The 72,089-nt window shown below is 49.1% G+C and overlaps 2 long non-coding RNA genes across 2 annotated transcripts; one reads left to right on the forward strand and one right to left on the reverse strand.

The window, feature by feature from the left end:
• Nucleotides 1-19,976: 19,976 nt before the first annotated feature.
• Nucleotides 19,977-33,305, reverse strand: LOC308187213. Its single transcript, XR_013944524.1, has 3 exons — nucleotides 33,193-33,305; nucleotides 28,559-28,716; nucleotides 19,977-20,444 (listed from the first exon to the last, which is right to left on the reverse strand). It is a non-coding gene; the product is annotated as an uncharacterized lncRNA (long non-coding RNA).
• A 154-nt stretch (nucleotides 33,306-33,459) lies between these two features.
• LOC308187215 lies at nucleotides 33,460-55,119 on the forward strand. Its single transcript, XR_013944526.1, has 2 exons — nucleotides 33,460-35,270; nucleotides 54,181-55,119. It is a non-coding gene; the product is annotated as an uncharacterized lncRNA (long non-coding RNA).
• Nucleotides 55,120-72,089: the final 16,970 nt, after the last annotated feature.

The following is a 72,089-nucleotide window of genomic DNA, read 5'->3' on the forward strand; positions in this document are numbered from 1 at the left end:
GATGCACTTCAGTGACTCCACAGAGTGCACTGGCACCACTGGGGATGCAGTGCAGTGAGTCCAAAGACTTCACTGGCACCACTGGGGATGCAGTGCAGTGAGTCCAGAGAGTGCACTGGCACCACTGGGGATGCAGTGAAGTGAGTGCAGAGAGTGCACTGGCACCACTGGGGATGCACTGCAGTGAGTCCAGAGAGTGCACTGGCACCACAGGGGATGCACTACAGTGAGTCCAGAGAGTGCACTGGCACCACTGGGGATGCAGTGCAGTGAGTCCAGAGAGTGCACTGGCACCACTGGGGATGCAGTGCAGTGAGTCCAGTGAGTGTACTGGCACCACTGGGGATGCACTTCAGTGAGCCCAGAGAGTGCACTGGCACCACTGAGAATGCACTTCAGTGAGTCCAGAGAGTGCACTGGCACCACTGGGGATGCACTGCAGTGAGTCCAGAGAGTGCACTAGCACCACTCTGGATGCAGTGCAGTGAATCCTGTGAGTACACTGGCACCACTGGGGATGCAGAGCAGTGAGTCCAGAGAGCTCACTGGCACCACTGGGGATGCAGTGCAGTGAGTCCAGAGAGTGCACTGGCACCACTGGAGATGCAGTACAGTGAGTCCAGTGAATGCACTGGAACCACTGGGGATGCAGTGCAGTGAGTCCAGAGAGTGCACTGGCACCACTGGTGATGCAGTACAGTGAGTCCAGTGAGTGCACTGGTACTACTGGGCCTGCAGTGCAGTGAGTCCAGAGAATGCACTGGCACCACTGGGGATGCAGTGAAGTGAGTCCAGAGAGTGCACTGGCACCACCGATGATGCAGTACAGTGAGTCCAGTGAGTGCACTGGCACTACTGGGGATGTAGTGCAGTGACTCGAGAGAGTGCACTGGCACCACTGGGGATGCAGTGCAGTGAGTCCAGAGAGTGCACTGGCACCACTGGGGATGCTCTGCAATGAGTCCAGAGAGTGCACTGGCAGCAGTGGGGATGCAGTGCAGTGAGTCCAGAGAGTGCACTGGCACCACTGGGGATGCAGTGCAGTGAGTCCAGAGACTTCACTGGCACCACTGGGAATGCAGTGCAGTGAGTGCAGAGAGTGCAGAGGCACCACTGGTGATGCACTGCAGTGAGTCCAGAGAGTGCACTGGCACCACTGGGGATGCACTGCAGTGAGTCCAGAGAGTGCACTGGCACCACTGGGGATGCACTACAGTGAGTCCAGAGAGTGCACTGGCACCACTGGTGATGCACTTCAGTGAGTCCAGAGAGTGTACTGACACCACTGGGGATGCGGTGCAGTGAGTCCAGAGAGTGCACTGGCACCACTGGGGATGCAGTGCAGTGAGTCCAGAGAGTGCTCTGGCACCACTGGGGATGCAGTCCAGTGAGTCCAGTGAATGCACTGGCACCACTGGGGATGCACTGCAGTGAGTGCAGAGAGTGCACTGGCACCACCTGTGATGCAGTACAGTGTGTCCAGTGAGTGCACTGGCACCACTGGGGATGCAGTGCTGTGACTCCGGAGAGCGCACTGGCACCACTGGGGATGCAGTGCAGTCAGTCCAGTGAGTGCACTGGCACCACTGGGGATGCAGTGCAGTGAGTGCAGAGAGTGCAATGGCACCAATGGGGATGCAGTGCAGTGAGTCCAGAGAGTGCACTGGCACCACTGGGGATGCAGTGCAGTGTGTCCAGAGATTGCACTGGCACCACTGGGGATGCAGTGCTGTTACTCCAGAGAGCGCACTGGCACAACTGGGGATGCAGTGCAGTGAGTCCAGAGAGTGCACTGGCACCACTGGGGATGCACTGCAGTGAGTCCAGAGAGTGCACTGGCACCACTGGGGATGCAGTGCAGTGAGTCCAGAGAGTGCACTGGCACCACTGGGGCTGCAGTGCAGTGAGTCCAGAGAGTGCACTGGCACCACTGGGGATGCACTGCAGTGAGTCCAGAGATTGCACTGGCACCACTGGGGATGCAGTGCAGTGAGTCCAGAGAGTGCACTGGCACCACTGGGGATGCACTACAGTGAGTCCCCAGAGTGCACTGGCACCACTGGGGATGCAGTGCAGTGAGTCCAGAGAGTGCACTGGCACCACTGGGGATGCAGTGCAGTGAGTCCAGAGAGTGCACTGGCACCACTGGGGATGCACTTCAGTGAGTTCAGAGAGTGCACTTGCACCACTGGGGATGGGTTTCAAGCCAACTGCATTAACCGCTCATGCTTCTTTCTTATGAGACGTTAGTAAACCAATTACATAGCCTTGTCAAGACTAAATCACAGGTAAAAATCCTGTACATCTCATGTGGCCAACCACTCCCAACTAGGATTCCAAGAACCAGGAGGTTCGGTGAAAATAGGGCTAGTGCTATTAGAGGGGTGATTATTAGGGTAAGCCCTAAGCTGTCTTTAATGGAGAAGTATGGGTGGAATGGGATTTTGTCGCAGTCTGATACGATTCCTAGTGGGTTATTTGAGCCTGATTCGTGTAGGAAGGTTAGGTGGACTAGGGTGATTCCTGCAATTAGGAAGGGCAGTAGGAAGTGGATGGCGAAGAATCGGGTTAAGGTTGGATTGTCTACTGAGAATCCTCCTCAGGCTCATTCTACTAGAGTTTGCCCAATGTACGGGATGGCTGAGAATAGGTTGGTGATTACGGTGGCCCCTCAGAATGACATTTGTCCTCATGGTAGGACATACCCTACGAAGGCAGTTGCTATTAGGGTGAGTAGGAGGATTACTCCTGTGTTTCAGGTTTCTTTGTATAGGTAGGAACCGTAGTAGAGGCCTCGTCCGATGTGTAAGTAGATGCAGATAAAGAAGAGCGAAGCACCGTTGGCGTGGAGGTTGCGGATGAGCCATCCGTACTGGATGTCTCGGCATGTGTGAGCTACTGAGGAGAAGGCGAGTGAAGTGTCTGCGGTGTAGTGTATGGCTAGTAGCAGGCCTGTTAGGATTTGTGTGGCTAAGCAGATGGCTAGAAGGGAGCCGAAGTTTCATCAGGCAGAGATGTTGGAGGGGGCGGGTAGGTCGATTAGGGAGTTGTTGATTATTTTTAGTAGGGGATGGGATTTGCGGATGTTAGGGGCCATTAGTGAGTCTGTGTGTTATTAGGATTATTACCAGGATGGAGAGGGCGAAGGATCCTAGGTAGGCCTTAATTAGCCCTGTGTGTATTGAGGTTGCGGCTTTGCTTGCGGCTACTTGTAGTTCAGCAAGGCCCTCTGGCCCTATTTTTTTGAGTCAGGAGAGGTCGATCAAGTGTAGGGCAATGTTTTGTCCCTTTTCTAGTAGGTTTTTGGAGAAGAATCGGTGTACTAGGGGGTTGAAGTACCCTAATGCAGAGGAGAAGTTTATGAGGGGGTTTGGTTTGGGGTGAGTGAGGGTGTGTGTTATGTTCGATAGTTCTAGGGCTAGGATGATTCCTAGGATTGTTATGAGGATGGCAGCAGTTTTGGTGATAAGGGGTATGGTTATTGGGGGGGTTTTGGTTGGTGTGATGAAAGAGGTAATGATTATTCCTGCTGTAATGCTGCCTAGGGCGAGTCGGGTTAGGGGGGCGGTGATTAGTGGGTTGTTTTCGTTTATTGATACTATTGGGGGGATTCGGGTTTGTCCAGCTTGGACTAGGATGGTTATGCGGATGCTGTAGGTTGCGGTGAATGCTGTGGCTATAAGGGTTAGGAGTAGGGCTCAAGTATTTAGGTATGATGTGTTTAAGCTTTCGATGATGAGGTCTTTTGAGTAGAATCCGGCTAGGAATGGGGTTCCTATCAGCGCCAGGTTTCCGATGGTTAGGCAGGAAGTAGTGACTGGGAGTATTTTCTGTAGGCCTCCTATCTTTCGGATATCTTGTTCTCCGTTTAGGTTGTGGATGATAGACCCTGAGCATAGGAATAGTATGGCTTTAAAGAAGGCATGGGTTGAGATGTGTAGGAAGGCTAGTTGTGGGAGGTTTAGTCCGATAGTGACTATTATTAGTCCTAGTTGGCTGGATGTTGAGAAAGCAATGATTTTTTTGATGTCATTTTGGGTTAGGGTGCATGTGGCAGCGAATAGGGTTGATAGAGCACCTAGGCATAGGCAGGCAGTTAGGGCTGTCTGGTTGGTGGCTAGCAGGGGGTGCATGCGGATGAGCAGGAAGATTCCGGCTACTACTATGGTACTGGAGTGCAGTAGGGCTGATACTGGGGTGGGGCCTTCTATTGCTGCGGGCAGTCATGGGTGGAGTCCAAATTGGGCGGATTTTCCTGCGGCTGCGAGGATTAATCCTATGAGGGGGAGGATTGGGGTTTGGTGGGGGTGTACGGCTTGTTGGATCTCTCAGGTGTTGAATGTTGAAGCTAGTCATGCTATGCTCAGGATCAGTCCGATGTCTCCGATTCGGTTGTAGATTACGGCTCGTAGGGCGGCGGTGTTGGCATCTGCTCGGCCTTGTCATCAGCCGATGAGAAGGAAGGACATGATTCGTACTCCTTCCCAGCCTACGAATAGGAGGAATATGTTGTTTGCGGTTGTTAGGAGGAGTATGGCGACTAGGAATGTCAGTAGGTAGGTGAAAAATTTTGTTACGTATGGCTCTGAGGCCATGTATCATATGGCGAATTGTAGGATTGATCATGTTACAAATAGGGCGATTGGAAGAAATGTTGTTGAGTATTGGTCTATTTTTAGGCTCAGGGGGATTTTAAAGTTTATAATGAATTTTCACTCCCAGTGGCAGGTGACAGATTCTACTCCCGAGTAGATGAATGCGGTTGTAGGGGCTAGGCTAATTAGGAATGCGGTTTTAACAGCGCGGGTGGTGGCTTGTGGGGTGTTTTTAAAGTTTTTAAATAGAAATGGCAGGATGATTGGGGTTAGGAGGATTGTCAGCGTGAGTAGTGTGAGGGAGTTGATTAGTAGTGTGGGGTTCACTACTTTTACTTGGATTTGCACCAAGATGGGTGGTTCCTAAGACCAGTGGATTGCTGTTATCCTTTAAAAGTAAGGGGGCTGAGGTTTTAGGCTCAGATGTAAGAGTTAGCAGCTCTTGTTGGTTAAACCCTCCCCTCGGCAGGTAAGAAGGTTTGAACTTCTATTCTTAGAATCACAGTCTAATGTTTGGTTTAAACTATACTTGCATGAGGGGATTCCGGAGATCAGTTCGGGTTTGAGGATTAGGAGGAATATTGGGATAATGTGGAGTGTTATGAGCAGGTGTTCTCGCGTGGTTGAGTTTTGCATAGATGTGATGTGGGAGGGGATTGAGCCTCGTTGGGTCATTAGTAGTATGAATAAGGTGTAGGAGGCGGTTAGTAGGGTTGCGATTCCTGTTAGGATGATCGTGAAGGCAGATCAGTTGAATAAGGTGATTATAATGGTTAGCTCTGCTATGAGGTTTGTTGTTGGGGGTAAGGCTATGTTTGTTAGATTGGCCAGCAATCATCAGGTAGCTATGAGTGGTAGGAGAGGTTGTAGGCCTCGTGTGAGTAGTAGAATTCGGCTGTGCGTACATTCATAGTTTGTGTTGGCTAGGCAGAATAGTATGGAGGAAGTTAGTCCATGGGAAATTATTAGGATCATTGCCCCTGAGAATGATCAGTGGGTTTGGATTATTCCTGCGGCGATAACTAGACCTATGTGGCTAACGGATGAATAAGCGATTAGTGATTTTAGGTCTGTCTGTCGTAGGCAGATTGAGCTAGTCATTAGGGCGCCTCATAGGGCCAGGGTTAGGAAGGGGTAGTGCAGGAGGTTGGACAGTGGGCCCATAAATAGAGTGACTCGTATAATTCCGTATCCTCCTAGCTTTAGTAGTAGGGCGGCGAGGAGTATTGAGCCTGCGATGGGTGCTTCTACGTGGGCTTTTGGCAGTCAGAGGTGTAGGCCGTATAGTGGGGCTTTTACTATGAATGCTATGAGCAGTGCTAGACCTGATAGTATTCCTGTCCATGAGGTGGATAGGGTTGGGTGGGTTAGTTGTAGGGTTGGCAGGTGCAGGGTGCCAATTTTCACGTATAGGTGTATGATTGTGATTAGCAGGGGTAGAGAGCTTACTGGCGTGTAGAATAGCAGGTAGATGCCAGCGCTTAGGCGTTCTGGTTGGTTCCCCCATCGGGTGATTAAGATTAGGGTGGGAATGAGGGTTGCTTCAAATGAGATGTAAAATAGTGCTAGTTCTGTGGTGGAAAAGGCTAGTAGGATGAATGGCTGGACTGCGACTAAGGTTGAGATAAAGATTCGTTTGCGTTGTAGGGGTTCTTGTTGCAGGTGGTTTTGGCTTGCTATGATTATGAGTGGGAGTAGTCAGCAGGATAGTACTAGGAGGGGGGATGAGATTTGGTCAATTCCTGTTCAGTTGGATAAAAATTTGTAGGGGTAGTAGGTTGGGATTAATCACTGTAGGCTTAGGGCAGCGATTAGGAGGCTGTATAAGGTGGTGTTAGTCCATAGAAATTTTGGTGGAGACAGCAGGGCTGTTGGAAGAAGTATGATTGTGGGTAGGATGATTTTTAGCATTGCAGGAGGTTTAGGTTGTGTAGATGGTCAGAGCCATGTGTGCGGGTGGAGGCTACTAGGATGGCCAGGCCTGTGCCCGCCTCACACGCTGAGAAGGTTAGCATGAGAATTGGTACCATGGTGAATGAGGAGACTTGGTTTTCGATGGATCATATTGATAGGCCTACGAATATCGATAATATTATGCTTTCAAGGCATAGTAGGGCGGATACTAGGTGGGTTCGGTGGAAGGCTAGCCCTAGTCCGCTGAAAATGAAGGCTGAGTAGAAGCTTAAATGTAGGGGCGACATAAGAAAGTTACAGGGTTGGCTGTAATCTGCTGGGTCGAAACCAGCTATCTTTTTGGTTAGACTAACTTTCTGTTATTCTGCTCATTCTAGGCCCCCTTGAATTCACTCGTAGGCCAGTCCGAGTGTTAGGAGAAGGAGGATCACTACAGTTCAGGTGAGGGTCATTAGGGGGGATTGGAGTTGGACGGCTCATGGCAGGGGGAGTAGGAGGGCGATTTCTAGGTCGAATAGGACGAACAGGATGGCTACTGAGGAAGAATCGGACTGAGAATGGTAATCGAGCAGATCCAAGTGGGTCGAATCCACATTCGTACGGTGAGAGTTTCTCTGAGTCGGGGTTTATTTGGGCGAGTCAGAAGTTTAATGCGGTTAGGGCGGCGCTTAGGATTGATGATAGGGCGAATATGAACATGAGTGCGTTCATTGCTCTCCTCTGGGTTTATACCAGATTCTAGAGATTGGAAGTCAATTGTAATTAATATACTAGAAGAGCAAGATCCTCATCAGTAGATGGTTATGTAGAGGAATAGTCAGATGACGTCTACGAAGTGTCAGTATCAGGCTGCTGCCTCGAATCCGAAGTGGTGGTCTGATGTAAAGTGGAACTTGATCAGTCGGAAGAGGCAGACGGTCAGGAAGGAGGATCCGATGATTACGTGGAGTCCGTGGAATCCAGTGGCAACGAAGAAGGTAGATCCGTAGACGCTATCGGCGATTGAGAATGGGGCTTCGTGGTATTCTATTGCTTGTAGGGCTGTGAAGTAGAATCCCAAGAGGATCGTTAGGGTTAGGGCGTGGATGGCATGTTTTCGGTTTCCTTCTGTGATGCTGTGATGGGCTCACGTTACGGTAACGCCTGAGGCTAGTAGGATGGCTGTATTTAGTAGGGGGACTTCTATCGGGTTGAGTGGTTTAATTCCTGTTGGGGGTCATTGGCCTCCTAGTTCTGGGGTTGGGGCCAGGCTCGAGTGGAAGAACGCTCAGAAGAACCCTAAGAAGAAGAATGCTTCGGATGTGATGAAAAGGATTATGCCGTATCGTAGGCCTTTTTGGACTGTGGGAGTGTGATGGCCTTGGAAGGTGCTTTCTCGTACAATGTCTCGTCATCATTGGAGTATTACTAGGAGTATTGAGATGAGGCCTAGGGTTAGTAGTATGGATGAGTTGTAGTGGAATCACATGATTAATCCTGAGGTTGTGAGTAGGGCGGCGGCTGCCCCGAAGATTGGTCAAGGGCTTGGGTCAACTATGTGGTATGAGTGTGCTTGGTGTGCCATTAGATGTTTTCTTGTAAGTATAGGCTTAGAAGGAGCACGAAGACGTAGGCCTGGATTATGGCTACTGCTACTTCTAGGATGGTTAGGAGTAGTAGGATGATTATTGTTAGGATGGATACTGCAGGAAGGGTGGGTATTAATGCAATGGAGGCTGTAGAGATGAGTTGGATGAGTAAGTGTCCTGCTGTAAGGTTGGCTGTAAGGCGGACTCCGAGGGCTAGGGGGCGGATTAGTAGGCTGGTTGTTTCGATCAGGATTAGTGCGGGGATTAGGGGTGTAGGGGTACCTTCGGGTAACAGGTGGGCTAAAGAGGCTGATGGTTGGTTTCGTAGGCCTGTTAGTAGTGTGGCGAGCCATAGTGGGAAGGCTAGGGCTATGTTCATAGATAGTTGGGTGGTTGGGGTGAATGTATATGGAAGGAGGCCTAGAAGGTTGATTGTAAGAAGTATGATTATTAGGGATGTAAATATTATGGCTCATTTGTGGCCATTTTTGTTGAGTGGGACTATTAGTTGTTTTGTGATTAGGTGAAGGAGTCATGTTTGGATAGTAGAAAGGCGGTTGTTGATTCATCGGTTGTTTGGGGACGGGAATAGTAGGGCTGGGAAGAGTAGGGATAGTAGGATTAAGGGGATGCCAAATAGATTGGGGCTGGAAAATTGGTCAAAGAAGCTTAGGTTCATGGTCAGGATCATGGTGTGGGTTTGGTAGTGAGGGAGGTCTTATTTGATGGGGGGTTGGTTGTGGTGAAGGCTAGTAGTTTTGGTTGGATGAGGAGTGCTAGGGTTAATCAGGTTATAATTATGATTGAAAATCATGGTGCGGGGTTAAGCTGTGGCATATCATTAAGGAGGGGGAAGTCCCTCTTTGGCTAGCTTAAAAGGCTAGTGCTGTTGCATAGCTTCTTAATGATTAGGATGATGATAGAAGGGACGATCAGGCCTCGAAATGTGGGAGTGGGGTTGATTCTACTACAATGGGTATGTAGCTGTGATTAGCCCCGCAAATTTCTGAGCATTGTCCGTAAAAAATCCCAGGCCGGGTGGTAATGAATGAAGTTTGGTTTAGTCGGCCTGGGATTGCGTCTGTTTTAACTCCGAGCGTTGGGACTGCTCAGGAGTGGAGTACGTCTCCTGCAGTAATGATCACGCGGATGGGGGATTCTATTGGGATAACTACGCGGTGGTCAACTTCTAGCAGTCGGAAGTGGCCGTTGGGTAAGTCTGGGGTGGGCACTATGTAGGAGTCGAATGATAGGTCTTTGAAGTCTGTGTATTCGTAGCTTCAGTATCATTGGTGGTCGATGGCTTTTAGGGTGAGGTCTGGTTCATCGATTTTGTCCATTATGTAGAGGATTTGTAGGGATGGGAGGGCGAGGAGTACCAGGACGATAGCAGGTAGGATTGTCCAGATCAGCTCTACTTCTTGGGCGTCTACAGCATTGGACGAGAGTTTTTCTGTTAGTATGTGGGCTAAAAGGTAGAGAACTAGGCTGCAGATAGCTAGGGCAACGATTAGGGCGTGGTCGTGGAATTCAACGAGTTCTTCTATGATGGGTGATGAGGCGTCTTGGAATCCTAGTTGGGAGTGGTTGGCCACATGAGATGTACAGGATTTTTACCTGTGATTTAGTCTTGACAAGGCTATGTAATTGGTTTACTAACGTCTCATAAGAAAGAAGCATGAGCGGTTAATGCAGTTGGCTTGAAACCAGCATGTGAGGGTTCGATTCCTTCCTTTCTTGTACTTGGACGAAGGCCGGTTCCTCGAAAGTATGGTATGGGGGAGGGCAGCCGTGGATTCATTCAACGTTTGTGGTAGTTAGTTCTGGTTGTAGGACTTTTCGTTTGGCCGAAAAGGCTTCTCAGATGATGAATATTAGTATGATTACGGCTACTATTGAGATTAGGGAGCCGATGGAGGAAATGGTGTTTCATAGTGTGTAGGCGTCGGGATAGTCCGAGTATCGTCGGGGTATTCCTGCTAGGCCTAGGAAGTGCTGGGGGAAGAACGTTAGGTTTACTCCTGTAAATATTACCCCGAAGTGGGCTTTTGCTCATGTTTGGTGTAGGGTAAACCCAGTGAGTAGTGGGAATCAGTGAGTAAATCCTGCTAGAATGGCAAAGACGGCGCCTATGGATAGGACGTAGTGGAAGTGGGCAACTACGTAGTACGTGTCGTGCAGGGCGATGTCTAGGGAAGAGTTTGCAAGGACGATTCCTGTTAATCCTCCGATGGTAAATAGGAAGATAAATCCTAGAGCTCATAGTATTGGGGGGGTCTCATTTGATTGTTCCTCCGTTCAGGGTGGCTAGTCAGCTAAATACTTTGATTCCGGTAGGGATGGCAATGATTATAGTGGCTGATGTAAAGTAGGCTTGGGTATCAACGTCTATTCCTACTGTAAACATGTGGTGAGCTCAGACGATGAATCCTAGGAAGCCGATGGATAGTATGGCTCAGACTATTCCCATGTAGCCGAAGGGCTCCTTTTTGCCTGAGTAGTACGTGACTACGTGTGAGATGATTCCGAACCCCGGTAGGATCAGAATATAGACTTCTGGGTGTCCGAAGAATCAGAATAGGTGTTGGTACAGGATTGGGTCTCCTCCTCCAGCGGGGTCGAAGAATGTGGTGTTTAGGTTTCGATCAGTTAGTAATATTGTAATACCGGCGGCGAGTACGGGGAGTGATAGAAGGAGTAGGATGGCGGTAATTAGTACGGATCAGACAAATAGTGGGGTTTGGTATTGTGAGAGTGCGGGGGGTTTTATGTTGATGGCTGTGGTGATAAAGTTGATGGCCCCAAGGATGGAGGAGATACCGGCTAAGTGGAGTGAGAAGATAGCCAGGTCTACTGAAGCTCCGGCGTGGGCAAGGTCACCTGCTAGGGGAGGGTAGACAGTTCAGCCTGTGCCGGCGCCAGCTTCTACAGTGGATGAGGCTAGTAGGAGGAGGAATGATGGGGGGAGGAGTCAAAAGCTTATGTTGTTTATTCGCGGGAATGCTATGTCGGGGGCACCGATTATGAGGGGGACTAATCAGTTGCCGAATCCTCCGATCATGATGGGTATGACTATAAAGAAGATTATTACAAAGGCGTGAGCGGTAACGATTACTTTGTAAATTTGGTCGTCGCCTAGGAGAGTTCCTGGTTGTCCTAGTTCTGCGCGGATTAATAGGCTGAGTGCGGTGCCGACTATTCCTGCTCATGCCCCGAAGATGAGGTACAGGGTGCCAATATCCTTATGGTTAGTGGAAAATAGTCATCGGTTGATGAAGGTGACGGGTAAGATGGCTGAGTGTTGAAGCGTTAGGCTGTAGTCCTTTTTACAGAGGTTTAATTCCTCTTCTTATCGGCTCTGTAGTGAAATTCATGTTGAGTTGCAAGCTCATCGATGCGCACTAGGGTGCGTCAGGGTCTTTGTAGGCAGAAGCCAATTGGTTTAGGCATTTAGCTGTTAACTAGAGTTTTGTGGGATCGAAGCCCATCTGTCTAGGGAGGCTTTAGCTTAATTAAAGCGTCTGACTTGCATTCAGAAGATACAGGTTAATATTCTGTAAGTCTTAATGTGCAGAAACTAAGAGGGTTTAACTCTTATTTAAGGCTTTGAAGGCCTTCGGTTTGGGGTGTTATCCTAAGTTTCTAGACAATGGCATGTATTATTGGGGACAGGGGAAGTAAGAGGATTGATAGTGAGGCAAGGACCGCAGTAGGTGTGCTTGGGGCTTTGCTAGTGTATCATTGTTTTATGTGGTTAGAGGAGTTGGGGGGAAGGGTAATTGTTGAGTGGTATGCGAGGCGTAGGTAGAAGAAGAGGCTGAGCAGTGATAGCATGGCAATTGCCATGGCTGCTGGTGTTATTTCCTGTTTAGTTAGTTCTTGGATGATAAGTCACTTTGGTATAAAGCCTGTTAATGGGGGGAGGCCTGCTAGGGATAAAAGTACTAGTATTAGGGTGGCGTTTAGCACTGGGGTTTTTGTTCATGAGGTTGTGATCATGGATAGGTTAAGGGCTTTGATTTTGTTAAGGGCTAGGAATACGGCTGATGTTATGATTGTGTATAGGTAGAAGGTAAGTAAGGCCAATTTGGGGCTGTAAACTAGGATGATGGCGATTCAGCCTAAGTGGGAGATGGACGAGAAGGCTAGGATTTTGCGTGTTTGTGTTTGATTCAGTCCTATTCAGCCTCCTAGTGCTGTTGAGGCTAGGGCCATGGCGGTGAGTAGAGCTGGGTCGAGGGATTTGGATGTTAGTAGGAGCAGGGTTAGTGGGGGGAATTTTATGAGGGTCGAGAGTAGCAGGGCTGTTATTAGTGGCGATCCTTGTAGTACTTCTGGGAATCAGAAGTGAAATGGCACTAGGCCCAGTTTAATAGCGATTGCTGCTGTCAGTAGTAGACAGGAGGTTGGGTGGTTTATTTGTGTGATGTCTCATTGGCCGGTGACTCAGGCATTGGTTATGCTAGAGAATAGGACCAGGGCGGAAGCAGCTGCTTGGGTTAGGAAGTATTTCGTTGCGGCTTCTACTGCTCGTGGGTGGTGGGATTTGGCAATTAGGGGAATGATGGCTAGTGCGTTGATCTCCAGTCCTGTCCAGGCCAGAACTCAGTGGTTGCTGGAAATTGTGATTGTGGTGCCCAAGATGAGGCTGAAGGTTATGATTGGGGTCGCGTAAGGGTTCATTAGTAGAGGAGGGGGTTAAACCATCATTTTCGGGGTATGGGCCCGATAGCTTGATTAGCTGACTCTACTAGAAAATAATATAAGGGAAGTATGGAGAATTTTGATTTCTCTTGTGTGGGTTCAATTCCTACTTTTCTAAGGTCAACAGGAAATGAGAGGGCTGTTATACCTCTATGTTCACTTTATCATAGTGACCCTTTGTAGTTCAGGCACATTTCCTTATGTAAGGAGGTAGGCCTGCATAGCAGATAGGTATGCTGATGTGTCAGAGGCACAGAGCTAGTGTGAGGGGTAGGAAGTTTTTTCATAGTAGGTGCATTAGTTGGTCATATCGGAATCGTGGGTATGAAGCTCGGACCCATAAGAAACCAGAAGATAGTAGGAGGACTTTTGTGGCTAGGATGACGGGGAATAGTTCTGTGGGTGGCCCTAGGGCGCTTGGGTTTAGGAATATGATGGCTGTAAGTGTATTTATTAGCATAATGTTCGCATATTCAGCTAGGAAGAATAAGGCGAAGGGTCCTGCGGCGTATTCAACATTAAACCCTGAGACTAGCTCAGATTCACCCTCTGTGAGGTCAAAAGGAGCTCGGTTTGTCTCTGCTAGGGTGGATACGTATCATATTATTGCTAGGGGTCATGAGGAGAAAATGAAGTATAGAGGCTCCTGTGCGACGGCAAAGGAGCTGAGTGTGTAGCTTCCGCTTAGTATGATTATTGATAGCAGGATTATGGCCAGTGTCACTTCGTATGAAATGGTCTGTGCTACTGCCCGTAGGGCTCCGATTAGTGCGTATTTTGAGTTCGAGGCTCAGCCTGATCATAGGACTGAGTAGACGGCTAGGCTTGACATGGCTATTAGGAAGAGAACTCCGAGGTTTAGATCTGCTAGGGGAAATGGGAGTGGTAGTGGTGCTCAAGTGGTGAGGGCTAGGACAAGGGCTAGTATTGGTATCAGAATGAATAGAAGTGGGGAAGAGGTAGAGGGTCGGATGGGCTCTTTGGTAAATAGTTTCAGTCCGTCCGCAAATGGTTGAAGTAGGCCAAAAGGCCCGACAACGTTAGGGCCTTTGCGGGATTGTATGTAGCTTAGGATTTTCCGTTCTGCTAGGGTTAGGAAGGCTACGGCAATCAGGATTGGGATGATGTATAGGAGGGATATAACGAGGCAGCTTAGTGTTGTTATTTGAATCATGGGTGAAGCTAGGGAGAGGATTTGAACCTCTGGGGAAAGGGCTTAAGCCTTCTGCACTTGCCGGGCTCTGCCACTCTAGCTGGTCCTTTTCTAGGATTGAAAGTGGTGGGGGAAGGCCCTCTTCACGGTTTAGTTGGTTTCACTGCTTAGAGGGGGGGGGCGTGCTTGTGGTATTGGCCCCACTTTCCCGGTCCTTTCGTACTGGGGAGAGTGTGTCATAGATAGAAACCGACCTGGATTGCTCCGGTCTGAACTCAGATCACGTAGGACTGTTAATCGTTGAACAAACGAACCCTTAATAGCGGCTGCACCATTAGGATGTCCTGATCCAACATCGAGGTCGTAAACCCCCCTGTCGATATGGGCTCTTGAGGGGGATTGCGCTGTTATCCCTGGGGTAGCTTGGTCCATTAATCAATTATATTGGGTCTGGTCACTGTTAGCACTTTGAGGGGTAGCTCTAGGTAAAGAGGTATGGTCTTGTTTTTGGAGGATTTGTTCTCCTCCAAGGTCGCCCCAACCGAAAAATATCGACCAGGCTCTGCGATGGTAGTGGCCCCAGTGGGGTTGATTGAGGATTCGCGGTGGTCGTTGATTTTTAAGTTCCACAGGGTCTTCTCGTCTTATGTTCACATCCCCGCTTTTGCACGGGGAGATCAATTTCACTGATTATCTGTGAGAGACAGTTAAGACCTCGTTTAGCCATTCATACAAGTCTCGATTTATGGGACAATTGATTGCGCTACCTTTGCACGGTTAGGATACCGCGGCCGTTAAACCTAAGTCACCGGGCAGGCATCACCTTCAATACTTGTTTAATTTGCTGAAGGCTATGTTTTTGGTAAACAGTCGGGCCTTATTAATTTGCCGAGTTCCTTTCACAGATTTTAATCGCTCTTATAGGCGCTCCTGAGTCGGGTTAACAGGGTTAGTTAATACGTGGTCTTGTAGGGGTTTTTGTATCTGTCTAGGTCTGTTAATAATGTTTCTATGTAAGCTTGCGCCGTTAGAGGGGTGTGGCCCTGAGTTACTTATTTTAGCATTAATTCTCCTATATTCATAGGTTGACCTGTTTGTGATAAGGGAATCATCTTATTTTGGTATTTTTAGGTGGTGGAGCTTTGACGCACTCTTTTTTGATGGCTGCTTTAGGGCCCACGGTAGGATCAGTAGTAAGAATTATCCGCTAGTCGAGGTTGTGTCCTTTTTTAATGGAGCTGTCCCTCCATTAAATAGCTCTTAATCATCTCATTAGGGTTCAGGATGTCCGGTAGGGAGGATTAAGGGGGAACTTAGATTCGTTTCACAGGTAACCAGCTATCACCCAGCTCGGTTGGCTTTTCACCTCTACTGACAAGTCATCCCACTCTTTTGCAACAGAGACGGGTTCGCTCTCTTTAACTGCTTGAAAGTAGCTCGCTTGGGTTTCGGGGGGGCAAACTTTAGTTCACTTTGCTTGGTTGTTCTCGCTAAACCATGATGCAAAAGGTACAAGGGTTGATCTTTGCTGTCTGTCGCTTTGATTGTTTCACTGCTATTTCATCTTTCCCTTACGGTACTGGGGTCTCTATCGCGTCTAAGTGTCTTTTCTATCGCCTATACTAAGACTGTAAAATGCTTTAGTTTAATTAGTTTAGTAAATTCTTTAGTTTTGGTGTACTATTTGTGTGGTTGAGCTAGAGGGGGGGCTTCAAGACGATCCGGTCTAGTAGATATCTTTCAGGTGTAAGCTGAGTGCTTTGGTGTTATAGCTACGTCTTGATATTCTAAGTACACCTTCCGGTACACTTACCTTGTTACGACTTACCTCATCTTCAGCGTATTTATGGTATTAGTTATGTGGGATGTGGCTTTTGAGGAGGGTGACGGGCGGTATGTACGTGCCCCAGGGCCGGCTTAAAGTAGGCTCTATTGTCCCACTTTACTGCTAAATCCGCCTTCCAGAAGTGGTTTCACGCTTCTTTCCGTGTGCCCTATGAATAGGGAATGTAGCCCATTTCTTCCACTCCATAGGCTATACCTTGACCTGTCTTATTAGCGGGGTGCTATTGTGTCCACTGTTGTGCTCTCATTCGAGGTGGGCTGGCGACGGCGGTATGTAGGCTGTGTTGGCAAGGGGTGGTTGGGTTAATCGGGGATTATCGATTGTAGAACAGGCTCCTCTAGGTGGGTTTGGGGCACCGCCAAGTCCTTAGAGTTTTAAGCGTTTGTGCTCGTAGTTCTCTGGCGGATACTTCGGTAAAGTAAGTATCAAGATTTAGGGCCAGGCATAGTGGGGTATCTAATCCCAGTTTGGGCCCTGGCTTTCGTGGGTTTAAATCAGTCGTTAGTTCCTAAGATCATCTTAATGGTGTGTTTAGGTGCATCTTGGGCTTATGACAGCTCAGTTGCATTTTGATCTTAGTTAGCTAGGATAGGCATTTTACCACTCTTTACGCCGTGTCAATAGGACGGTTGATTTGGGTTTCTTGTATGACCGCGGTGGCTGGCACAAGATTTACCAACCCTTGAAGTTAGGCTGTTGCTATAACTAAGTCAAGTTTGCACTCATTGCTTAATGTTAATTACTGCTGAATACCCGTGGGGGCGTGGCTTAGCGAGGCGTCTTGGGCTACTACTTGGGTGTGCCTGATACCCACTCCTCAAGGCCTGTATGGGGGTAGGTGGTCGAGGGCGTTTACACTGGGGCGCGGATACTTGCATGTATATATTTAGCAAAAACCAACCGTAAGGTTAGGACTAAGTCTTTTGTCCGCAGGCATGTTTTATGCCATCTTGGCAACTTCAGTGCCATGCTTTGTGTTAAGCTATGTGGACGGGGGTGTGGTTAGCTGATAGTTGAGTGGTGAGTGAGAGTGAAGTATATGAAATTATTGCTTGTGTTTACTATTTTTAGTACTGGAGTTTCTCTAATAAGTTTAAGTTATTTTGTATGTGTTTGTGTGTATATGTACATCGTTCCGATGATGTCATGGAAGGGATGATTAATGGAGTTTTAGAGGTAGTTTGCTGGGATTGGGCGATGAAGGTTTATGCTACATGGTGGTTAGCGAAAGTTTACTGGTTTAGTTTGTGAAGCGCAGGGGTTGCGCTTAATGATTTGTTGTTTTGTGCTATGTCCAACGAGCATTCATCCAATAGCCCCATTTAACCCGGAGGGTGGAGGTAACATTAACTGAATGTGGTCAAAGTGCATCAGTGTCAGGATGATTCCCCATATACGCCAACCGTCTCATCGAGGGACCCTTGAAATATAGGATAGGCCGTGAGGCAGGTGTGTCCAGGCTTAGATTGTGGGACCCCCGAGATCACTGGGAATAGCCACCTGTGAGGTAACCCCGGAAAAAATAAGAGGAACCAGAGGCGCCAAAAAGCTGGAACATGCCGCGATTACGCATTGAGAAGGTGAAAGTACTCACAGATGCCACTTTGAAGGGCAAGGAGGGGTGAGTGAACCCAATGGATGGCCCTGACCGAGGAACCAGAGGCGCAAAAATGTGAGGAGGGCGAGGGGTTTAGGGGGAACGTATGGGCCTGAAGCTAGTCATACCGGACATTATGTGCAACGGGTTGCTGATTTCACGTGAGGAGTACGATTAATAAATCCGTCTGATACGAACTGCATGAGATATGTGGTGGAGAGTTGTTGTTGGAGCATGTCCTGTGAGCATTCATTAAAATGGGGTCTTGTTATGCGCTTGAGTGGAGTTGTATTGGGTGTTGTGGGGTATGGTCCTAGAACATTCATGCCGGGTGGTTTGGTAGGAGTGTGTTTAAGGGTTTAATGGCCGTGTACATGTATGGGTTTAGCACCTGCTTATAAGATAGTCCGTATATAATGTATATTACTGGTACTATAGTATGTATGTATATGGGGTATATAAATTTATGCACGAATATGCATAACCAAATACCCCCGCCTCGGGGGGGGAGGGGGGGGGGGTTAAGCATAATGGCATAGATGGGGTAGAATTATTGGGGGCTTGCGGTTAGTTCCTGTAGTTGAGAACAATGGCGGCTTTTCGAGCCGCAGGCCTCGGGTAGTGTCCGGGCAGGAATAATGACTTATTTTATGTTTTTTTTAGGGATTTGCTTTGCGGTGGGTGTTTTGGGTGTGGCGTCGAATCCTTCGCCGTATTATGGGGTTGTTGGTTTGGTGTTAGCGTCTGTGGCGGGGTGCGGGTGGTTGCTGGGCCTTGGGGTTTCGTTCGTGGCTTTAGTGCTGTTTATGGTGTATTTGGGGGGTATGCTGGTGGTGTTTGTTTATTCAGTAGCTTTAGCAGCGGAGCCTTTCCCTGGGGCTTGGGGGGATTGACGGGTGATTGGATGTGCAGTAGCGTTTGTGGCAATTGTTTTTGGGGGGTTGGTGTTTGGGGGGTTTATGGGGGCTTGGAAGTTCGGGGTTTCTACTGTGAATAATGTTGGGGTGTTTGTTGTTCGGTCGGATTTTAGTGGAGTTTCCATGTTTTATTCACATGGGGCAGGGATGTTTTTAGTGGCGGGTTGGGGGCTGTTGTTGACTTTGTTTGTTGTATTGGAGCTTGTGCGGGGGTTGTCGCGGGGTGCTATTCGGGCGGTTTAGGGGTTAGGGTCAGAGAATAGTTTATTGAAAATGCCAGCTTTGGGAGCTGGAGATAAAGGTTTGAGTCCTTTTTTTCTGAGTTTGGGGTACTCTAAGAAGTGGTAAGTCTTCAATCTTTGGTTTACAAGACCAATGTTTTTATAAACTATTAGAGTATTTAGCAGTTGAGTATTTTGTTTTCTAGGGCGCTTGCGGCGGGGAGGAGAAATAGGAGGATAGTGAAGTAGGCGATTGAAGCGAGTTGGCCGATGATGATGAATGGGTGTTCGACGGGTTGGCTTCCTACTCATGTTAGGACGAGGAGGTCGGCGACTAGTACTCAGAATAGGAGCTGGGAGAGTGGTCGGAATGTTATTGCTCGTTGTTTTGATTTGTGCAGGAATGGGATTAGGAATAGGATCAGTACGGAGGCGGCCAGTGCTAATACGCCTCCTAGTTTATTTGGGATTGAACGTAGGATGGCGTAGGCGAATAGGAAGTATCATTCTGGCTTGATGTGTGGTGGGGTTACTAGCGGGTTTGCTGGGGTGAAGTTTTCTGGGTCTCCCAGGAGGTTAACCGCTCATGCTTCTTTCTTATGAGACGTTAGTAAACCAATTACATAGCCTTGTCAAGACTAAATCACAGGTAAAAATCCTGTACATCTCATGTGGCCAACCACTCCCAACTAGGATTCCAAGACGCCTCATCACCCATCATAGAAGAACTCGTTGAATTCCACGACCACGCCCTAATCGTTGCCCTAGCTATCTGCAGCCTAGTTCTCTACCTTTTAGCCCACATACTAACAGAAAAACTCTCGTCCAATGCTGTAGACGCCCAAGAAGTAGAGCTGATCTGGACAATCCTACCTGCTATCGTCCTGGTACTCCTCGCCCTCCCATCCCTACAAATCCTCTACATAATGGACGAAATCGACGAACCAGACCTCACCCTAAAAGCCATCGGCCACCAATGATACTGAAGCTACGAATACACAGACTTCAAAGACCTATCATTCGACTCCTACATAGTGCCCACCCCAGACTTACCCAACGGCCACTTCCGACTGCTAGAAGTTGACCACCGCGTAGTTATCCCAATAGAATCCCCCATCCGCGTGATCATTACTGCAGGAGACGTACTCCACTCCTGAGCAGTCCCAACGCTCGGAGTTAAAACAGACGCAATCCCAGGCCGACTAAACCAAACTTCATTCATTACCACCCGGCCTGGGATTTTTTACGGACAATGCTCAGAAATTTGCGGGGCTAATCACAGCTACATACCCATTGTAGTAGAATCAACCCCACTCCCACATTTCGAGGCCTGATCGTCCCTTCTATCATCATCCTAATCATTAAGAAGCTATGCAACAGCACTAGCCTTTTAAGCTAGCCAAAGAGGGACTTCCCCCTCCTTAATGATATGCCACAGCTTAACCCCGCACCATGATTTTCAATCATAATTATAACCTGATTAACCCTAGCACTCCTCATCCAACCAAAACTACTAGCCTTCACCACAACCAACCCCCCATCAAATAAGACCTCCCTCACTACCAAACCCACACCATGATCCTGACCATGAACCTAAGCTTCTTTGACCAATTTTCCAGCCCCAATCTATTTGGCATCCCCTTAATCCTACTATCCCTACTCTTCCCAGCCCTACTATTCCCGTCCCCAAACAACCGATGAATCAACAACCGCCTTTCTACTATCCAAACATGACTCCTTCACCTAATCACAAAACAACTAATAGTCCCACTCAACAAAAATGGCCACAAATGAGCCATAATATTTACATCCCTAATAATCATACTTCTTACAATCAACCTTCTAGGCCTCCTTCCATATACATTCACCCCAACCACCCAACTATCTATGAACATAGCCCTAGCCTTCCCACTATGGCTCGCCACACTACTAACAGGCATGTTTAACCATGTACGTGCCCCAGGGCCGGCTTAAAGTAGGCTCTATTGTCCCACTTTACTGCTAAATCCGCCTTCCAGAAGTGGTTTCACGCTTCTTTCCGTGTGCCCTATGAATAGGGAATGTAGCCCATTTCTTCCACTCCATAGGCTATACCTTGACCTGTCTTATTAGCGGGGTGCTATTGTGTCCACTGTTGTGCTCTCATTCGAGGTGGGCTGGCGACGGCGGTATGTAGGCTGTGTTGGCAAGGGGTGGTTGGGTTAATCGGGGATTATCGATTGTAGAACAGGCTCCTCTAGGTGGGTTTGGGGCACCGCCAAGTCCTTAGAGTTTTAAGCGTTTGTGCTCGTAGTTCTCTGGCGGATACTTCGGTAAAGTAAGTATCAAGATTTAGGGCCAGGCATAGTGGGGTATCTAATCCCAGTTTGGGCCCTGGCTTTCGTGGGTTTAAATCAGTCGTTAGTTCCTAAGATCATCTTAATGGTGTGTTTAGGTGCATCTTGGGCTTATGACAGCTCAGTTGCATTTTGATCTTAGTTAGCTAGGATAGGCATTTTACCACTCTTTACGCCGTGTCAATAGGACGGTTGATTTGGGTTTCTTGTATGACCGCGGTGGCTGGCACAAGATTTACCAACCCTTGAAGTTAGGCTGTTGCTATAACTAAGTCAAGTTTGCACTCATTGCTTAATGTTAATTACTGCTGAATACCCGTGGGGGCGTGGCTTAGCGAGGCGTCTTGGGCTACTACTTGGGTGTGCCTGATACCCGCTCCTCAAGGCCTGTATGGGGGTAGGTGGTCGAGGGCGTTTACACTGGGGCGCGGATACTTGCATGTATATATTTAGCAAAAACCAACCGTAAGGTTAGGGCTAAGTCTTTTGTCCGCAGGCATGTTTTATGCCATCTTGGCAACTTCAGTGCCATGCTTTGTGTTAAGCTATGTGGACGGGGGTGTGGTTAGCTGATAGTTGAGTGGTGAGTGAGAGTGAAGTATATGAAATTATTGCTTGTGTTTACTATTTTTAGTACTGGAGTTTCTCTAAGTCCTAGGACTAGGAGGAAATGGTGTTTCATAGTGTGTAGGCGTCGGGATAGTCCGAGTATCGTCGGGGTATTCCTGCTAGGCCTAGGAAGTGCTGGGGGAAGAACGTTAGGTTTACTCCTGTAAATATTACCCCGAAGTGGGCTTTTGCTCATGTTTGGTGTAGGGTAAACCCAGTGAGTAGTGGGAATCAGTGAGTAAATCCTGCTAGAATGGCAAAGACGGCGCCTATGGATAGGACGTAGTGGAAGTGGGCAACTACGTAGTACGTGTCGTGCAGGGCGATGTCTAGGGAAGAGTTTGCAAGAACGATTCCTGTTAATCCTCCGATGGTAAATAGGAAGATAAATCCTAGAGCTCATAGTATTGGGGGGGGTCTCATTTGATTGTTCCTCCGTGCAGGGTGGCTAGTCAGCTAAATACTTTGATTCCGGTAGGGATGGCAATGATTATAGTGGCTGATGTAAAGTAGGCTCGGGTATCAACGTCTATTCCTACTGTAAACATGTGGTGAGCTCAGACGATGAATCCTAGGAAGCCGATGGATAGTATGGCTCAGACTATTCCCATGTAGCCGAAGGGCTCCTTTTTGCCTGAGTAGTACGTGACTACGTGTGAGATGATTCCGAACCCCGGTAGGATCAGAATATAGACTTCTGGGTGTCCGAAGAATCAGAATAGGTGTTGGTACAGGATTGGGTCTCCTCCTCCAGCGGGGTCGAAGAATGTGGTGTTTAGGTTTCGATCAGTTAGTAATATTGTAATACCGGCGGCGAGTACGGGGAGTGATAGAAGGAGTAGGATGGCGGTAATTAGTACGGATCAGACAAATAGTGGGGTTTGGTATTGTGAGAGTGCGGGGGGTTTTATGTTGATGGCTGTGGTGATAAAGTTGATGGCCCCAAGGATGGAGGAGATACCGGCTAAGTGGAGTGAGAAGATAGCCAGGTCTACTGAAGCTCCGGCGTGGGCAAGGTCACCTGCTAGGGGAGGGTAGACAGTTCAGCCTGTGCCGGCGCCAGCTTCTACAGTGGATGAGGCTAGTAGGAGGAGGAATGATGGGGGGAGGAGTCAAAAGCTTATGTTGTTTATTCGCGGGAATGCTATGTCGGGGGCACCGATTATGAGGGGGACTAATCAGTTGCCGAATCCTCCGATCATGATGGGTATGACTATAAAGAAGCTTATTACAAAGGCGTGAGCGGTAACGATTACATTGTAAATTTGGTCGTCGCCTAGGAGAGTTCCTGGTTGTCCTAGTTCTGCGCGGATTAATAGGCTGAGTGCGGTGCCGACTATTCCTGCTCATGCCCCGAAGATGAGGTACAGGGTGCCAATATCCTTATGGTTAGTGGAAAATAGTCATCGGTTGATGAAGGTGACGGGTAAGATGGCTGAGTGTTGAAGCGTTAGGCTGTAGTCCTTTTTACAGAGGTTTAATTCCTCTTCTTATCGGCTCTGTAGTGAAATTCATGTTGAGTTGCAAGCTCATCGATGCGCACTAGGGTGCGTCAGGGTCTTTGTAGGCAGAAGCCAATTGGTTTAGGCATTTAGCTGTTAACTAGAGTTTTGTGGGATCGAAGCCCATCTGTCTAGGGAGGCTTTAGCTTAATTAAAGCGTCTGACTTGCATTCAGAAGATACAGGTTAATATTCTGTAAGTCTTAATGTGCAGAAACTAAGAGGGTTTAACTCTTATTTAAGGCTTTGAAGGCCTTCGGTTTGGGGTGTTATCCTAAGTTTCTAGACAATGGCATGTATTATTGGGGACAGGGGAAGTAAGAGGATTGATAGTGAGGCAAGGACCGCAGTAGGTGTGCTTGGGGCTTTGCTAGTGTATCATTGTTTTATGTGGTTAGAGGAGTTGGGGGGAAGGGTAATTGTTGAGTGGTATGCGAGGCGTAGGTAGAAGAAGAGGCTGAGCAGTGATAGCATGGCAATTGCCATGGCTGCTGGTGTTATTTCCTGTTTAGTTAGTTCTTGGATGATAAGTCACTTTGGTATAAAGCCTGTTAATGGGGGGAGGCCTGCTAGGGATAAAAGTACTAGTATTAGGGTGGCGTTTAGCACTGGGGTTTTTGTTCATGAGGTTGTGATCATGGATAGGTTAAGGGCTTTGATTTTGTTAAGGGCTAGGAATACGGCTGATGTTATGATTGTGTATAGGTAGAAGGTAAGTAAGGCCAATTTGGGGCTGTAAACTAGGATGATGGCGATTCAGCCTAAGTGGGAGATGGACGAGAAGGCTAGGATTTTGCGTGTTTGTGTTTGGTTCAGTCCTATTCAGCCTCCTAGTGCTGTTGAGGCTAGGGCCATGGCGGTGAGTAGAGCTGGGTCGAGGGATTTGGATGTTAGTAGGAGCAGGGTTAGTGGGGGGAATTTTATGAGGGTCGAGAGTAGCAGGGCTGTTATTAGTGGCGATCCTTGTAGTACTTCTGGGAATCAGAAGTGAAATGGCACTAGGCCCAGTTTAATAGCGATTGCTGCTGTCAGTAGTAGACTGGAGGTTGGGTGGTTTATTTGTGTGATGTCTCATTGGCCGGTGACTCAGGCATTGGTTATGCTAGAGAATAGGACCAGGGCGGAAGCAGCTGCTTGGGTTAGGAAGTATTTCGTTGCGGCTTCTACTGCTCGTGGGTGGTGGGATTTGGCAATTAGGGGAATGATGGCTAGTGCGTTGATCTCCAGTCCTGTCCAGGCCAGAACTCAGTGGTTGCTGGAAATTGTGATTGTGGTGCCCAAGATGAGGCTGAAGGTTATGATTGGGGTCGCGTAAGGGTTCATTAGTAGAGGAGGGGGTTAAACCATCATTTTCGGGGTATGGGCCCGATAGCTTGATTAGCTGACTCTACTAGAAAATAATATAAGGGAAGTATGGAGAATTTTGATTTCTCTTGTGTGGGTTCAATTCCTACTTTTCTAAGGTCAACAGGAAATGAGAGGGCTGTTATACCTCTATGTTCACTTTATCATAGTGACCCTTTGTAGTTCAGGCACATTTCCTTATGTAAGGAGGTAGGCCTGCATAGCAGATAGGTATGCTGATGTGTCAGAGGCACAGAGCTAGTGTGAGGGGTAGGAAGTTTTTTCATAGTAGGTGCATTAGTTGGTCATATCGGAATCGTGGGTATGAAGCTCGGACCCATAAGAAACCAGAAGATAGTAGGAGGACTTTTGTGGCTAGGATGACGGGGAATAGTTCTGTGGGTGGCCCTAGGGCGCTTGGGTTTAGGAATATGATGGCTGTAAGTGTATTTATTAGCATAATGTTCGCATATTCAGCTAGGAAGAATAAGGCGAAGGGTCCTGCGGCGTATTCAACGTTAAACCCTGAGACTAGCTCAGATTCGCCCTCTGTGAGGTCAAAAGGAGCTCGGTTTGTCTCTGCTAGGGTGGATACGTATCATATTATTGCTAGGGGTCATGAGGAGAAAATGAAGTATAGAGGCTCCTGTGCGACGGCAAAGGAGCTGAGTGTGTAGCTTCCGCTTAGTATGATTATTGATAGCAGGATTATGGCCAGTGTCACTTCGTATGAAATGGTCTGTGCTACTGCCCGTAGGGCTCCGATTAGTGCGTATTTTGAGTTCGAGGCTCAGCCTGATCATAGGACTGAGTAGACGGCTAGGCTTGACATGGCTATTAGGAAGAGAACTCCGAGGTTTAGATCTGCTAGGGGAAATGGGAGTGGTAGTGGTGCTCAAGTGGTGAGGGCTAGGACAAGGGCTAGTATTGGTATCAGAATGAATAGAAGTGGGGAAGAGGTAGAGGGTCGGATGGGCTCTTTGGTAAATAGTTTCAGTCCGTCCGCAAATGGTTGAAGTAGGCCAAAAGGCCCGACAACGTTAGGGCCTTTGCGGGATTGTATGTAGCTTAGGATTTTCCGTTCTGCTAGGGTTAGGAAGGCTACGGCAATCAGGATTGGGATGATGTATAGGAGGGATATAATGAGGCAGCTTAGTGTTGTTATTTGAATCATGGGTGAAGCTAGGGAGAGGATTTGAACCTCTGGGGAAAGGGCTTAAGCCTTCTGCACTTGCCGGGCTCTGCCACTCTAGCTGGTCCTTTTCTAGGATTGAAAGTGGTGGGGGAAGGCCCTCTTCACGGTTTAGTTGGTTTCACTGCTTAGAGGGGGGGGGCGTGCTTGTGGTATTGGCCCCACTTTCCCGGTCCTTTCGTACTGGGGAGAGTGTGTCATAGATAGAAACCGACCTGGATTGCTCCGGTCTGAACTCAGATCACGTAGGACTGTTAATCGTTGAACAAACGAACCCTTAATAGCGGCTGCACCATTAGGATGTCCTGATCCAACATCGAGGTCGTAAACCCCCCTGTCGATATGGGCTCTTGAGGGGGATTGCGCTGTTATCCCTGGGGTAGCTTGGTCCATTAATCAATTATATTGGGTCTGGTCACTGTTAGCACTTTGAGGGGTAGCTCTAGGTAAAGAGGTATGGTCTTGTTTTTGGAGGATTTGTTCTCCTCCAAGGTCGCCCCAACCGAAAAATATCGACCAGGCTCTGCGATGGTAGTGGCCCCAGTGGGGTTGATTGAGGATTCGCGGTGGTCGTTGATTTTTAAGTTCCACAGGGTCTTCTCGTCTTATGTTCACATCCCCGCTTTTGCACGGGGAGATCAATTTCACTGATTATCTGTGAGAGACAGTTAAGACCTCGTTTAGCCATTCATACAAGTCTCGATTTATGGGACAATTGATTGCGCTACCTTTGCACGGTTAGGATACCGCGGCCGTTAAACCTAAGTCACCGGGCAGGCATCACCTTCAATACTTGTTTAATTTGCTGAAGGCTATGTTTTTGGTAAACAGTCGGGCCTTATTAATTTGCCGAGTTCCTTTCACAGATTTTAATCGCTCTTATAGGCGCTCCTGAGTCGGGTTAACAGGGTTAGTTAATACGTGGTCTTGTAGGGGTTTTTGTATCTGTCTAGGTCTGTTAATAATGTTTCTATGTAAGCTTGCGCCGTTAGAGGGGTGTGGCCCTGAGTTACTTATTTTAGCATTAATTCTCCTATATTCATAGGTTGACCTGTTTGTGATAAGGGAATCATCTTATTTTGGTATTTTTAGGTGGTGGAGCTTTGACGCACTCTTTTTTGATGGCTGCTTTAGGGCCCACGGTAGGATCAGTAGTAAGAATTATCCGCTAGTCGAGGTTGTGTCCTTTTTTAATGGAGCTGTCCCTCCATTAAATAGCTCTTAATCATCTCATTAGGGTTCAGGATGTCCGGTAGGGAGGATTAAGGGGGAACTTAGATTCGTTTCACAGGTAACCAGCTATCACCCAGCTCGGTTGGCTTTTCACCTCTACTGACAAGTCATCCCACTCTTTTGCAACAGAGACGGGTTCGCTCTCTTTAACTGCTTGAAAGTAGCTCGCTTGGGTTTCGGGGGGGCAAACTTTAGTTCACTTTGCTTGGTTGTTCTCGCTAAACCATGATGCAAAAGGTACAAGGGTTGATCTTTGCTGTCTGTCGCTTTGATTGTTTCACTGCTATTTCATCTTTCCCTTACGGTACTGGGGTCTCTATCGCGTCTAAGTGTCTTTTCTATCGCCTATACTAAGACTGTAAAATGCTTTAGTTTAATTAGTTTAGTAAATTCTTTAGTTTTGGTGTACTATTTGTGTGGTTGAGCTAGAGGGGGGGCTTCAAGACGATCCGGTCTAGTAGATATCTTTCAGGTGTAAGCTGAGTGCTTTGGTGTTATAGCTACGTCTTGATATTCTAAGTACACCTTCCGGTACACTTACCTTGTTACGACTTACCTCATCTTCAGCGTATTTATGGTATTAGTTATGTGGGATGTGGCTTTTGAGGAGGGTGACGGGCGGTATGTACGTGCCCCAGGGCCGGCTTTTCTTTCTTATGAGACGTTAGTAAACCAATTACATAGCCTTGTCAAGACTAAATCACAGGTAAAAATCCTGTACATCTCATGTGGCCAACCACTCCCAACTAGGATTCCAAGACGCCTCATCACCCATCATAGAAGAACTCGTTGAATTCCACGACCACGCCCTAATCGTTGCCCTAGCTATCTGCAGCCTAGTTCTCTACCTTTTAGCCCACATACTAACAGAAAAACTCTCGTCCAATGCTGTAGACGCCCAAGAAGTAGAGCTGATCTGGACAATCCTACCTGCTATCGTCCTGGTACTCCTCGCCCTCCCATCCCTACAAATCCTCTACATAATGGACAAAATCGATGAACCAGACCTCACCCTAAAAGCCATCGGCCACCAATGATACTGAAGCTACGAATACACAGACTTCAAAGACCTATCATTCGACTCCTACATAGTGCCCACCCCAGACTTACCCAACGGCCACTTCCGACTGCTAGAAGTTGACCACCGCGTAGTTATCCCAATAGAATCCCCCATCCGCGTGATCATTACTGCAGGAGACGTACTCCACTCCTGAGCAGTCCCAACGCTCGGAGTTAAAACAGACGCAATCCCAGGCCGACTAAACCAAACTTCATTCATTACCACCCGGCCTGGGATTTTTTACGGACAATGCTCAGAAATTTGCGGGGCTAATCACAGCTACATACCCATTGTAGTAGAATCAACCCCACTCCCACATTTCGAGGCCTGATCGTCCCTTCTATCATCATCCTAATCATTAAGAAGCTATGCAACAGCACTAGCCTTTTAAGCTAGCCAAAGAGGGACTTCCCCCTCCTTAATGATATGCCACAGCTTAACCCCGCACCATGATTTTCAATCATAATTATAACCTGATTAACCCTAGCACTCCTCATCCAACCAAAACTACTAGCCTTCACCACAACCAACCCCCCATCAAATAAGACCTCCCTCACTACCAAACCCACACCATGATCCTGACCATGAACCTAAGCTTCTTTGACCAATTTTCCAGCCCCAATCTATTCGGCATCCCCTTAATCCTACTATCCCTACTCTTCCCAGCCCTACTATTCCCGTCCCCAAACAACCGATGAATCAACAACCGCCTTTCTACTATCCAAACATGACTCCTTCACCTAATCACAAAACAACTAATAGTCCCACTCAACAAAAATGGCCACAAATGAGCCATAATATTTACATCCCTAATAATCATACTTCTTACAATCAACCTTCTAGGCCTCCTTCCATATACATTCACCCCAACCACCCAACTATCTATGAACATAGCCCTAGCCTTCCCACTATGGCTCGCCACACTACTAACAGGCATGTTTAACCATGTACGTGCCCCAGGGCCGGCTTAAAGTAGGCTCTATTGTCCCACTTTACTGCTAAATCCGCCTTCCAGAAGTGGTTTCACGCTTCTTTCCGTGTGCCCTATGAATAGGGAATGTAGCCCATTTCTTCCACTCCATAGGCTATACCTTGACCTGTCTTATTAGCGGGGTGCTATTGTGTCCACTGTTGTGCTCTCATTCGAGGTGGGCTGGCGACGGCGGTATGTAGGCTGTGTTGGCAAGGGGTGGTTGGGTTAATCGGGGATTATCGATTGTAGAACAGGCTCCTCTAGGTGGGTTTGGGGCACCGCCAAGTCCTTAGAGTTTTAAGCGTTTGTGCTCGTAGTTCTCTGGCGGATACTTCGGTAAAGTAAGTATCAAGATTTAGGGCCAGGCATAGTGGGGTATCTAATCCCAGTTTGGGCCCTGGCTTTCGTGGGTTTAAATCAGTCGTTAGTTCCTAAGATCATCTTAATGGTGTGTTTAGGTGCATCTTGGGCTTATGACAGCTCAGTTGCATTTTGATCTTAGTTAGCTAGGATAGGCATTTTACCACTCTTTACGCCGTGTCAATAGGACGGTTGATTTGGGTTTCTTGTATGACCGCGGTGGCTGGCACAAGATTTACCAACCCTTGAAGTTAGGCTGTTGCTATAACTAAGTCAAGTTTGCACTCATTGCTTAATGTTAATTACTGCTGAATACCCGTGGGGGCGTGGCTTAGCGAGGCGTCTTGGGCTACTACTTGGGTGTGCCTGATACCCGCTCCTCAAGGCCTGTATGGGGGTAGGTGGTCGAGGGCGTTTACACTGGGGCGCGGATACTTGCATGTATATATTTAGCAAAAACCAACCGTAAGGTTAGGGCTAAGTCTTTTGTCCGCAGGCATGTTTTATGCCATCTTGGCAACTTCAGTGCCATGCTTTGTGTTAAGCTATGTGGACGGGGGTGTGGTTAGCTGATAGTTGAGTGGTGAGTGAGAGTGAAGTATATGAAATTATTGCTTGTGTTTACTATTTTTAGTACTGGAGTTTCTCTAATAAGTTTAAGTTATTTTGTATGTGTTTGTGTGTATATGTACATCGTTCCGATGATGTCATGGAAGGGATGATTAATGGAGTTTTAGAGGTAGTTTGCTGGGATTGGGCGATGAAGGTTTATGCTACATGGTGGTTAGCGAAAGTTTACTGGTTTAGTTTGTGAAGCGCAGGGGTTGCGCTTAATGATTTGTTGTTTTGTGCTATGTCCAACGAGCATTCATCCAATAGCCCCATTTAACCCGGAGGGTGGAGGTAACATTAACTGAATGTGGTCAAAGTGCATCAGTGTCAGGATGATTCCCCATATACGCCAACCGTCTCATCGAGGGACCCTTGAAATATAGGATAGGCCGTGAGGCAGGTGTGTCCAGGCTTAGATTGTGGGACCCCCGAGATCACTGGGAATAGCCACCTGTGAGGTAACCCCGGAAAAAATAAGAGGAACCAGAGGCGCCAAAAAGCTGGAACATGCCGCGATTACGCATTGAGAAGGTGAAAGTACTCACAGATGCCACTTTGAAGGGCAAGGAGGGGTGAGTGAACCCAATGGATGGCCCTGACCGAGGAACCAGAGGCGCAAAAATGTGAGGAGGGCGAGGGGTTTAGGGGGAACGTATGGGCCTGAAGCTAGTCATACCGGACATTATGTGCAACGGGTTGCTGATTTCACGTGAGGAGTACGATTAATAAATCCGTCTGATACGAACTGCATGAGATATGTGGTGGAGAGTTGTTGTTGGAGCATGTCCTGTGAGCATTCATTAAAATGGGGTCTTGTTATGCGCTTGAGTGGAGTTGTATTGGGTGTTGTGGGGTATGGTCCTAGAACATTCATGCCGGGTGGTTTGGTAGGAGTGTGTTTAAGGGTTTAATGGCCGTGTACATGTATGGGTTTAGCACCTGCTTATAAGATAGTCCGTATATAATGTATATTACTGGTACTATAGTATGTATGTATATGGGGTATATAAATTTATGCACGAATATGCATAACCAAATACCCCCGCCTCGGGGGGGGGGGGGGGGGGGGTTAAGCATAATGGCATAGATGGGGTAGAATTATTGGGGGCTTGCGGTTAGTTCCTGTAGTTGAGAACAATGGCGGCTTTTCGAGCCGCAGGCCTCGGGTAGTGTCCGGGCAGGAATAATGACTTATTTTATGTTTTTTTTAGGGATTTGCTTTGCGGTGGGTGTTTTGGGTGTGGCGTCGAATCCTTCGCCGTATTATGGGGTTGTTGGTTTGGTGTTAGCGTCTGTGGCGGGGTGCGGGTGGTTGCTGGGCCTTGGGGTTTCGTTCGTGGCTTTAGTGCTGTTTATGGTGTATTTGGGGGGTATGCTGGTGGTGTTTGTTTATTCAGTAGCTTTAGCAGCGGAGCCTTTCCCTGGGGCTTGGGGGGATTGACGGGTGATTGGATGTGCAGTAGCGTTTGTGGCAATTGTTTTTGGGGGGTTGGTGTTTGGGGGGTTTATGGGGGCTTGGAAGTTCGGGGTTTCTACTGTGAATAATGTTGGGGTGTTTGTTGTTCGGTCGGATTTTAGTGGAGTTTCCATGTTTTATTCACATGGGGCAGGGATGTTTTTAGTGGCGGGTTGGGGGCTGTTGTTGACTTTGTTTGTTGTATTGGAGCTTGTGCGGGGGTTGTCGCGGGGTGCTATTCGGGCGGTTTAGGGGTTAGGGTCAGAGAATAGTTTATTGAAAATGCCAGCTTTGGGAGCTGGAGATAAAGGTTTGAGTCCTTTTTTTCTGAGTTTGGGGTACTCTAAGAAGTGGTAAGTCTTCAATCTTTGGTTTACAAGACCAATGTTTTTATAAACTATTAGAGTATTTAGCAGTTGAGTATTTTGTTTTCTAGGGCGCTTGCGGCGGGGAGGAGAAATAGGAGGATAGTGAAGTAGGCGATTGAAGCGAGTTGGCCGATGATGATGAATGGGTGTTCGACGGGTTGGCTTCCTACTCATGTTAGGACGAGGACGTCGGCGACTAGTACTCAGAATAGGAGCTGGGAGAGTGGTCGGAATGTTATTGCTCGTTGTTTTGATTTGTGCAGGAATGGGATTAGGAATAGGATCAGTACGGAGGCGGCCAGTGCTAATACGCCTCCTAGTTTATTTGGGATTGAACGTAGGATGGCGTAGGCGAATAGGAAGTATCATTCTGGCTTGATGTGTGGTGGGGTTACTAGCGGGTTTGCTGGGGTGAAGTTTTCTGGGTCTCCCAGGAGGTTAACCGCTCATGCTTCTTTCTTATGAGACGTTAGTAAACCAATTACATAGCCTTGTCAAGACTAAATCACAGGTAAAAATCCTGTACATCTCATGTGGCCAACCACTCCCAACTAGGATTCCAAGACGCCTCATCACCCATCATAGAAGAACTCGTTGAATTCCACGACCACGCCCTAATCGTTGCCCTAGCTATCTGCAGCCTAGTTCTCTACCTTTTAGCCCACATACTAACAGAAAAACTCTCGTCCAATGCTGTAGACGCCCAAGAAGTAGAGCTGATCTGGACAATCCTACCTGCTATCGTCCTGGTACTCCTCGCCCTCCCATCCCTACAAATCCTCTACATAATGGACGAAATCGACGAACCAGACCTCACCCTAAAAGCCATCGGCCACCAATGATACTGAAGCTACGAATACACAGACTTCAAAGACCTATCATTCGACTCCTACATAGTGCCCACCCCAGACTTACCCAACGGCCACTTCCGACTGCTAGAAGTTGACCACCGCGTAGTTATCCCAATAGAATCCCCCATCCGCGTGATCATTACTGCAGGAGACGTACTCCACTCCTGAGCAGTCCCAACGCTCGGAGTTAAAACAGACGCAATCCCAGGCCGACTAAACCAAACTTCATTCATTACCACCCGGCCTGGGATTTTTTACGGACAATGCTCAGAAATTTGCGGGGCTAATCACAGCTACATACCCATTGTAGTAGAATCAACCCCACTCCCACATTTCGAGGCCTGATCGTCCCTTCTATCATCATCCTAATCATTAAGAAGCTATGCAACAGCACTAGCCTTTTAAGCTAGCCAAAGAGGGACTTCCCCCTCCTTAATGATATGCCACAGCTTAACCCCGCACCATGATTTTCAATCATAATTATAACCTGATTAACCCTAGCACTCCTCATCCAACCAAAACTACTAGCCTTCACCACAACCAACCCCCCATCAAATAAGACCTCCCTCACTACCAAACCCACACCATGATCCTGACCATGAACCTAAGCTTCTTTGACCAATTTTCCAGCCCCAATCTATTCGGCATCCCCTTAATCCTACTATCCCTACTCTTCCCAGCCCTACTATTCCCGTCCCCAAACAACCGATGAATCAACAACCGCCTTTCTACTATCCAAACATGACTCCTTCACCTAATCACAAAACAACTAATAGTCCCACTCAACAAAAATGGCCACAAATGAGCCATAATATTTACATCCCTAATAATCATACTTCTTACAATCAACCTTCTAGGCCTCCTTCCATATACATTCACCCCAACCACCCAACTATCTATGAACATAGCCCTAGCCTTCCCACTATGGCTCGCCACACTACTAACAGGCATGTTTAACCATGTACGTGCCCCAGGGCCGGCTTAAAGTAGGCTCTATTGTCCCACTTTACTGCTAAATCCGCCTTCCAGAAGTGGTTTCACGCTTCTTTCCGTGTGCCCTATGAATAGGGAATGTAGCCCATTTCTTCCACTCCATAGGCTATACCTTGACCTGTCTTATTAGCGGGGTGCTATTGTGTCCACTGTTGTGCTCTCATTCGAGGTGGGCTGGCGACGGCGGTATGTAGGCTGTGTTGGCAAGGGGTGGTTGGGTTAATCGGGGATTATCGATTGTAGAACAGGCTCCTCTAGGTGGGTTTGGGGCACCGCCAAGTCCTTAGAGTTTTAAGCGTTTGTGCTCGTAGTTCTCTGGCGGATACTTCGGTAAAGTAAGTATCAAGATTTAGGGCCAGGCATAGTGGGGTATCTAATCCCAGTTTGGGCCCTGGCTTTCGTGGGTTTAAATCAGTCGTTAGTTCCTAAGATCATCTTAATGGTGTGTTTAGGTGCATCTTGGGCTTATGACAGCTCAGTTGCATTTTGATCTTAGTTAGCTAGGATAGGCATTTTACCACTCTTTACGCCGTGTCAATAGGACGGTTGATTTGGGTTTCTTGTATGACCGCGGTGGCTGGCACAAGATTTACCAACCCTTGAAGTTAGGCTGTTGCTATAACTAAGTCAAGTTTGCACTCATTGCTTAATGTTAATTACTGCTGAATACCCGTGGGGGCGTGGCTTAGCGAGGCGTCTTGGGCTACTACTTGGGTGTGCCTGATACCCGCTCCTCAAGGCCTGTATGGGGGTAGGTGGTCGAGGGCGTTTACACTGGGGCGCGGATACTTGCATGTATATATTTAGCAAAAACCAACCGTAAGGTTAGGACTAAGTCTTTTGTCCGCAGGCATGTTTTATGCCATCTTGGCAACTTCAGTGCCATGCTTTGTGTTAAGCTATGTGGACGGGGGTGTGGTTAGCTGATAGTTGAGTGGTGAGTGAGAGTGAAGTATATGAAATTATTGCTTGTGTTTACTATTTTTAGTACTGGAGTTTCTCTAAGTCCTAGGACTAGGAGGAAATGGTGTTTCATAGTGTGTAGGCGTCGGGATAGTCCGAGTATCGTCGGGGTATTCCTGCTAGGCCTAGGAAGTGCTGGGGGAAGAACGTTAGGTTTACTCCTGTAAATATTACCCCGAAGTGGGCTTTTGCTCATGTTTGGTGTAGGGTAAACCCAGTGAGTAGTGGGAATCAGTGAGTAAATCCTGCTAGAATGGCAAAGACGGCGCCTATGGATAGGACGTAGTGGAAGTGGGCAACTACGTAGTACGTGTCGTGCAGGGCGATGTCTAGGGAAGAGTTTGCAAGAACGATTCCTGTTAATCCTCCGATGGTAAATAGGAAGATAAATCCTAGAGCTCATAGTATTGGGGGGGGTCTCATTTGATTGTTCCTCCGTGCAGGGTGGCTAGTCAGCTAAATACTTTGATTCCGGTAGGGATGGCAATGATTATAGTGGCTGATGTAAAGTAGGCTCGGGTATCAACGTCTATTCCTACTGTAAACATGTGGTGAGCTCAGACGATGAATCCTAGGAAGCCGATGGATAGTATGGCTCAGACTATTCCCATGTAGCCGAAGGGCTCCTTTTTGCCTGAGTAGTACGTGACTACGTGTGAGATGATTCCGAACTCTGGTAGGATCAGAATATAGACTTCTGGGTGTCCGAAGAATCAGAATAGGTGTTGGTACAGGATTGGGTCTCCTCCTCCAGCGGGGTCGAAGAATGTGGTGTTTAGGTTTCGATCAGTTAGTAATATTGTAATACCGGCGGCGAGTACGGGGAGTGATAGAAGGAGTAGGATGGCGGTAATTAGTACGGATCAGACAAATAGTGGGGTTTGGTATTGTGAGAGTGCGGGGGGTTTTATGTTGATGGCTGTGGTGATAAAGTTGATGGCCCCAAGGATGGAGGAGATACCGGCTAAGTGGAGTGAGAAGATAGCCAGGTCTACTGAAGCTCCGGCGTGGGCAAGGTCACCTGCTAGGGGAGGGTAGACAGTTCAGCCTGTGCCGGCGCCAGCTTCTACAGTGGATGAGGCTAGTAGTAGGAGGAATGATGGGGGGAGGAGTCAAAAGCTTATGTTGTTTATTCGCGGGAATGCTATGTCGGGGGCACCGATTATGAGGGGGACTAATCAGTTGCCGAATCCTCCGATCATGATGGGTATGACTATAAAGAAGCTTATTACAAAGGCGTGAGCGGTAACGATTACATTGTAAATTTGGTCGTCGCCTAGGAGAGTTCCTGGTTGTCCTAGTTCTGCGCGGATTAATAGGCTGAGTGCGGTGCCGACTATTCCTGCTCATGCCCCGAAGATGAGGTACAGGGTGCCAATATCCTTATGGTTAGTGGAAAATAGTCATCGGTTGATGAAGGTGACGGGTAAGATGGCTGAGTGTTGAAGCGTTAGGCTGTAGTCCTTTTTACAGAGGTTTAATTCCTCTTCTTATCGGCTCTGTAGTGAAATTCATGTTGAGTTGCAAGCTCATCGATGCGCACTAGGGTGCGTCAGGGTCTTTGTAGGCAGAAGCCAATTGGTTTAGGCATTTAGCTGTTAACTAGAGTTTTGTGGGATCGAAGCCCATCTGTCTAGGGAGGCTTTAGCTTAATTAAAGCGTCTGACTTGCATTCAGAAGATACAGGTTAATATTCTGTAAGTCTTAATGTGCAGAAACTAAGAGGGTTTAACTCTTATTTAAGGCTTTGAAGGCCTTCGGTTTGGGGTGTTATCCTAAGTTTCTAGACAATGGCATGTATTATTGGGGACAGGGGAAGTAAGAGGATTGATAGTGAGGCAAGGACCGCAGTAGGTGTGCTTGGGGCTTTGCTAGTGTATCATTGTTTTATGTGGTTAGAGGAGTTGGGGGGAAGGGTAATTGTTGAGTGGTATGCGAGGCGTAGGTAGAAGAAGAGGCTGAGCAGTGATAGCATGGCAATTGCCATGGCTGCTGGTGTTATTTCCTGTTTAGTTAGTTCTTGGATGATAAGTCACTTTGGTATAAAGCCTGTTAATGGGGGGAGGCCTGCTAGGGATAAAAGTACTAGTATTAGGGTGGCGTTTAGCACTGGGGTTTTTGTTCATGAGGTTGTGATCATGGATAGGTTAAGGGCTTTGATTTTGTTAAGGGCTAGGAATACGGCTGATGTTATGATTGTGTATAGGTAGAAGGTAAGTAAGGCCAATTTGGGGCTGTAAACTAGGATGATGGCGATTCAGCCTAAGTGGGAGATGGACGAGAAGGCTAGGATTTTGCGTGTTTGTGTTTGGTTCAGTCCTATTCAGCCTCCTAGTGCTGTTGAGGCTAGGGCCATGGCGGTGAGTAGAGCTGGGTCAAGGGATTTGGATGTTAGTAGGAGCAGGGTTAGTGGGGGGAATTTTATGAGGGTCGAGAGTAGCAGGGCTGTTATTAGTGGTGATCCTTGTAGTACTTCTGGGAATCAGAAGTGAAATGGCACTAGGCCCAGTTTAATAGCGATTGCTGCTGTCAGTAGTAGACAGGAGGTTGGGTGGTTTATTTGTGTGATGTCTCATTGGCCGGTGACTCAGGCATTGGTTATGCTAGAGAATAGGACCAGGGCGGAAGCAGCTGCTTGGGTTAGGAAGTATTTCGTTGCGGCTTCTACTGCTCGTGGGTGGTGGGATTTGGCAATTAGGGGAATGATGGCTAGTGCGTTGATCTCCAGTCCTGTCCAGGCCAGAACTCAGTGGTTGCTGGAAATTGTGATTGTGGTGCCCAAGATGAGGCTGAAGGTTATGATTGGGGTCGCGTAAGGGTTCATTAGTAGAGGAGGGGGTTAAACCATCATTTTCGGGGTATGGGCCCGATAGCTTGATTAGCTGACTCTACTAGAAAATAATATAAGGGAAGTATGGAGAATTTTGATTTCTCTTGTGTGGGTTCAATTCCTACTTTTCTAAGGTCAACAGGAAATGAGAGGGCTGTTATACCTCTATGTTCACTTTATCATAGTGACCCTTTGTAGTTCAGGCACATTTCCTTATGTAAGGAGGTAGGCCTGCATAGCAGATAGGTATGCTGATGTGTCAGAGGCACAGAGCTAGTGTGAGGGGTAGGAAGTTTTTTCATAGTAGGTGCATTAGTTGGTCATATCGGAATCGTGGGTATGAAGCTCGGACCCATAAGAAACCAGAAGATAGTAGGAGGACTTTTGTGGCTAGGATGACGGGGAATAGTTCTGTGGGTGGCCCTAGGGCGCTTGGGTTTAGGAATATGATGGCTGTAAGTGTATTTATTAGCATAATGTTCGCATATTCAGCTAGGAAGAATAAGGCGAAGGGTCCTGCGGCGTATTCAACGTTAAACCCTGAGACTAGCTCAGATTCGCCCTCTGTGAGGTCAAAAGGAGCTCGGTTTGTCTCTGCTAGGGTGGATACGTATCATATTATTGCTAGGGGTCATGAGGAGAAAATGAAGTATAGAGGCTCCTGTGCGACGGCAAAGGAGCTGAGTGTGTAGCTTCCGCTTAGTATGATTATTGATAGCAGGATTATGGCCAGTGTCACTTCGTATGAAATGGTCTGTGCTACTGCCCGTAGGGCTCCGATTAGTGCGTATTTTGAGTTCGAGGCTCAGCCTGATCATAGGACTGAGTAGACGGCTAGGCTTGACATGGCTATTAGGAAGAGAACTCCGAGGTTTAGATCTGCTAGGGGAAATGGGAGTGGTAGTGGTGCTCAAGTGGTGAGGGCTAGGACAAGGGCTAGTATTGGTATCAGAATGAATAGAAGTGGGGAAGAGGTAGAGGGTCGGATGGGCTCTTTGGTAAATAGTTTCAGTCCGTCCGCAAATGGTTGAAGTAGGCCAAAAGGCCCGACAACGTTAGGGCCTTTGCGGGATTGTATGTAGCTTAGGATTTTCCGTTCTGCTAGGGTTAGGAAGGCTACGGCAATCAGGATTGGGATGATGTATAGGAGGGATATAACGAGGCAGCTTAGTGTTGTTATTTGAATCATGGGTGAAGCTAGGGAGAGGATTTGAACCTCTGGGGAAAGGGCTTAAGCCTTCTGCACTTGCCGGGCTCTGCCACTCTAGCTGGTCCTTTTCTAGGATTGAAAGTGGTGGGGGAAGGCCCTCTTCACGGTTTAGTTGGTTTCACTGCTTAGAGGGGGGGGGCGTGCTTGTGGTATTGGCCCCACTTTCCCGGTCCTTTCGTACTGGGGAGAGTGTGTCATAGATAGAAACCGACCTGGATTGCTCCGGTCTGAACTCAGATCACGTAGGACTGTTAATCGTTGAACAAACGAACCCTTAATAGCGGCTGCACCATTAGGATGTCCTGATCCAACATCGAGGTCGTAAACCCCCCTGTCGATATGGGCTCTTGAGGGGGATTGCGCTGTTATCCCTGGGGTAGCTTGGTCCATTAATCAATTATATTGGGTCTGGTCACTGTTAGCACTTTGAGGGGTAGCTCTAGGTAAAGAGGTATGGTCTTGTTTTTGGAGGATTTGTTCTCCTCCAAGGTCGCCCCAACCGAAAAATATCGACCAGGCTCTGCGATGGTAGTGGCCCCAGTGGGGTTGATTGAGGATTCGCGGTGGTCGTTGATTTTTAAGTTCCACAGGGTCTTCTCGTCTTATGTTCACATCCCCGCTTTTGCACGGGGAGATCAATTTCACTGATTATCTGTGAGAGACAGTTAAGACCTCGTTTAGCCATTCATACAAGTCTCGATTTATGGGACAATTGATTGCGCTACCTTTGCACGGTTAGGATACCGCGGCCGTTAAACCTAAGTCACCGGGCAGGCATCACCTTCAATACTTGTTTAATTTGCTGAAGGCTATGTTTTTGGTAAACAGTCGGGCCTTATTAATTTGCCGAGTTCCTTTCACAGATTTTAATCGCTCTTATAGGCGCTCCTGAGTCGGGTTAACAGGGTTAGTTAATACGTGGTCTTGTAGGGGTTTTTGTATCTGTCTAGGTCTGTTAATAATGTTTCTATGTAAGCTTGCGCCGTTAGAGGGGTGTGGCCCTGTACATGAGGGGCCTAGGATGATTCCTAGGATTGTTATGAGGATGGCAGCGGTTTTGGTGATAAGGGGTATGGTTATTGGGGGGGTTTTGGTTGGTGTGATGAAAGAGGTAATGATTATTCCTGCTGTAATGCTGCCTAGGGCGAGTCGGGTTAGGGGGGCGGTGATTAGTGGGTTGTTTTCGTTTATTGATACTATTGGGGGGATTCGGGTTTGTCCAGCTTGGACTAGGATGGTTATGCGGATGCTGTAGGTTGCGGTGAATGCTGTGGCTATAAGGGTTAGGAGTAGGGCTCAAGTATTTAGGTATGATGTGTTTAAGCTTTCGATGATGAGGTCTTTTGAGTAGAATCCGGCTAGGAATGGGGTTCCTATCAGCGCCAGGTTTCCGATGGTTAGGCAGGAAGTAGTGACTGGGAGTATTTTCTGTAGGCCTCCTATCTTTCGGATATCTTGTTCTCCGTTTAGGTTGTGGATGATAGACCCTGAGCATAGGAATAGTATGGCTTTAAAGAAGGCATGGGTTGAGATGTGTAGGAAGGCTAGTTGTGGGAGGTTTAGTCCGATAGTGACTATTATTAGTCCTAGTTGGCTGGATGTTGAGAAAGCAATGATTTTTTTGATGTCATTTTGGGTTAGGGCGCATGTGGCAGCAAATAGGGTTGATAGAGCACCTAGGCATAGGCAGGCAGTTAGGGCTGTCTGGTTGGTGGCTAGCAGGGGGTGCATGCGGATGAGCAGGAAGATTCCGGCTACTACTATGGTACTGGAGTGCAGTAGGGCTGACACTGGGGTGGGGCCTTCTATTGCTGCGGGCAGTCATGGGTGGAGTCCAAATTGGGCGGATTTTCCTGCGGCTGCGAGGATTAATCCTATGAGGGGGAGGATTGGGGTTTGGTGGGGGTGTACGGCTTGTTGGATCTCTCAGGTGTTGAATGTTGAAGCTAGTCATGCTATGCTCAGGATCAGTCCGATGTCTCCGATTCGGTTGTAGATTACGGCTCGTAGGGCGGCGGTGTTGGCATCTGCTCGGCCTTGTCATCAGCCGATGAGAAGGAAGGACATGATTCGTACTCCTTCCCAGCCTACGAATAGGAGGAATATGTTGTTTGCGGTTGTTAGGAGGAGTATGGCGACTAGGAATGTCAGTAGGTAGGTGAAAAATTTTGTTACGTATGGCTCTGAGGCCATGTATCATATGGCGAATTGTAGGATTGATCATGTTACAAATAGGGCGATTGGAAGAAATGTTATTGAGTATTGGTCTATTTTTAGGCTCAGGGGGATTTTAAAGTTTATAATGAATTTTCACTCCCAGTGGCAGGTGACAGATTCTACTCCCGAGTAGATGAATGCGGTTGTAGGGGCTAGGCTAATTAGGAATGCGGTTTTAACAGCGCGGGTGGTGGCTTGTGGGGTGTTTTTAAAGTTTTTAAATAGAAATGGCAGGATGATTGGGGTTAGGAGGATTGTCAGCGTGAGTAGTGTGAGGGAGTTGATTAGTAGTGTGGGGTTCACTACTTTTACTTGGATTTGCACCAAGATGGGTGGTTCCTAAGACCAGTGGATTGCTGTTATCCTTTAAAAGTAAGGGGGCTGAGGTTTTAGGCTCAGATGTAAGAGTTAGCAGCTCTTGTTGGTTAAACCCTCCCCTCGGCAGGTAAGAAGGTTTGAACTTCTATTCTTAGAATCACAGTCTAATGTTTGGTTTAAACTATACTTGCATGAGGGGATTCCGGAGATCAGTTCGGGTTTGAGGATTAGGAGGAATATTGGGATAATGTGGAGTGTTATGAGCGGGTGTTCTCGCGTGGTTGAGTTTTGCATAGATGTGATGTGGGAGGGGATTGAGCCTCGTTGGGTCATTAGTAGTATGAATAAGGTGTAGGAGGCGGTTAGTAGGGTTGCGATTCCTGTTAGGATGATCGTGAAGGCAGATCAGTTGAATAAGGTGATTATAATGGTTAGCTCTGCTATGAGGTTTGTTGTTGGGGGTAAGGCTATGTTTGTTAGATTGGCCAGCAATCATCAGGTAGCTATGAGTGGTAGGAGAGGTTGTAGGCCTCGTGTGAGTAGTAGAATTCGGCTGTGCGTACGTTCATAGTTTGTGTTGGCTAGGCAGAATAGTATGGAGGAAGTTAGTCCATGGGAAATTATTAGGATCATTGCCCCTGAGAATGATCAGTGGGTTTGGATTATTCCTGCGGCGATAACTAGGCCTATGTGGCTAACGGATGAATAAGCGATTAGTGATTTTAGGTCTGTCTGTCGTAGGCAGATTGAGCTAGTCATTAGGGCGCCTCATAGGGCCAGGGTTAGGAAGGGGTAGTGCAGGAGGTTGGACAGTGGGCCCATAAATAGAGTGACTCGTATAATTCCGTATCCTCCTAGCTTTAGTAGTAGGGCGGCGAGGAGTATTGAGCCTGCGATGGGTGCTTCTACGTGGGCTTTTGGCAGTCAGAGGTGTAGGCCGTATAGTGGGGCTTTTACTATGAATGCTATGAGCAGTGCTAGACCTGATAGTATTCCTGTCCATGAGGTGGATAGGGTTGGGTGGGTTAGTTGTAGGGTTGGCAGGTGCAGGGTGCCAATTTTCACGTATAGGTGTATGATTGTGATTAGCAGGGGTAGAGAGCTTACTGGCGTGTAGAATAGCAGGTAGATGCCAGCGCTTAGGCGTTCTGGTTGGTTCCCCCATCGGGTGTTTAAGATTAGGGTGGGAATGAGGGTTGCTTCAAATGAGATGTAAAATAGTGCTAGTTCTGTGGTGGAAAAGGCTAGTAGGATGAATGGCTGGACTGCGACTAAGGTTGAGATAAAGATTCGTTTGCGTTGTAGGGGTTCTTGTTGCAGGTGGTTTTGGCTTGCTATGATTATGAGTGGGAGTAGTCAGCAGGATAGTACTAGGAGGGGGGATGAGATTTGGTCAATTCCTGTTCAGTTGGATAAAAATTTGTAGGGGTAGTAGGTTGGGATTAATCACTGTAGGCTTAGGGCAGCGATTAGGAGGCTGTATAAGGTGGTGTTAGTCCATAGAAATTTTGGTGGAGACAGCAGGGCTGTTGGAAGAAGTATGATTGTGGGTAGGATGATTTTTAGCATTGCAGGAGGTTTAGGTTGTGTAGATGGTCGGAGCCATGTGTGCGGGTGGAGGCTACTAGGATGGCCAGGCCTGTGCCCGCCTCACACGCTGAGAAGGTTAGCATGAGAATTGGTACCACGGTGAATGAGGAGACTTGGTTTTCGATGGATCATATTGATAGGCCTACGAATATCGATAATATTATGCTTTCAAGGCATAGTAGGGCGGATACTAGGTGGGTTCGGTGGAAGGCTAGCCCTAGTCCGCTGAAAATGAAGGCTGAGTAGAAGCTTAAATGTAGGGGCGACATAAGAAAGTTACAGGGTTGGCTGTAATCTGCTGGGTCGAAACCAGCTATCTTTTTGGTTAGACTAACTTTCTGTTATTCTGCTCATTCTAGGCCCCCTTGAATTCACTCGTAGGCCAGTCCGAGTGTTAGGAGAAGGAGGATCACTACAGTTCAGGTGAGGGTCATTAGGGGGGATTGGAGTTGGACGGCTCATGGCAGGGGGAGTAGGAGGGCGATTTCTAGGTCGAATAGGACGAACAGGATGGCTACTGAGGAAGAATCGGACTGAGAATGGTAATCGAGCAGATCCAAGTGGGTCGAATCCACATTCGTACGGTGAGAGTTTCTCTGAGTCGGGGTTTATTTGGGCGAGTCAGAAGTTTAATGCGGTTAGGGCGGCGCTTAGGATTGATGATAGGGCGAATATGAACATGAGTGCGTTCATTGCTCTCCTCTGGGTTTATACCAGATTCTAGAGATTGGAAGTCAATTGTAATTAATATACTAGAAGAGCAAGATCCTCATCAGTAGATGGTTATGTAGAGGAATAGTCAGATGACGTCTACGAAGTGTCAGTATCAGGCTGCTGCCTCGAATCCGAAGTGGTGGTCTGATGTAAAGTGGAACTTGATCAGTCGGAAGAGGCAGACGGTCAGGAAGGAGGATCCGATGATTACGTGGAGTCCGTGGAATCCAGTGGCAACGAAGAAGGTAGATCCGTAGACGCTATCGGCGATTGAGAATGGGGCTTCGTGGTATTCTATTGCTTGTAGGGCTGTGAAGTAGAATCCCAAGAGGATCGTTAGGGTTAGGGCGTGGATGGCATGTTTTCGGTTTCCTTCTGTGATGCTGTGATGGGCTCACGTTACGGTAACGCCTGAGGCTAGTAGGATGGCTGTGTTTAGTAGGGGGACTTCTATCGGGTTGAGTGGTTTAATTCCTGTTGGGGGTCATTGGCCTCCTAGTTCTGGGGTTGGGGCCAGGCTCGAGTGGAAGAACGCTCAGAAGAACCCTAAGAAGAAGAATGCTTCGGATGTGATGAAAAGGATTATGCCGTATCGTAGGCCTTTTTGGACTGTGGGAGTGTGATGGCCTTGGAAGGTGCTTTCTCGTACAATGTCTCGTCATCATTGGAGTATTACTAGGAGTATTGAGATGAGGCCTAGGGTTAGTAGTATGGATGAGTTGTAGTGGAATCACATGATTAATCCTGAGGTTGTGAGTAGGGCGGCGGCTGCCCCGAAGATTGGTCAAGGGCTTGGGTCAACTATGTGGTATGAGTGTGCTTGGTGTGCCATTAGATGTTTTCTTGTAAGTATAGGCTTAGAAGGAGCACGAAGACGTAGGCCTGGATTATGGCTACTGCTACTTCTAGGATGGTTAGGAGTAGTAGGATGATTATTGTTAGGATGGATACTGCAGGAAGGGTGGGTATTAATGCAATGGAGGCTGTAGAGATGAGTTGGATGAGTAAGTGTCCTGCTGTAAGGTTGGCTGTAAGGCGGACTCCGAGGGCTAGGGGGCGGATTAGTAGGCTGGTTGTTTCGATCAGGATTAGTGCGGGGATTAGGGGTGTAGGGGTACCTTCGGGTAATAGGTGGGCTAAAGAGGCTGATGGTTGGTTTCGTAGGCCTGTTAGTAGTGTGGCGAGCCATAGTGGGAAGGCTAGGGCTATGTTCATAGATAGTTGGGTGGTTGGGGTGAATGTATATGGAAGGAGGCCTAGAAGGTTGATTGTAAGAAGTATGATTATTAGGGATGTAAATATTATGGCTCATTTGTGGCCATTTTTGTTGAGTGGGACTATTAGTTGTTTTGTGATTAGGTGAAGGAGTCATGTTTGGATAGTAGAAAGGCGGTTGTTGATTCATCGGTTGTTTGGGGACGGGAATAGTAGGGCTGGGAAGAGTAGGGATAGTAGGATTAAGGGGATGCCAAATAGATTGGGGCTGGAAAATTGGTCAAAGAAGCTTAGGTTCATGGTCAGGATCATGGTGTGGGTTTGGTAGTGAGGGAGGTCTTATTTGATGGGGGGTTGGTTGTGGTGAAGGCTAGTAGTTTTGGTTGGATGAGGAGTGCTAGGGTTAATCAGGTTATAATTATGATTGAAAATCATGGTGCGGGGTTAAGCTGTGGCATATCATTAAGGAGGGGGAAGTCCCTCTTTGGCTAGCTTAAAAGGCTAGTGCTGTTGCATAGCTTCTTAATGATTAGGATGATGATAGAAGGGACGATCAGGCCTCGAAATGTGGGAGTGGGGTTGATTCTACTACAATGGGTATGTAGCTGTGATTAGCCCCGCAAATTTCTGAGCATTGTCCGTAAAAAATCCCAGGCCGGGTGGTAATGAATGAAGTTTGGTTTAGTCGGCCTGGGATTGCGTCTGTTTTAACTCCGAGCGTTGGGACTGCTCAGGAGTGGAGTACGTCTCCTGCAGTAATGATCACGCGGATGGGGGATTCTATTGGGATAACTACGCGGTGGTCAACTTCTAGCAGTCGGAAGTGGCCGTTGGGTAAGTCTGGGGTGGGCACTATGTAGGAGTCGAATGATAGGTCTTTGAAGTCTGTGTATTCGTAGCTTCAGTATCATTGGTGGTCGATGGCTTTTAGGGTGAGGTCTGGTTCGTCGATTTCGTCCATTATGTAGAGGATTTGTAGGGATGGGAGGGCGAGGAGTACCAGGACGATAGCAGGTAGGATTGTCCAGATCAGCTCTACTTCTTGGGCGTCTACAGCATTGGACGGAGTTTTTCTGTTAGTATGTGGGCTAAAAGGTAGAGAACTAGGCTGCAGATAGCTAGGGCAACGATTAGGGCGTGGTCGTGGAATTCAACGAGTTCTTCTATGATGGGTGATGAGGCGTCTTGGAATCCTAGTTGGGAGTGGTTGGCCACATGAGATGTACAGGATTTTTACCTGTGATTTAGTCTTGACAAGGCTATGTAATTGGTTTACTAACGTCTCATAAGAAAGAAGCATGAGCGGTTAACCTCCTGGGAGACCCAGAAAACTTCACCCCAGCAAACCCGCTAGTAACCCCACCACACATCAAGCCAGAATGATACTTCCTATTCGCCTACGCCATCCTACGTTCAATCCCAAATAAACTAGGAGGCGTATTAGCACTGGCCGCCTCCGTACTGATCCTATTCCTAATCCCATTCCTGCACAAATCAAAACAACGAGCAATAACATTCCGACCACTCTCCCAGCTCCTATTCTGAGTACTAGTCGCCGACCTCCTCGTCCTAACATGAGTAGGAAGCCAACCCGTCGAACACCCATTCATCATCATCGGCCAACTCGCTTCAATCGCCTACTTCACTATCCTCCTATTTCTCCTCCCCGCCGCAAGCGCCCTAGAAAACAAAATACTCAACTGCTAAATACTCTAATAGTTTATAAAAACATTGGTCTTGTAAACCAAAGATTGAAGACTTACCACTTCTTAGAGTACCCCAAACTCAGAAAAAAAGGACTCAAACCTTTATCTCCAGCTCCCAAAGCTGGCATTTTCAATAAACTATTCTCTGACCCTAACCCCTAAACCGCCCGAATAGCACCCCGCGACAACCCCCGCACAAGCTCCAATACAACAAACAAAGTCAACAACAGCCCCCAACCCGCCACTAAAAACATCCCTGCCCCATGTGAATAAAACATGGAAACTCCACTAAAATCCGACCGAACAACAAACACCCCAACATTATTCACAGTAGAAACCCCGAACTTCCAAGCCCCCATAAACCCCCCAAACACCAACCCCCCAAAAACAATTGCCACAAACGCTACTGCACATCCAATCACCCGTCAATCCCCCCAAGCCCCAGGGAAAGGCTCCGCTGCTAAAGCTACTGAATAAACAAACACCACCAGCATACCCCCCAAATACACCATAAACAGCACTAAAGCCACGAACGAAACCCCAAGGCCCAGCAACCACCCGCACCCCGCCACAGACGCTAACACCAAACCAACAACCCCATAATACGGCGAAGGATTCGACGCCACACCCAAAACACCCACCGCAAAGCAAATCCCTAAAAAAAACATAAAATAAGTCATTATTCCTGCCCGGACACTACCCGAGGCCTGCGGCTCGAAAAGCCGCCATTGTTCTCAACTACAGGAACTAACCGCAAGCCCCCAATAATTCTACCCCATCTATGCCATTATGCTTAACCCCCCCCCCCTCCCCCCCCGAGGCGGGGGTATTTGGTTATGCATATTCGTGCATAAATTTATATACCCCATATACATACATACTATAGTACCAGTAATATACATTATATACGGACTATCTTATAAGCAGGTGCTAAACCCATACATGTACACGGCCATTAAACCCTTAAACACACTCCTACCAAACCACCCGGCATGAATGTTCTAGGACCATACCCCACAACACCCAATACAACTCCACTCAAGCGCATAACAAGACCCCATTTTAATGAATGCTCACAGGACATGCTCCAACAACAACTCTCCACCACATATCTCATGCAGTTCGTATCAGACGGATTTATTAATCGTACTCCTCACGTGAAATCAGCAACCCGTTGCACATAATGTCCGGTATGACTAGCTTCAGGCCCATACGTTCCCCCTAAACCCCTCGCCCTCCTCACATTTTTGCGCCTCTGGTTCCTCGGTCAGGGCCATCCATTGGGTTCACTCACCCCTCCTTGCCCTTCAAAGTGGCATCTGTGAGTACTTTCACCTTCTCAATGCGTAATCGCGGCATGTTCCAGCTTTTTGGCGCCTCTGGTTCCTCTTATTTTTTCCGGGGTTACCTCACAGGTGGCTATTCCCAGTGATCTCGGGGGTCCCACAATCTAAGCCTGGACACACCTGCCTCACGGCCTATCCTATATTTCAAGGGTCCCTCGATGAGACGGTTGGCGTATATGGGGAATCATCCTGACACTGATGCACTTTGACCACATTCAGTTAATGTTACCTCCACCCTCCGGGTTAAATGGGGCTATTGGATGAATGCTCGTTGGACATAGCACAAAACAACAAATCATTAAGCGCAACCCCTGCGCTTCACAAACTAAACCAGTAAACTTTCGCTAACCACCATGTAGCATAAACCTTCATCGCCCAATCCCAGCAAACTACCTCTAAAACTCCATTAATCATCCCTTCCATGACATCATCGGAACGATGTACATATACACACAAACACATACAAAATAACTTAAACTTATTAGAGAAACTCCAGTACTAAAAATAGTAAACACAAGCAATAATTTCATATACTTCACTCTCACTCACCACTCAACTATCAGCTAACCACACCCCCGTCCACATAGCTTAACACAAAGCATGGCACTGAAGTTGCCAAGATGGCATAAAACATGCCTGCGGACAAAAGACTTAGTCCTAACCTTACGGTTGGTTTTTGCTAAATATATACATGCAAGTATCCGCGCCCCAGTGTAAACGCCCTCGACCACCTACCCCCATACAGGCCTTGAGGAGCGGGTATCAGGCACACCCAAGTAGTAGCCCAAGACGCCTCGCTAAGCCACGCCCCCACGGGTATTCAGCAGTAATTAACATTAAGCAATGAGTGCAAACTTGACTTAGTTATAGCAACAGCCTAACTTCAAGGGTTGGTAAATCTTGTGCCAGCCACCGCGGTCATACAAGAAACCCAAATCAACCGTCCTATTGACACGGCGTAAAGAGTGGTAAAATGCCTATCCTAGCTAACTAAGATCAAAATGCAACTGAGCTGTCATAAGCCCAAGATGCACCTAAACACACCATTAAGATGATCTTAGGAACTAACGACTGATTTAAACCCACGAAAGCCAGGGCCCAAACTGGGATTAGATACCCCACTATGCCTGGCCCTAAATCTTGATACTTACTTTACCGAAGTATCCGCCAGAGAACTACGAGCACAAACGCTTAAAACTCTAAGGACTTGGCGGTGCCCCAAACCCACCTAGAGGAGCCTGTTCTACAATCGATAATCCCCGATTAACCCAACCACCCCTTGCCAACACAGCCTACATACCGCCGTCGCCAGCCCACCTCGAATGAGAGCACAACAGTGGACACAATAGCACCCCGCTAATAAGACAGGTCAAGGTATAGCCTATGGAGTGGAAGAAATGGGCTACATTCCCTATTCATAGGGCACACGGAAAGAAGCGTGAAACCACTTCTGGAAGGCGGATTTAGCAGTAAAGTGGGACAATAGAGCCTACTTTAAGCCGGCCCTGGGGCACGTACATACCGCCCGTCACCCTCCTCAAAAGCCACATCCCACATAACTAATACCATAAATACGCTGAAGATGAGGTAAGTCGTAACAAGGTAAGTGTACCGGAAGGTGTACTTAGAATATCAAGACGTAGCTATAACACCAAAGCACTCAGCTTACACCTGAAAGATATCTACTAGACCGGATCGTCTTGAAGCCCCCCCTCTAGCTCAACCACACAAATAGTACACCAAAACTAAAGAATTTACTAAACTAATTAAACTAAAGCATTTTACAGTCTTAGTATAGGCGATAGAAAAGACACTTAGACGCGATAGAGACCCCAGTACCGTAAGGGAAAGATGAAATAGCAGTGAAACAATCAAAGCGACAGACAGCAAAGATCAACCCTTGTACCTTTTGCATCATGGTTTAGCGAGAACAACCAAGCAAAGTGAACTAAAGTTTGCCCCCCCGAAACCCAAGCGAGCTACTTTCAAGCAGTTAAAGAGAGCGAACCCGTCTCTGTTGCAAAAGAGTGGGATGACTTGTCAGTAGAGGTGAAAAGCCAACCGAGCTGGGTGATAGCTGGTTACCTGTGAAACGAATCTAAGTTCCCCCTTAATCCTCCCTACCGGACATCCTGAACCCTAATGAGATGATTAAGAGCTATTTAATGGAGGGACAGCTCCATTAAAAAAGGACACAACCTCGACTAGCGGATAATTCTTACTACTGATCCTACCGTGGGCCCTAAAGCAGCCATCAAAAAAGAGTGCGTCAAAGCTCCACCACCTAAAAATACCAAAATAAGATGATTCCCTTATCACAAACAGGTCAACCTATGAATATAGGAGAATTAATGCTAAAATAAGTAACTCAGGGCCACACCCCTCTAACGGCGCAAGCTTACATAGAAACATTATTAACAGACCTAGACAGATACAAAAACCCCTACAAGACCACGTATTAACTAACCCTGTTAACCCGACTCAGGAGCGCCTATAAGAGCGATTAAAATCTGTGAAAGGAACTCGGCAAATTAATAAGGCCCGACTGTTTACCAAAAACATAGCCTTCAGCAAATTAAACAAGTATTGAAGGTGATGCCTGCCCGGTGACTTAGGTTTAACGGCCGCGGTATCCTAACCGTGCAAAGGTAGCGCAATCAATTGTCCCATAAATCGAGACTTGTATGAATGGCTAAACGAGGTCTTAACTGTCTCTCACAGATAATCAGTGAAATTGATCTCCCCGTGCAAAAGCGGGGATGTGAACATAAGACGAGAAGACCCTGTGGAACTTAAAAATCAACGACCACCGCGAATCCTCAATCAACCCCACTGGGGCCACTACCATCGCAGAGCCTGGTCGATATTTTTCGGTTGGGGCGACCTTGGAGGAGAACAAATCCTCCAAAAACAAGACCATACCTCTTTACCTAGAGCTACCCCTCAAAGTGCTAACAGTGACCAGACCCAATATAATTGATTAATGGACCAAGCTACCCCAGGGATAACAGCGCAATCCCCCTCAAGAGCCCATATCGACAGGGGGGTTTACGACCTCGATGTTGGATCAGGACATCCTAATGGTGCAGCCGCTATTAAGGGTTCGTTTGTTCAACGATTAACAGTCCTACGTGATCTGAGTTCAGACCGGAGCAATCCAGGTCGGTTTCTATCTATGACACACTCTCCCCAGTACGAAAGGACCGGGAAAGTGGGGCCAATACCACAAGCACGCCCCCCCCCTCTAAGCAGTGAAACCAACTAAACCGTGAAGAGGGCCTTCCCCCACCACTTTCAATCCTAGAAAAGGACCAGCTAGAGTGGCAGAGCCCGGCAAGTGCAGAAGGCTTAAGCCCTTTCCCCAGAGGTTCAAATCCTCTCCCTAGCTTCACCCATGATTCAAATAACAACACTAAGCTGCCTCATTATATCCCTCCTATACATCATCCCAATCCTGATTGCCGTAGCCTTCCTAACCCTAGCAGAACGGAAAATCCTAAGCTACATACAATCCCGCAAAGGCCCTAACGTTGTCGGGCCTTTTGGCCTACTTCAACCATTTGCGGACGGACTGAAACTATTTACCAAAGAGCCCATCCGACCCTCTACCTCTTCCCCACTTCTATTCATTCTGATACCAATACTAGCCCTTGTCCTAGCCCTCACCACTTGAGCACCACTACCACTCCCATTTCCCCTAGCAGATCTAAACCTCGGAGTTCTCTTCCTAATAGCCATGTCAAGCCTAGCCGTCTACTCAGTCCTATGATCAGGCTGAGCCTCGAACTCAAAATACGCACTAATCGGAGCCCTACGGGCAGTAGCACAGACCATTTCATACGAAGTGACACTGGCCATAATCCTGCTATCAATAATCATACTAAGCGGAAGCTACACACTCAGCTCCTTTGCCGTCGCACAGGAGCCTCTATACTTCATTTTCTCCTCATGACCCCTAGCAATAATATGATACGTATCCACCCTAGCAGAGACAAACCGAGCTCCTTTTGACCTCACAGAGGGTGAATCTGAGCTAGTCTCAGGGTTTAACGTTGAATACGCCGCAGGACCCTTCGCCTTATTCTTCCTAGCTGAATATGCGAACATTATGCTAATAAATACACTTACAGCCATCATATTCCTAAACCCAAGCGCCCTAGGGCCACCCACAGAACTATTCCCCGTCATCCTAGCCACAAAAGTCCTCCTACTATCTTCTGGTTTCTTATGGGTCCGAGCTTCATACCCACGATTCCGATATGACCAACTAATGCACCTACTATGAAAAAACTTCCTACCCCTCACACTAGCTCTGTGCCTCTGACACATCAGCATACCTATCTGCTATGCAGGCCTACCTCCTTACATAAGGAAATGTGCCTGAACTACAAAGGGTCACTATGATAAAGTGAACATAGAGGTATAACAGCCCTCTCATTTCCTGTTGACCTTAGAAAAGTAGGAATTGAACCCACACAAGAGAAATCAAAATTCTCCATACTTCCCTTATATTATTTTCTAGTAGAGTCAGCTAATCAAGCTATCGGGCCCATACCCCGAAAATGATGGTTTAACCCCCTCCTCTACTAATGAACCCTTACGCGACCCCAATCATAACCTTCAGCCTCATCTTGGGCACCACAATCACAATTTCCAGCAACCACTGAGTTCTGGCCTGGACAGGACTGGAGATCAACGCACTAGCCATCATTCCCCTAATTGCCAAATCCCACCACCCACGAGCAGTAGAAGCCGCAACGAAATACTTCCTAACCCAAGCAGCTGCTTCCGCCCTGGTCCTATTCTCTAGCATAACCAATGCCTGAGTCACCGGCCAATGAGACATCACACAAATAAACCACCCAACCTCCTGTCTACTACTGACAGCAGCAATCGCTATTAAACTGGGCCTAGTGCCATTTCACTTCTGATTCCCAGAAGTACTACAAGGATCGCCACTAATAACAGCCCTGCTACTCTCGACCCTCATAAAATTCCCCCCACTAACCCTGCTCCTACTAACATCCAAATCCCTCGACCCAGCTCTACTCACCGCCATGGCCCTAGCCTCAACAGCACTAGGAGGCTGAATAGGACTGAACCAAACACAAACACGCAAAATCCTAGCCTTCTCGTCCATCTCCCACTTAGGCTGAATCGCCATCATCCTAGTTTACAGCCCCAAATTGGCCTTACTTACCTTCTACCTATACACAATCATAACATCAGCCGTATTCCTAGCCCTTAACAAAATCAAAGCCCTTAACCTATCCATGATCACAACCTCATGAACAAAAACCCCAGTGCTAAACGCCACCCTAATACTAGTACTTTTATCCCTAGCAGGCCTCCCCCCATTAACAGGCTTTATACCAAAGTGACTTATCATCCAAGAACTAACTAAACAGGAAATAACACCAGCAGCCATGGCAATTGCCATGCTATCACTGCTCAGCCTCTTCTTCTACCTACGCCTCGCATACCACTCAACAATTACCCTTCCCCCCAACTCCTCTAACCACATAAAACAATGATACACTAGCAAAGCCCCAAGCACACCTACTGCGGTCCTTGCCTCACTATCAATCCTCTTACTTCCCCTGTCCCCAATAATACATGCCATTGTCTAGAAACTTAGGATAACACCCCAAACCGAAGGCCTTCAAAGCCTTAAATAAGAGTTAAACCCTCTTAGTTTCTGCACATTAAGACTTACAGAATATTAACCTGTATCTTCTGAATGCAAGTCAGACGCTTTAATTAAGCTAAAGCCTCCCTAGACAGATGGGCTTCGATCCCACAAAACTCTAGTTAACAGCTAAATGCCTAAACCAATTGGCTTCTGCCTACAAAGACCCTGACGCACCCTAGTGCGCATCGATGAGCTTGCAACTCAACATGAATTTCACTACAGAGCCGATAAGAAGAGGAATTAAACCTCTGTAAAAAGGACTACAGCCTAACGCTTCAACACTCAGCCATCTTACCCGTCACCTTCATCAACCGATGACTATTTTCCACTAACCATAAGGATATTGGCACCCTGTACCTCATCTTCGGGGCATGAGCAGGAATAGTCGGCACCGCACTCAGCCTATTAATCCGCGCAGAACTAGGACAACCAGGAACTCTCCTAGGCGACGACCAAATTTACAATGTAATCGTTACCGCTCACGCCTTTGTAATAAGCTTCTTTATAGTCATACCCATCATGATCGGAGGATTCGGCAACTGATTAGTCCCCCTCATAATCGGTGCCCCCGACATAGCATTCCCGCGAATAAACAACATAAGCTTTTGACTCCTCCCCCCATCATTCCTCCTCCTACTAGCCTCATCCACTGTAGAAGCTGGCGCCGGCACAGGCTGAACTGTCTACCCTCCCCTAGCAGGTGACCTTGCCCACGCCGGAGCTTCAGTAGACCTGGCTATCTTCTCACTCCACTTAGCCGGTATCTCCTCCATCCTTGGGGCCATCAACTTTATCACCACAGCCATCAACATAAAACCCCCCGCACTCTCACAATACCAAACCCCACTATTTGTCTGATCCGTACTAATTACCGCCATCCTACTCCTTCTATCACTCCCCGTACTCGCCGCCGGTATTACAATATTACTAACTGATCGAAACCTAAACACCACATTCTTCGACCCCGCTGGAGGAGGAGACCCAATCCTGTACCAACACCTATTCTGATTCTTCGGACACCCAGAAGTCTATATTCTGATCCTACCGGGGTTCGGAATCATCTCACACGTAGTCACGTACTACTCAGGCAAAAAGGAGCCCTTCGGCTACATGGGAATAGTCTGAGCCATACTATCCATCGGCTTCCTAGGATTCATCGTCTGAGCTCACCACATGTTTACAGTAGGAATAGACGTTGATACCCGAGCCTACTTTACATCAGCCACTATAATCATTGCCATCCCTACCGGAATCAAAGTATTTAGCTGACTAGCCACCCTGCACGGAGGAACAATCAAATGAGACCCCCCCAATACTATGAGCTCTAGGATTTATCTTCCTATTTACCATCGGAGGATTAACAGGAATCGTTCTTGCAAACTCTTCCCTAGACATCGCCCTGCACGACACGTACTACGTAGTTGCCCACTTCCACTACGTCCTATCCATAGGCGCCGTCTTTGCCATTCTAGCAGGATTTACTCACTGATTCCCACTACTCACTGGGTTTACCCTACACCAAACATGAGCAAAAGCCCACTTCGGGGTAATATTTACAGGAGTAAACCTAACGTTCTTCCCCCAGCACTTCCTAGGCCTAGCAGGAATACCCCGACGATACTCGGACTATCCCGACGCCTACACACTATGAAACACCATTTCCTCCATCGGCTCCCTAATCTCAATAGTAGCCGTAATCATACTAATATTCATCATCTGAGAAGCCTTTCCGGCCAAACGAAAAGTCCTACAACCAGAACTAACTACCACAAACGTTGAATGAATCCACGGCTGCCCTCCCCCATACCATACTTTCGAGGAACCGGCCTTCGTCCAAGTACAAGAAAGGAAGGAATCGAACCCTCACATGCTGGTTTCAAGCCAACTGCATTAACCGCTCATGCTTCTTTCTTATGAGACGTTAGTAAACCAATTACATAGCCTTGTCAAGACTAAATCACAGGTAAAAATCCTGTACATCTCATGTGGCCAACCACTCCCAACTAGGATTCCAAGACGCCTCATCACCCATCATAGAAGAACTCGTTGAATTCCACGACCACGCCCTAATCGTTGCCCTAGCTATCTGCAGCCTAGTTCTCTACCTTTTAGCCCACATACTAACAGAAAAAACTCTCGTCCAATGCTGTAGACGCCCAAGAAGTAGAGCTGATCTGGACAATCCTACCTGCTATCGTCCTGGTACTCCTCGCCCTCCCATCCCTACAAATCCTCTACATAATGGACAAAATCGACGAACCAGACCTCACCCTAAAAGCCATCGGCCACCAATGATACTGAAGCTACGAATACACAGACTTCAAAGACCTATCATTCGACTCCTACATAGTGCCCACCCCAGACTTACCCAACGGCCACTTCCGACTGCTAGAAGTTGACCACCGCGTAGTTATCCCAATAGAATCCCCCATCCGCGTGATCATTACTGCAGGAGACGTACTCCACTCCTGAGCAGTCCCAACGCTCGGAGTTAAAACAGACGCAATCCCAGGCCGACTAAACCAAACTTCATTCATTACCACCCGGCCTGGGATTTTTTACGGACAATGCTCAGAAATTTGCGGGGCTAATCACAGCTACATACCCATTGTAGTAGAATCAACCCCACTCCCACATTTCGAGGCCTGATCGTCCCTTCTATCATCATCCTAATCATTAAGAAGCTATGCAACAGCACTAGCCTTTTAAGCTAGCCAAAGAGGGACTTCCCCCTCCTTAATGATATGCCACAGCTTAACCCCGCACCATGATTTTCAATCATAATTATAACCTGATTAACCCTAGCACTCCTCATCCAACCAAAACTACTAGCCTTCACCACAACCAACCCCCCATCAAATAAGACCTCCCTCACTACCAAACCCACACCATGATCCTGACCATGAACCTAAGCTTCTTTGACCAATTTTCCAGCCCCAATCTATTCGGCATCCCCTTAATCCTACTATCCCTACTCTTCCCAGCCCTACTATTCCCGTCCCCAAACAACCGATGAATCAACAACCGCCTTTCTACTATCCAAACATGACTCCTTCACCTAATCACAAAACAACTAATAGTCCCACTCAACAAAAATGGCCACAAATGAGCCATAATATTTACATCCCTAATAATCATACTTCTTACAATCAACCTTCTAGGCCTCCTTCCATATACATTCACCCCAACCACCCAACTATCTATGAACATAGCCCTAGCCTTCCCACTATGGCTCGCCACACTACTAACAGGCCTACGAAACCAACCATCAGCCTCTTTAGCCCACCTATTACCCGAAGGTACCCCTACACCCCTAATCCCCGCACTATTCCTGATCGAAACAACCAGCCTACTAATCCGCCCCCTAGCCCTCGGAGTCCGCCTTACAGCCAACCTTACAGCAGGACACTTACTCATCCAACTCATCTCTACAGCCTCCATTGCATTAATACCCACCCTTCCTGCAGTATCCATCCTAACAATAATCATCCTACTACTCCTAACCATCCTAGAAGTAGCAGTAGCCATAATCCAGGCCTACGTCTTCGTGCTCCTTCTAAGCCTATACTTACAAGAAAACATCTAATGGCACACCAAGCACACTCATACCACATAGTTGACCCAAGCCCTTGACCAATCTTCGGGGCAGCCGCCGCCCTACTCACAACCTCAGGATTAATCATGTGATTCCACTACAACTCATCCATACTACTAACCCTAGGCCTCATCTCAATACTCCTAGTAATACTCCAATGATGACGAGACATTGTACGAGAAAGCACCTTCCAAGGCCATCACACTCCCACAGTCCAAAAAGGCCTACGATACGGCATAATCCTTTTCATCACATCCGAAGCATTCTTCTTCTTAGGGTTCTTCTGAGCGTTCTTCCACTCGAGCCTGGCCCCAACCCCAGAACTAGGAGGCCAATGACCCCCAACAGGAATTAAACCACTCAACCCGATAGAAGTCCCCCTACTAAACACAGCCATCCTACTAGCCTCAGGCGTTACCGTAACGTGAGCCCATCACAGCATCACAGAAGGAAACCGAAAACACGCCATCCACGCCCTAACCCTAACGATCCTCCTGGGATTCTACTTCACAGCCCTACAAGCAATAGAATACCACGAAGCCCCATTCTCAATCGCCGATAGCGTCTACGGATCTACCTTCTTCGTTGCCACTGGATTCCACGGACTCCACGTAATCATCGGATCCTCCTTCCTGACCGTCTGCCTCTTCCGACTGATCAAGTTCCACTTTACATCAGACCACCACTTCGGATTCGAGGCAGCAGCCTGATACTGACACTTCGTAGACGTCATCTGACTATTCCTCTACATAACCATCTACTGATGAGGATCTTGCTCTTCTAGTATATTAATTACAATTGACTTCCAATCTCTAGAATCTGGTATAAACCCAGAGGAGAGCAATGAACGCACTCATGTTCATATTCGCCCTATCATCAATCCTAAGCGCCGCCCTAACCGCATTAAACTTCTGACTCGCCCAAATAAACCCCGACTCAGAGAAACTCTCACCGTACGAATGTGGATTCGACCCACTTGGATCTGCTCGATTACCATTCTCAGTCCGATTCTTCCTCAGTAGCCATCCTGTTCGTCCTATTCGACCTAGAAATCGCCCTCCTACTCCCCCTGCCATGAGCCGTCCAACTCCAATCCCCCCTAATGACCCTCACCTGAACTGTAGCGATCCTCCTTCTCCTAACACTCGGACTGGCCTACGAGTGAATTCAAGGGGGCCTAGAATGAGCAGAATAACAGAAAGTTAGTCTAACCAAAAAGATAGCTGGTTTCGACCCAGCAGATTACAGCCAACCCTGTAACTTTCTTATGTCGCCCCTACATTTAAGCTTCTACTCAGCCTTCATTTTCAGCGGACTAGGACTAGCCTTCCACCGAACCCACCTAGTATCCGCCCTACTATGCCTTGAAAGCACAATATTATCGATATTCGTAGGCCTATCAATATGATCCATCGAAAACCAAGTCTCCTCATTCACCATGGTACCAATTCTCATGCTAACCTTCTCAGCGTGTGAGGCGGGCACAGGCCTGGCCATCCTGGTAGCCTCCACCCGCACACATGGCTCCGACCATCTACACAACCTAAACCTCCTGCAATGCTAAAAATCATCCTACCCACAATCATACTTCTTCCAACAGCCCTGCTGTCTCCACCAAAATTTCTATGGACTAACACCACCTTATACAGCCTCCTAATCGCTGCCCTAAGCCTACAGTGATTAATCCCAACCTACTACCCCTACAAATTTTTATCCAACTGAACAGGAATTGACCAAATCTCATCCCCCCTCCTAGTACTATCCTGCTGACTACTCCCACTCATAATCATAGCAAGCCAAAACCACCCGCAACAAGAACCCCTACAACGCAAACGAATCTTTATCTCAACCTTAGTCGCAGTCCAGCCATTCATCCTACTAGCCTTTTCCACCACAGAACTAGCACTATTTTACATCTCATTTGAAGCAACCCTCATTCCCACCCTAATCTTAATCACCCGATGGGGGAACCAACCAGAACGCCTAAGCGCTGGCATCTACCTGCTATTCTACACGCCAGTAAGCTCTCTACCCCTGCTAATCACAATCATACACCTATACGTGAAAATTGGCACCCTGCACCTGCCAACCCTACAACTAACCCACCCAACCCTATCCACCTCATGGACAGGAATACTATCAGGTCTAGCACTGCTCATAGCATTCATAGTAAAAGCCCCACTATACGGCCTACACCTCTGACTGCCAAAAGCCCACGTAGAAGCACCCATCGCAGGCTCAATACTCCTCGCCGCCCTACTACTAAAGCTAGGAGGATACGGAATTATACGAGTCACTCTATTTATGGGCCCACTGTCCAACCTCCTGCACTACCCCTTCCTAACCCTGGCCCTATGAGGCGCCCTAATGACTAGCTCAATCTGCCTACGACAGACAGACCTAAAATCACTAATCGCTTATTCATCCGTTAGCCACATAGGCCTAGTTATCGCCGCAGGAATAATCCAAACCCACTGATCATTCTCAGGGGCAATGATCCTAATAATTTCCCATGGACTAACTTCCTCCATACTATTCTGCCTAGCCAACACAAACTATGAACGTACGCACAGCCGAATTCTACTACTCACACGAGGCCTACAACCTCTCCTACCACTCATAGCTACCTGATGATTGCTGGCCAATCTAACAAACATAGCCTTACCCCCAACAACAAACCTCATAGCAGAGCTAACCATTATAATCACCTTATTCAACTGATCTGCCTTCACGATCATCCTAACAGGAATCGCAACCCTACTAACTGCCTCCTACACCTTATTCATACTACTAATGACCCAACGAGGCTCAATCCCCTCCCACATCACATCTATGCAAAACTCAACCACGCGAGAACACCTGCTCATAACACTCCACATTATCCCAATATTCCTCCTAATCCTCAAACCCGAACTGATCTCCGGAATCCCCTCATGCAAGTATAGTTTAAACCAAACATTAGACTGTGATTCTAAGAATAGAAGTTCAAACCTTCTTACCTGCCGAGGGGAGGGTTTAACCAACAAGAGCTGCTAACTCTTACATCTGAGCCTAAAACCTCAGCCCCCTTACTTTTAAAGGATAACAGCAATCCACTGGTCTTAGGAACCACCCATCTTGGTGCAAATCCAAGTAAAAGGAGTGAACCCCACACTACTAATCAACTCCCTCACACTACTCACGCTGACAATCCTCCTAACCCCAATCATCCTGCCATTTCTATTTAAAAACTTTAAAAACACCCCACAAGCCACCACCCGCGCTGTTAAAACCGCATTCCTAATTAGCCTAGCCCCTACAACCGCATTCATCTACTCGGGAGTAGAATCTGTCACCTGCCACTGGGAGTGAAAATTCATTATAAACTTTAAAATCCCCCTGAGCCTAAAAATAGACCAATACTCAATAACATTTCTTCCAATCGCCCTATTTGTAACATGATCAATCCTACAATTCGCCATATGATACATGGCCTCAGAGCCATACGTAACAAAATTTTTCACCTACCTACTGACATTCCTAGTCGCCATACTCCTCCTAACAACCGCAAACAACATATTCCTCCTATTCGTAGGCTGGGAAGGAGTACGAATCATGTCCTTCCTTCTCATCGGCTGATGACAAGGCCGAGCAGATGCCAACACCGCCGCCCTACAAGCCGTAATCTACAACCGAATCGGAGACATCGGACTGATCCTGAGCATAGCATGACTAGCTTCAACATTCAACACCTGAGAGATCCAACAAGCCGTACACCCCCACCAAACCCCAATCCTCCCCCTCATAGGATTAATCCTCGCAGCCGCAGGAAAATCCGCCCAATTTGGACTCCACCCATGACTGCCCGCAGCAATAGAAGGCCCCACCCCAGTATCAGCCCTACTGCACTCCAGTACCATAGTAGTAGCCGGAATCTTCCTGCTCATCCGCATGCACCCCCTGCTAGCCACCAACCAGACAGCCCTAACTGCCTGCCTATGCCTAGGTGCTCTATCAACCCTATTCGCTGCCACATGCGCCCTAACCCAAAATGACATCAAAAAAATCATTGCTTTCTCAACATCCAGCCAACTAGGACTAATAATAGTCACTATCGGACTAAACCTCCCACAACTAGCCTTCCTACACATCTCAACCCATGCCTTCTTTAAAGCCATACTATTCCTATGCTCAGGGTCTATCATCCACAACCTAAACGGAGAACAAGATATCCGAAAGATAGGAGGCCTACAGAAAATACTCCCAGTCACTACTTCCTGCCTAACCATCGGAAACCTGGCGCTGATAGGAACCCCATTCCTAGCCGGATTCTACTCAAAAGACCTCATCATCGAAAGCTTAAACAGATCATACCTAAATACTTGAGCCCTACTCCTAACCCTTATAGCCACAGCATTCACCGCAACCTACAGCATCCGCATAACCATCCTAGTCCAAGCTGGACAAACCCGAATCCCCCCAATAGTATCAATAAACGAAAACAACCCACTAATCACCGCCCCCCTAACCCGACTCGCCCTAGGCAGCATTACAGCAGGAATAATCATTACCTCTTTCATCACACCAACCAAAACCCCCCCAATAACCATACCCCTTATCACCAAAACCGCTGCCATCCTCATAACAATCCTAGGAATCATCCTAGCCCTAGAACTATCGAACATAACACACACCCTCACTCACCCCAAACCAAACCCCCTCATAAACTTCTCCTCTGCATTAGGGTACTTCAACCCCCTAGTACACCGATTCTTCTCCAAAAACCTACTAGAAAAGGGACAAAACATTGCCCTACACTTGATCGACCTCTCCTGACTCGAAAAAATAGGGCCAGAGGGCCTTGCTGAACTACAAGTAGCCGCAAGCAAAGCCGCAACCTCAATACACACAGGGCTAATTAAGGCCTACCTAGGATCCTTCGCCCTCTCCATCCTGGTAATAATCCTAATAACACACAGACTCACTAATGGCCCCTAACATCCGCAAATCCCATCCCCTACTAAAAATAATCAACAACTCCCTAATCGACCTACCCGCCCCCTCCAACATCTCTGCCTGATGAAACTTCGGCTCCCTTCTAGCCATCTGCTTAGCCACACAAATCCTAACAGGCCTGCTACTAGCCATACACTACACCGCAGACACTTCACTCGCCTTCTCCTCAGTAGCTCACACATGCCGAGACGTCCAGTACGGATGGCTCATCCGCAACCTCCACGCCAACGGTGCTTCGCTCTTCTTTATCTGCATCTACTTACACATCGGACGAGGCCTCTACTATGGCTCCTACCTATACAAAGAAACCTGAAACACAGGAGTAATCCTCCTACTCACCCTAATAGCAACTGCCTTCGTAGGGTATGTCCTACCATGAGGACAAATGTCATTCTGAGGGGCCACCGTAATCACCAACCTATTCTCAGCCATCCCGTACATTGGGCAAACTCTAGTAGAATGAGCCTGAGGAGGATTCTCAGTAGACAATCCAACCTTAACCCGATTCTTCGCCATCCACTTCCTACTGCCCTTCCTAATTGCAGGAATCACCCTAGTCCACCTAACCTTCCTACACGAATCAGGCTCAAATAACCCACTAGGAATCGTATCAGACTGCGACAAAATCCCATTCCACCCATACTTCTCCATTAAAGACAGCTTAGGGCTTACCCTAATAATCACCCCTCTAATAGCACTAGCCCTATTTTCACCGAACCTCCTGGTTCTTGGAATCCTAGTTGGGAGTGGTTGGCCACATGAGATGTACAGGATTTTTACCTGTGATTTAGTCTTGACAAGGCTATGTAATTGGTTTACTAACGTCTCATAAGAAAGAAGCATGAGCGGTTAATGCAGTTGGCTTGAAACCCATCCCCAGTGGTGCCAGTGCACTCTCTGAACTCACTGAAGTGCATCCCCAGAGGTGCCAGTGCACTCTCTGCACTCACTGCACTGCATCCCCAGTGGTGCCAGTGCGCTCTCTGGAGTCACAGCACTGCATCCCCAGTGGTGCCAGTGCACTCTCTGGACTCACTGCACTGCATCCCCAGTGGTGCCAGTGCACTCTCTGGACTCACTGCACTGCAGGCCCAGTGGTACCAGTGCACTCACTGGACTCACTGTACTGCATCACCAGTGGTGCCAGTGCACTCTCTGGACTCACTGCACTGCATCCCCAGTGGTTCCAGTGCATTCACTGGACTCACTGTACTGCATCTCCAGTGGTGCCAGTGCACTCTCTGGATCCACTGCACTGCATCCCCAGTGGTGCCAGTGAGCTCTCTGGACTCACTGCTCTGCATCCCCAGTGGTGCCAGTGTACTCACAGGATTCACTGCACTGCATCCCCAGTGGTGCTAGTGCACTCTCTGGACTCACTGCAGTGCATCCCCAGTGTTGCCAGTGCACTCTCTGGACTCACTGAAGTGCATTCTCAGTGGTGCCAGTGCACTCTCTGGGCTCACTGAAGCGCATCCCCAGTGGTGCCAGTACACTCACTGGACTCACTGCACAACATCCCCAGTGGTGCCAGTGCACTCTCTGGACTCACTGCACTGCATCCCCAGTGGTGCCAGTGCACTCCCTGGACTCACTGTAGTGCATCCCCAGTGGTGCCAGTGCACTCTCTGGACTCACTACAGTGCATCCCCAGTGGTGCCAGTGCACTCTCTGCACTCACTTCACTGCATCCCCAGTGGTGCCAGTGCACTCTCTGGACTCACTGCACTGCATCCACAGTGGTGCCAGTGAAGTGTTTGGACTCACTGCACTGCATCCCCAGTGTTGCCAGTGCACTCTGTGGAGTCACTCAAGTGCATCCCCAGTGGTGCCAGTGCACTCTCTGGACTCACTGCACTGCATCCCCAGTGGTGCCAGTGCACTCTCTGGACTCACTGTACTGCATCCCCAGTGGTGACAGTGCACTCTCTGGACTAACTGCAGTGCATCCCCAGTGGTGCCAGTGCACTCTCTGGACTCACTGCAGTGCATCCCCAGTGGTGCCAGTGCACTCTCTGGTCTCACTGCACTGCATCCCCAGTGGTGCCAGTGCAGTCTCTGGACTCACTGCACTGCATCCCCAGTGGTGCCAGTGCACTGTCTGGACTCACTGCAGTGCATCCCCAGTGGTGTCAGTGCACTCTCTGGACTCACTGTACTGCACCCCCAGTGGTGCCAGTGCACTCACTGGACTGACTGCACTGCATCCCCAGTGGTGCCAGTGCGCTCTCTGGAGCCACAGCACTGCATCCCCAGTGGTGCCAGTGCACTCACTGGACTCACTGCACTGCATCACAGGTGGTGCCAGTGCACTCTCTGGACTCACTGCACTGCATCCCCAGTGGTGCCAGTGCACTCTCTGGAGTAACTGCAGTGCATCCCCAGTGGTGCCAAAGCACTCTCTGGACTCCCGGCACCGCATCACCAGTGGTGCCAGTGCACTCTCTGGACTCACTGCACTGCATCCCCAGTGGTGCCAGTGCACTCTCTGGACTCACTGCACTGCATCCCCAGTGGTGCCAGTGCACTCTCTGGACTCACTGAAGTGCATTCTCAGTGGTTCCAGTGCACTCTGTGGACTCACTGCAGTGCATCCCCAGTGGTGCCAGTGCGCTCTCTGGACTCACTGCAGTGCATCCCCAGTGGTGCCAGTGCACTCTCTGGACTCACTGCACTGCATCCCCAGTGCTGCCAGTGCACTCTCTGGACTCACTGCACTGCATCCCCAGTGGTGCCAGTGCACTCTCTGGACTCACTGCAGTGCATCCCCAGTGCTGCCAGTGCACTCTCTGGACTCACTGCACTGCATCCCCAGTGGTGCCACTGCACTCTCTGGACTCACTGCAGTGCATCCCCACTGCTGCCAGTGCACTCTCTGGACTCACAGCAGTGCATCCCCAGTGGTGCCAGTGCACTCTCTGGACTCACTGCACTGCATCCCCAGTGGTGCCAATGCACTCTCTGGACTCACTGCACTGCATCCCCAGTGGTGCCAGTGCACTCTCTGGACTCACTGCACTGCATCCCAAGTGGTGCCAGTGCACTCTCTGAACTCACTGCACTGCATCCCCAGTGGTGCCAGTGCACTCTCTCGAGTCACTGCACTACATCCCCAGTGGTGCCAGTGCGCTCACTGGACTCACTGTACTGCATCATCAGTGGTGCCAGTGCACTCTCTGGAGTGACTGCAGTGCATCCCCAGTGGTGCCAGTGCACTCACAGGACTCACTGCACTGCATCCCCAGTGGTGCCAATGCACTCTCTGGACTCACTGCACTGCATCCCCAGTGGTGCCAGTGCACTCACTGGACTCACTGCACTGCATCCCAAGTGGTACCAGTGCACTCTCTGGACTCACTGCACTGCATCCCCAGTGGTGCCAGTGCACTCTCTCGAGTCACTGCACTACATCCCCAGTGGTGCCAGTGCACTCACTGGACTCACTGTACTGCATTCCCAGTGGTGCTAGTGCACTCTCTGGACTCACTGCAGTGCATCCCCAGTGGTGCCAGTGCACTCTTTGGACTCACTGAAGTGCATTCTCAGTGGTGCCTGTGCACTCTCTGGACTCACTGCACTGCATCCCCAGTGGTGCCAGTGCACTCTCTGGACTCACTGAAGTGCATTCTCAGTGGTGCCAGTGCACTCTCTGGACTCACTGCAGTGCATCCCCAGTGGTGCCAGTACACTCACTGGACTCACTGCACTGCATCCCCAGTGGTGCCAGTGCACTCTCTGGACTCACTGCACTGCATCCCCAGTGGTGCCAGTGCACTCTCTGGACTCACTGCACTGCATCCCCAGTGCTGCCTGTGCACTCTCTGGACTCACTGCACTGCATCCCCAGTGGTGCCAGTGCACTCTCTGGACTCACTGCACTGCATCCCCAGTTGTGCCAGTGCACTCTCTGGACTCACAGCAGTGCATCCCCAGTGGTGCCAGTGCACTCACTGGACTCACTGCAATGCATTCCCTCTGGTGCCAGTGCACTCTCTGGACTCACTGCAGTGCATCCCCAGTGGTGCCAGTGCACTCTCTGGACTCACTGCACTGCATCCCCAGTGGTGCCAGTGCACTCTCTGGACTCACTTCAGTGCATCCCCAGTGGTGCCAGAGCACTCTCTGGACTCACTGCACTGCATCCCCAGTGGTGTCAGTGCACTCTCTGGACTCACTGCACTGCATCCCCAGTGGTGCCAGTGCACTCTCTGGACTCACTGCACTGCATCCCCAGTATTGCCAGTGCACTCTCTGGACTCACTGCACTGCATCCCCAGTGCTGCCAGTGCACTCTCTGGACTCACTGCACTGCATCCCCAGTGGTGCCACTGCACTCTCTGGACTCACTGCACTGCATGTCCAGTGGTGCCAGTGCACTCTCTGCACTCACGCACTGCATCCCCAGTGGTGCCAGTGCACTCACTGGACTCACTGCAGTGCATTCCCTCTGGAGCCAGTGCACTCTCTGGACTCAGTGCAGTGCATCCCGAGTGGTGGCAGTGCACTCTCTGGACTCACTGCAGTGCATCCGCAGTGGTGCCAGTGCACTCTCTGGACTCACTGAAGTGCATCCCCAGTGGTGCCAGTGCACTCTCTGGACTCACTGCACTGCATCCCCAGTGGTGCCAGAGCACTCTCTGGACTCACTGCACTGCATCCTCTGTGCTGCCAGTGCACTCTCTGGACTCACTGCACTGCATCCCCAGTGGAGCGCGTGCACTCTCTGGACTCACTGAAGTGCATCCCCAGTGGTGCCAGTGCACTCTCTGGACTCACTGCACTGCATCCCCAGTGGTGCTAGTGCACTCTGTGGACTCACTGCAGTGCAACCCCAGTGGTGCCAGTGCACTCTCTGGACTCACTGAAGGGCATTCTCAGTGGTGCCAGTGCACTCTCTGGACTCACTGCAGTGTTTCCCCAGTGGTGCCAGTACACTCACTGGACTGACTGCACTGCATCCCCAGTGGTGCCAGTGCACTCTCTGGACTCACCGCACCGCATCCCCAGTGGTGCCACTGCACTCTCTGGAGTAACTGCAGTGCATCACCAGTGGTGCCAGTGCACTCTCTGGACTCACTGCACTGCATCCCCAGTGGTGCCAGTGCACTCTCTGGACTCACTGCACTGCAGCCCCAGTGGTGCCAGAGCACTCTCTGGACTCACTGCAGTGCATCCCCAGTGGTGCCGGTGCACTCTCTGGACTCACTGCACTGCATCCCCAGTGGTGCCAGTGCACTCTCTGGACTCACTGCACTGCATCCCCAGTGGTGCCAGTGCACTCTCTGGACTCCCGGCACCGCATCCCCAGTGGTGCCAGTGCACTCTCTGGGCTCACTGCACTGCATCCCCAGTGGTGCCAGTGCACTCTCTTGACTCACTGCACTGCATCCCCAGTGGTGCCAGTGCACTCACTGGATTCACTGCACTGCATCCCCAGTGGTGCTAGTGCACTCTCTGGACTCACTGCAGTGCATCCCCAGTGGTACCAGTGCACTCTCTGGACTCACTGAAGTGCATTCTCAGTGGTGCCAGTGCACTCTCTGGACTCACTGCAGTGCATCACCAGTGGTGCCAGTGCGCTCTCTGGACTCACTGCAGTGCATCCCCAGTGGTGCCAGTGCACTCTCTGGACTCACTGCACTGCATCCCCAGTGCTGCCAGTGCACTCTCTGGACTCACTGCACTGCATCCCCAGTGGTGCCAGTGCACTCTCTGGACTCACTGCACTGCATCCCCAGTGGTGCCAGTGCACTCTCTGGACTCACTGCAGTGCATCCCCAGTGGTGCCAGTGCACTCTCTGGACTCACTGCACTGCATCCCCAGTGGTACCAGTGCACTCTGTGGACTCACTGCACTGCATCCCCAGTGGTGCCAGTGCACTCTCTGGACTCACTGCACTGCATCCCCAGTGGTGCCAATGCACTCTCTGGACTCACTGCACTGCATCCCCAGTGGTGCCAGTGCACTCTCTGGACTCACTGAAGTGCATCCCCAGTGGTGCCAGTGCACTCTCTGGACTCACTGCAGTGCATCACCAGTGGTGCCAGTGCACTCTCTGGACTCACTGAAGTGTTTCCCCAGTGGTGCCAGTGCACTCTCTGGACTCACTGCACTGCATCCCCAGTGGTGCCAGTGCACTCTCTGGACTCACTGCACTGCATCCCCAGTGGTGCTAGTGCACTCTGTGGACTCACTGCAGTGCATCCCCAGTGGTGCCACTGCACTCTCTGGACTCACTGAAGGGCATTCTAAGTGGTGCCAGAGCACTCTCTGGACTCACTGCACTGCATCCCCAGTGGTGCCAGTGCACTCTCTGGACTCACTGTACTGCATCCCCAGTGGAGCGCGTGCACTCTCTGGACTCACTGAAGTGCATCCCCAGTGGTGCCAGTGCACTCTCTGGACTCACTGCACTGCATCCCCAGTGGTGCTAGTGCACTCTGTGGACTCACTGCAGTGCATCCCCAGTGGTGCCAGTGCACTCTCTGGACTCACTGAAGGGCATTCTCAGTGGTGCCAGTGCACTCTCTGGACTCACTGCAGTGTTTCCCCAGTGGTGCCAGTACACTCACTGGACTGACTGCACTGCATCCCCAGTGGTGCCAGTGCACTCTCTGGACTCACCGCACCGCATCCCCAGTGGTGCCAGTGCACTCTCTGGAGTAACTGCAGTGCATCCCGAGTGGTGGCAGTGCACTCTCTGGACTCACTGCACTGCATCCCCAGTGGTGCCAGTGCACTCTCTGGACTCACTGCACTGCAGCCCCAGTGGTGCCAGAGCACTCTCTGGACTCACTGCAGTGCATCCCCAGTGGTGCCAGTGCACTCTCTGGACTCACTGCTCTGCATCCCCAGTGGTGCCAGTGCACTCTCTGGACTCACTGCACTGCATCCCCAGTGGTGCCAGTGCACTCTCTGGACTCCCGGCACCGCATCCCCAGTGGTGCCAGTGCACTCTCTGGGCTCACTGCAGTGCATCCCCATGGTGCCAGTGCACTCTCTTGACTCACTGCACTGCATCCCCAGTGGTGCCAGTGCACTCTCTGGACTCACTGCACTGCAGCCCCAGTGGTGCCAGTGCACTCTCTGGACTCACTGCACTGCATCCCCAGTGGTACCAGTGCACTCTGTGGACTCACTGCAGTGCATCCCCAGTGGTGCCAGTGCACTCTCTGGACTCACTGCACTGCATCCCCAGTGGTGCCAATGCACTCTCTGGACTCACTGCACTGCATCCCCAGTGGTGCCAGTGCACTCTCTGGACTCACTGAAGTGCATCCCCAGTGGTGCCAGTGCACTCTCTGGAGTCACTGCACTGCATCCCCAGTGGTGCTAGTGCACTCTCTGGAGTAACTGCAGTGCATCCCCAGTGGTGCCAGTGCACTCTCTGGACTCACTGAAGGGCATTCTCAGTGGTGCCAGTGCACTCTCTGGACTCACTGCAGTGCATCCCCAGTGGTGCCAGTACACTCACTGGACTGACTGCACTGCATCCCCAGTGGTGCCAGTGCACTCTCTGGACTCACCGCACCGCATCCCCACTGGTGCCAGTGCACTCTCTGGAGTAACTGCACTGCATCACCACTGGTGCCAGTGCACTCTCTGGACTCACTGCACTGCATCCCCAGTGGTGCCAGTGCACTCTCTGGACTCACTGCAGTGCATCCCCAGTGGTGCAAGAGCACTCTCTGGACTCACTGCAGTGCATCCCCAGTGGTGCCAGTGCACTCTCTGGACTCACTGCAGTGCATCCCCAGTGTTGCCAGTGCACTCTCTGGACTCACTGCACTGCATCCCCAGTGGTGCCAGTGCACTCTCTGGACTCCCGGCACCGCATCCCCAGTGGTGCCAGTGCACTCTCTGGGCTCACTGCAGTGCATCCCCAGTGGTGCCAGTGCACTCTCTTGACTCACTGCACTGCATCCCCAGTGGTGCCAGTGCACTCACTGGATTCACTGCACTGCATCCCCAGTGGTACCAGTGCACTCTCTGGACTCACTGAAGTGCATTCTCAGTGGTGCCAGTGCACTCTGTGGACTCACTGCAGTGCATCCCCAGTGGTGCCAGTGCGCTCTCTGTACTCACTGCAGTGCATCCCCAGTGGTGCCAGTGCACTCTCTGGACTCACTGCACTGCATCCCCAGTGCTGCCAGTGCACTCTCTGCACTCACTGCAGTGCATCCCCAGTGGTGCCAGTGCACTCTCTGGACTCACTGCAGTGCATCCCCAGTGGTGCCAGTGCACTCTCTGGACTCACTGCAGTGCATCCCCAGTGGTGCCAGTGCACTCTCTGGACTCACTGCACTGCATCCCCAGTGGTACCAGTGCACTCTGTGGACTCACTGAAGTGCATCCCCCGTGGTGCCAGTGCACTCTCTGGACTCACTGCACTGCATTCCCAGTGGTGCCAATGCACTCTCTGGACTCACTGCACTGCATCCCCAGTGGTGCCAGTGCACTCTCTGGACTCACTGCAGTGCATCCCCAGTGTTGCCAGTGCACTCTCTGGACTCACTGCACTGCATCCCCAGTGGTGCTAGTGCACTCTGTGGACTCACTGCACTGCATCCCCAGTGGTGCCAGAGCACTCTCTGGACTCACTGCACTGCATCCCCAGTGGTGCCAGAGCACTCTCTGGACTCACTGCACTGCATCCCCAGTGGTGCCAGTGCACTCTCTGGACTCACTGCACTGCATCCCCAGTGGTGCTAGTGCACTCTCTGGACTCACTGCACTGCATCTCCAATGGTGCCAGTGCACTCTCTGGACTCACTGCACTGCATCTCCAGTGGTGCCAGTGCACTCTGTGGACTCACTGAAGTGCATCCCCATTGGTGCCAGTGCGCTCTCTGGACTCACTGCACTGCATCCCCAGTGGTGCCAGTGCACTCTCTGGACTCACTGCACTGCATCCCCAGTGGTGCAAGTGCACTCTCTGGACTCACTGCAGTGCATCCCAAGTGGTGCCAATGCACTCTCTGGACTCACTGCAGTGCATCCCCAGTGGTGCCAGTACACTCACTGGACTCACTGCACTGCATCACCAGTGGTGCCAGTGCAGTCTCTGCACTCATTGAAGTGCATCTCCAGTGGTGCCAGTGAACTCTCTGGACTCACTGCAGTGCATCCCCAGTGGTGCCAGTGCACTCTCTGGACTCACTGCAGTGCATCCCCAGTGGTGCCAGTGCACTCTCTGGACTCACCGCACCGCATCCCCAGTGGTGCCAGTGCACTCTCTGGAGTAACTGCAGTGCATCACCAGTGGTACCAGTGCACTCTCTGGACTCACTGCACTGCATCCCCAGTGGTGCTAGTGCACTCTCTGGACTCACTGCACTGCATCTCCAGTGGTGCCAGAGCACTCTCTGGACTCACTGCACTGCATCCCCAGTGCTGCCTGTGCACTGTCTGGACTCACTGCACTGCATCCCCAGTGGTGCCACTGCACTCTCTGGACTCACTGCACTGCATCCCCAGTGGTGCCAGTGCACTCCCTGCACTCACTGCACTGCATCCCCAGTGGTGCCAGTGCACTCACTGGACTCACTGCAGTGCATTCCCTCTGGTGCCAGTGCACTCTCTGGACTCACTGCACTGCATCCCCAGTGGTGCCAGTGCACTCTCTGGACTCACTGCAGTGCATCCCCAGTGGTGCCAGTGCACTCTCTGGACTCACTGCAGTGCATCCCCAGTGGTGCCAGTGCACTCTCTGGACTCACTGAAGTGCATCCCCCGTGGTGCCAGTGCGATCTCTGGACTCACTGCACTGCATTCCCAGTGGTGCCAGTGCACACTCTGGACTCACTGCACTGCATCCCCAGTGGTGCCAGTGCACTCTCTGGACTCACTGCAGTACATCCCCAGTGGTGCCAGTGCACTCTGTGGACTCACTGAAGTGCATCCCCATTGGTGCCAGTGCACTGTCTGGACTCACTGCACTGCATCCCCAGTGGTGCCAGTGCACTCTCTGGACTCACTGCACTGCATCCCCAGTGTTGCCAGTGCACTCTCTGGACTCACTGCAGTGCATCCCAAGTGGTGCCAATGCACTCTCTGGACTCACTGCACTGCATCCCCAGTGGTGCCAGTACACTCACTGGACTCACTGCACTGCATCACCAGTGGTGCCAGTGCAGTCTCTGCACTCATTGAAGTGCATCTCCAGTGGTGCCAGTGAACTCTCTGGACTCACTGCAGTGCATCCCCAGTGGTGCCAGTGCACTCTCTGGACTCACTGCAGCGCATCCCCAGTGGTGCCAGTGCACTCTCTGGACTCACTGCACTGCATCCCCAG

Source organism: Anser brachyrhynchus (assembly GCF_964034855.1).
Source record: "Anser brachyrhynchus genome assembly, contig: SCAFFOLD_103, whole genome shotgun sequence".
Taxonomy (NCBI): Eukaryota; Metazoa; Chordata; class Aves; order Anseriformes; family Anatidae; genus Anser; species Anser brachyrhynchus.